Source organism: Chenopodium quinoa, unplaced genomic scaffold (genome assembly GCF_001683475.1).
Source record: "Chenopodium quinoa cultivar QQ74 unplaced genomic scaffold, ASM168347v1, whole genome shotgun sequence".
NCBI lineage: Eukaryota > Viridiplantae > Streptophyta > Magnoliopsida > Caryophyllales > Amaranthaceae > Chenopodium > Chenopodium quinoa.
In genome coordinates, this window is record NW_018743285.1 from 3,122,620 (window position 1) to 3,189,350 (window position 66,731).

At 37.0% G+C, this 66,731-nt stretch overlaps 1 protein-coding gene and 1 pseudogene across 1 annotated transcript; one reads left to right on the top strand and one right to left on the bottom strand.

The window, feature by feature from the left end:
* Window positions 1–36,768: 36,768 nt before the first annotated feature.
* On the bottom strand, window positions 36,769–40,103 carry LOC110735815. Its single transcript, XM_021916000.1, has 3 exons — window positions 39,140–40,103; window positions 38,442–39,034; window positions 36,769–37,272 (listed from the first exon to the last, which is right to left on the bottom strand). The coding sequence occupies exons 1-3, from the start codon at window positions 40,101–40,103 to the stop codon at window positions 36,769–36,771; spliced, it is 2,061 nt and encodes a 686-aa protein (XP_021771692.1).
* Window positions 40,104–53,143: 13,040 nt separating this feature from the next.
* LOC110735816 lies at window positions 53,144–54,083 on the top strand (annotated as a pseudogene).
* Window positions 54,084–66,731: the final 12,648 nt, after the last annotated feature.

Sequence of the window (66,731 nt, forward strand, 5' to 3'; positions counted from 1 at the left end):
ACTGCCTCCTTAGCTGCTTCCGAAGCTGCCAAGTATTCGGCTTCAGTTGTAGAATCTGTAGTGGTGCTTTGCTTAGCACTCTTCCAACTAAACGCTCCTCCATTAAGGCAGAAAATGTACCCCGACTGTGACTTGGAGTCGTCTCTGTCAGTCTGGAAGCTTGCGTCAGTATAACCTTCAACAACCATTCATTACATCCACCATAGACCAGGAATTTATCCTTGTTCCTTTTTAGGTACTTTAGGATATTCTTGGCCGCAATGCAGTCCAATGCGCCTCTCCTGGGTCTGATTGGTATCGGCTCGTAGCACTCAAGGCATACGATACATCTGGCCTAATACATATCATGGCATACATGATCGATCCAATGAGAAAAGCATATGGAATTTGGCTCATTCTCTCTCGCTCATCAGGTGTCTGAGGACACTGTTTCTTCCCGTGAGTTATGCCATGGGACATGGGTAGGTGCCCTCTCTTTGCCCCTTCTATGTTGAATCGTGCCAGTGCTTATCAATATAAGTACTTTGGCTCAATCCAATCATCTTCTTAGATCTATCCCTATAGATCTTGATGCCCAATATGTACTGTGCCTCTCCTAAGTCCTTCATTGAAAAGCACTTTCCCAACCAGCCCTTTACGGACTCTAATAGTTTAGTGTTGTTTCCAATGAGTAATATGTCATCGACATATAGGACTAGGAATGCGATGTCACTCCCACTGACCTTCTTGTAAACACAAGACTCATCTGGATCTTGACAAAGCCAAACTTGCTAATAGCTTAATCGAATCGCAGATTCCAACTTCTTCTTGCCTGCTTTAGTCCTTAAATGGACTTCTTAAGCTTGCATACCTTCCCAGCATTGCTCGGATCAACAAAACCTTCCGCTTGTGTCATGTACACAGTTTCTTCCAAAATCCCATTAAGGAAGGCGGTTTTGACATCCATTTGCCATATTTCATAATCATAATAGGCAGCAATCGCTAGGATGATCCGGACGGACTTAAGCATTGCAACTGGAGAAAAAGTTTCATCACAATTAATTCCGTGAATTTGCTGTAACCTTTTGCCACCAATTTAGCTTTGTATACAAATACATTTCCATCTTTGTCTGTTTTCAATTTGAAAATCCATTTGCAACCAATAGGTGTGTAACCTTCGGGAAAATTAACCAAGTCCCAGACTTGATTTTCAGACATGGAGTCCATTTCGGATTTCATGGCCTCTTTCCATTTAGCAGAGTCGGGGCTCGTCATTGCTTGTTTGTATGTCGCTGGCTTATCTCCATCCATAACTAGGATGTCTTGATCTTCGGTTAAGACAATACCAAGGTATCTGTCTGGTTGAGATCTTGGCCGTTGCGACCTACGCAGGGTTATAGGTTGGGCGTTTATATTATCAGTTTGACTCTTACTAATCTCATTAGCTGCTTCCAAAGCACTTTGATTGTCAGTTTTGTCAGGTTGACTTTGTTGCTCGACCTCTCGAACTTAGTCGAGTTCGATTTTCCTCCCACTTGTCATTTTGGAAAGGTGTTCCTTCTCCAAAAAGACACCATCACGAGCAACAAATACTTTGTTCTCGGATTTATTGTAGAAGTAATACCCCTTGGTTTATTTTGGGTAGCCCACAAAGAAACACTTGTCTGATTTTGGGTGAAGTTTGTCAGAAATTAATCTCTTGACATATTCTTCGCAACCCCAAATCTTAAGAAAAGACAACCTTGGAGGTTTCTTCGTCCATAATTCATATGGAATCTTTTCGACAGGTTTTGACGGAGCACGGTTCAGAGTTAGTGTTGTAATTAGAAGTGGGGTGTCCCCAGAAAGAGATAGGAAATTCATTAAGACCCATCATTGATCGAACCATGTCTAACAAGGTTCGATTCCTCTGTTTGGATACTCCGTTCCATTGTGGAGTTCCGGAAGGTGTCAACTCTGAAAGAATACCATTTTCTTTTAAGTGATCGTGGAATTCATGGCTCAAATATTCGCCACCTCGATCCGATCGAAGTGCTTTTATTTTCTTGCCAAGTTGATTTTCAACCTTACTCTGAAATTCTTTGAATTTCTCAAAAGATTCATATTTGTGCGACATAAGGTAGACATATCCATATCTACTATAGTTGTCGGTGAAGGTAATGAAATATCGATAGCCCTGCCTTGCAGGTGTACTCATTGGTCCACATACATTCGTATGTATTAGTCCCAATAAGTCACTTGCCCTTTCTCCCAATTTGGAGAATGGCTGCTTTATCATCTTGCCTAATAGACATCCTTCGCAATTTTCAAACGACTCCAAGTCGAATGAGTCAAGAACACCTTCTTAAAGGAGTTTCTTGATTCGTTTGATGTTAATGTGGCCCAGACGACAATATAATGCCACAAGTAGGTTTGATTCGACTCGATGGTCTTAGCCCTTTTGGCGGTATCATCAATTTGTCTAAACAAGTGCTATTTTATAATAGAGCATATAAGCAAGACTTTTAACAAACCAACCATTGATTAAGTCTTGTGATCAAAATAGCTTGTTGTCTAACACGATAGATCAAAAGTATGTTTAAAAGCATAAGAAACAACCATTGTTTAATTACAAGTTATAGACAAAATAAATGTGCCTACAAGCACGATCAAAAGACTATCTTTGTCGTCCGCTTGTTGATGCACATGGTATCCAATACCTTCTCACTTGTGATGCCTTCTCACTTGGTTCCTGAAAAAGGAAATATAAAGTGAGTTACATATGGTATCCAATACCAATGATAAGTTTTAAACACAAGTGTTAATGAAGATACCTTAGGCAGATGCCACATTCTTCTCATCTTCCTCCTTTCGGAAGAGATTGCATTCCCTCTTGTAGTGGCCTTGCCCACCACAATAGAAGCATCGCATTCTAGCCTTGTTTTTGAACTCCCTCTTCTTAGCTCTCAAGGCCCTCTCGGTCACCCCATAGGCAGTGGCTCGGCTAAGCAGTTGCACCACCTCTTGTAAAGAGCGTGTCTCCTTTCCCGCAGCTACATGTACTCTAAGTGCATCATAGCCCGAGTGGAGTGAAGCAAGCAAGATGTGCCCCGCCATCTCGTCCTCCAGAGGGATTCCAAGAAGCTGCATGTGTTTGAAGAGCCTAGTCATTCCAAGCACATGAGGTCGAAGGGGCATGCCAGGTCTCAATTTGGTATTGTAGAGCCTCGACCAAAGCCGGCGCCTTTCCTCAGGAAGACAACCCACATCCGGAGGCTTTATATTCATGTTTGAGAGTGACCTAGTCAAATCAAACACGAGTCAATCGTAGTTTCCATTGTCACTCTTGGTGACTCTTACATTGACAACATCCTCCAATGATTTGAGGAAAATGTCCGAAAAATAGAAGGAGAGCTTTTCCTTCCAATCTTTCGGGATGGAATTGGCCATAAAGTGTGAGACCTTTTTGCAGTCGGAAGACCATTTATCATGAGCCTCATCACTCATGATTCCCTTAGAGAAGAAGCTTGGGATGGGAGTATCTAGAGTGTACTCCAAGGAACAATTCCGAAGAGTTTTCCTGAGTTCCTCCTCCCATTCCTTAAAATTGACTAAGTTAAGCCTAAAAGCCAACTTGTCGGAGAGTTCCGGGCACATAGAGTTGTTGTTTGAGTTACTTGCAGACATGATTCTACAATTAAAAGAATTTGAAATGAAAAACCATTCATAAACCAATAAGTTTGAAATTTAAAGCGTTCATGCAATTTTCAATCTTATTAAGCATTTTATCCACGCATTTAATATTTGTCCCTTTTAGGCGAGAATAAAATGATTCCAAGTTCCCAAAAATAAAAAATGATTAAGCATGCTTTGGCTTGTCTTAACACTTAATATTTTAGGGTAAGTTTCTAATAGCTCCAAGCTACTCTCGGTTCGATAAAATTATCGCATCTAATGCTTCCTTGACATTTTATCTCCATTGCCCCGACATCTAAGGACTCCTTACTGATATCGTTGAGCTTAACCAAAATACCTTGTATACGTAGTATACCTTACGTTCCTAGGAAAGTAGTGATGCCTCGCTTTCGCGTAGCCCATCACATACGCGCATTAGTTCGGTAAGTGTTGTTCTTGGAATGGTATATTTTAGCTCAATATTTTAGGGACCTAGGGTTTCTATGTCGGTTGATTTAAGTGAACTCAATTAATCATCACAACATTTGAAATCCTAAACATGCATCTAACATATCTTTTGCGAATAAATAAAAACAATTATATATTGAAAACATGAAATAAGATGCATTTGGCAACTAGCATGACCCTTTGAAATCTTCAAATCTTCAAGAGTCTTCATCTTGGCTCGTCTTCATAGAAGCTTCGTCTTGAGACATTTCCGCCAAAATAAAATTACTAGCTACTACGACTAGGATTAATCTAAATATTAACGTACAAAAATACTCAACGGTACGTAGACCGTATTTAGATTTACAAAAATACATAACGGATCGCAGTCCGTATTTACTATCCTAATCAGGCCCCACTAGTTGCCTTTTTCACGAAACCTGTGAAACATATATTTTCCATTCATCCATTCAATATATGTGAATGGCTCATGCATTTTACAACGAAAAACAAGTAACAATGCACAACGCGCGCGAACTAGCAACTAACTTAGGTGGTTAATCCAATTAACGCGCCTAATTAAAAACTAGTCAAAGTTGTTTAATATTTTAAGTGATTAAAAAGCAATATGTTCATGCAATCAACGAAGCTCCCACTAAATTCCGCATCCAACTTAATCCAATTAATTAAGCCGGTTAACCCAAATTTTGTCAAAAATAAAATTTTGCAAGAGCCGGAAAAATCGAGGCCTAGCCTTGTTAAAATAATTAAATAAAATTAAAACGGCAAAATTTTGCAAAAAACGATAGCCCAATTCAAGCAAATAAAAAACGACCCACCCAAAATTGTGGGATGCGCACCATGGCTGCCTAGCAGCGCTAGAGGATGGGGATGTATGTGCTGGGTGCTAGCATGCATGCCTAGCAACGCATGCCAGGCTTGCTGGCACCAGCATTGTTGCGCATGCTTCGCATGCTAGCTGCTTGCTGGCGCTGGCAGGCGTATGGCTGGCTTGCTGGGTCTTGCTGCCTCGTTGCCCAGCAGCACGCACAAGCATGGCCAGCAGCCATCCACCACAGCACCATGCACAATGCAGCGCCCCTACGCCCAACCACACAGCAGCAACGGCAGCTCGAGGTGAAGCAACCTTGTGCGCACCATAGGCAGCCACATGTGGGCTGCTAGAGAAGCCCGGCTAGCCTTGGTGGCGCTTGGGTGTTTTTGCCTCAATTTGCGTGCTTTTCTCGGGATTTTAATCCCGTTATACGTGTGACTTAAATTAATTCTAAATTTATTTTAGGATCAATTTTGGGCAAACAAGTCCAACTTACTTAATTCAATTTTAATGGTGCACAAGCCTAAATTATTCAAGAGCCATTCTTTAAATCAATTTAGGTCTATCTTGATGCTTCAAAATTAAGGGGCTACTCTCATAATTAATTTAATCAAATGTAAATTAATAATGAGATTTGACAAAATTAAAGGGGTTGGAAAATTAAACCCTTTCATCCAATGAATAAATTTCCCAACAATAACTTGTGTAAAATTGAAAAATTAAATCTTCCAATATGGAGATTAATCAAAATACAATCACAAGTTTTGAACTTTAAGGACTTTAATCAACACAAAATGATTAAATCCAAAATTAGTTCAACATGGAATTTAGTACTCAAAGTTCCAACCAATTAAACAATTAAAGATTGGATCTTTGAAATATAAGGGGCTTCAAAAAATTGCAAGTTCACCATAAAATTTCACACTTGGAGCAATTTATTTGCAATAATGTGAAAAATTCAAGTTTATGCGAAAAATGAACGTACCAAATTAAGCACCAATTATGACTTCATAAACATGCTTAATGAGGTTTATAATTGCAGTAGATTAGGGATGCAACCATGCATTTAATCTACCTTCAACATGCAATAATTAATCAAGGTTAAAAGATTTAAAAAATTTCGTCTAAAAACAAAAAACCCCTCGAAAAACATGTTTCTGGGTGGATTTTGGCTTCTGGACAACCCTTAAAGAGTCAGAAACGATTTCGAACATCGATTCCACCCAAAAATCACTATTTTTCAGTCGAAATCTGTGTTCGTCAGCCAAAATTAGAAAATTACGAGATTAAAACTAATCAAAATGAGATTCTAATCCAATTAGAAAGCACTACCAGAATTTTAAATCCATTTTAAATCACTTTAATTAATTATTAGTTACAAAAATTAAAGTGAGAGCGGCTCCGATACAACTGTTGGGTTTCGTAGAGTCCGACTCTACGCGGAAGAGAAACTCGCCCAAGACCCGCCCACTAATTTAGGCAACTAAGCATGCAATCACTAATTAAACGACAAATTAAAGAGAGAAAGAAAAGACATTCTTACCCACGAAGGTCTCCGACGGCTCGTACCCACGAACCCGACCCGAACGGTCCTAGTCTCGAAAGTTAGTCGAGACCCGACCAATAAAAACTAGAGTTTTACGATCTTAAGGTTTTCTCACTTTTCTAAGGAGATGCCTTTTTAGTTCCACTCAAGTGTTCTTCCCAAATCCCAAAATCTTGGTATTTATAGGGAAATGAACCATGAACTCCCATTCTTGAATAATGTGGGAGATTCGCAATTTTCCCATTTTTATTTCAATTAAAAACAAAAACAAAATTACATTCAATCAATAAGTTACAAGTGGCAAGAGGAGGGGAGGGAGAAGGTGAGGACCACCAAGGGGGGACCAACCACCTTGCTCCCCAGGCATTTAATATGCCTTGGTCCCCTCTCCCAAAACCGGACCACCTAAGCCATGTGGCTGGCTGGCAGCCTGCCAAGGCTGCCACCTGGCGCATAGCACCAAGCCTGGGCAGCCTAGCCAGCCAGCCAGCCCACACGCACAGGCCGCAAGCACAAGCAGCAGCCCAGTGCATACGCGCTGCTAGCAAGCCACGCATGCCTGACGCTGATGCTAGACATGGCGTGGTTGTTGTCGCGCCATCGCTAGGCACAACACCCACAGCCCAGCATGGCGCTGCTTGTTGGGGGTGCTGCAATGCCTAGCATGCACACGCACAGCCTGCGATGGTGTGTGGTGCCTAGCACGCATACGCACACGCACAACTTGCGATGGTGCTGCGATGGCTAGCACGCACACACACACACGCACAACCATGTTTGCGATGGTGCGTGGTGCTGCGATGGCTAGCACGCACACGCACACACGCACAGCCATGCTTGCGATGGTGCGTGGTGCCTAGCACGCACACGCACAGCCTATGATGCCTAGCACGCACACGCATAGCTTGCGATGGTGCGTGGTGCCTAGCACGCACATGCACAGCCTGCGATGCCTAGCACGCACACGCACAGCCTGCGATGCCTAGCACGCACACGCACAGCCTGCGATGCCTAGCACGCACACGCACAGCTTGCGATGGTGCGTGGTGCCTAGCACGCACACGCACAGCCTACGATGGTGCGTGGTGCCTAGCACGCACACGCACAGCCTACGATGGTGCTGCGATGATGTGCGAGGCCCTAGGCTGCGATGCTAGCGAGGCACTAGGCCTTGCTGTGCGCCAACGCCTAGCAAGCCAGCAAGGCCTAGCCTTGCGATGGCTGCTAGGCTAGTTGAACGCTAGGCCCTAGCAAGCTAGCAAGGCCTAGCCTGCGATGGCTGCTAGGCTTGCGATGGCTTGTGCGCATGCTAGCTCAAGTTATCCTAGCCCTCGCATGGCTAGGCCAATGCGAGGCTACGACATGACTCGAACTTGTAACTTAATTGATTTTTCCGTCTTGTCGAATTCTAAATTCGATCCGACTTGCGACGCTCGGTTTCGACGCTCTAAGCTCGATATTCGATGTCTTTGTTCGTAAAACTCTGACGACTCATCAAATCAATCGGATTGATTTGTCGTCTCGGATCGGTTGTTCGATTGGGTTCGACCCAAAGGGTTCAGTCAATATTAAGCTGTAATATTAATTGTACATTAATATTACTAATCGGAAGCGGACTCCACCTAGGCATTCCGATCACTTGACCTTACTGAAGAATTAACTTTCTTATAATTCTGAACCCTCTATCGGAATAATACACTTGTTGGAAGGACACCATTCCTTTCACTTGGCAACTCCATCCGATAGGCCTGTTGATCGGCTATCTGCTCCTTGCAGCCAACTTATGAATGATACGCTAAGGGTAATACTTTACAACTCCCCAGTCCTATATCGGTTTTGTTTCTTCCCCTTTTACTTCTCTTATTTATGTAAGTTAATAAAATTGTTTTCATACACGAACTGTCAACTCGGCTGTGGAGGTCGTGCACATGTACAAATATTACCAAAGATATGCAGACCAAGCTGAGACTAAGGTTAAGAAGGCTGATGACGAGCGTAAGGCTGCTATTCTCGAGCTCGAGCAAAACAAGGCCTAGATGAAGCTTTCGGAAAAGCAAGTTTTTGATTATGCAGAACTGAAGAAAAAACTTTTGGATCAAAACAAGCTGACAACCAAAATTGCCGATCTAGAGAAAAGCCTGAAAGCGGAGAAAGACAGGCTGGCGAAAATCTTGGATGAAGCCCGCCGTGAGATCCCCGGTATCAGTCGTCGAGCCGTCAACCGCTTTCTGAAATCGGACTTATACCGAGACAAGCTCGTTGAACGTTATACCGACGGATGGGTGGCGGCGCATCGTTGTGTATGCAAGGACGAGAACTGGGATCAAGAGAAGTGGCCAGTTGTTGAGAGTGCCTACAATGATGACAAGCATCACTCTCCTACCATCTATGAAGAGAACTACTTTGCCGACCCTCCATCTTTTGAGATAATGACGAATGTGGATCCACGAGATATGCCTAACGAGAACTTTGATGACGCTCTTCTTGCTAGCCCTCAAAGCGAGAAAGGACCAGAGAAAGAGTCCGACAAGATAAAAGATTAATGGGGCGGGCAGTCATCACCAAATTCGTGATGTGGATCTTCATTTTCATGTAATCTCCGCTAAGCTTGACGAAGTTGTTTTTGTTGTTTTAAGACTAAGTTATCGACTGTATAAACAATTTAATGTTTGGATTTAGCCGTTCTGATCCTTGTGTTTTTTGGGTGATGGCTGTCGTTTTCTCTTCTTTTATTTTATTTTATTTTGTTTTATTTTGTTTTATTTTAAATGACTTTGACAACTTTTTAAGTTTCAACCGTCATGTATATATGAAGTCGTTACTGCTTTGACCTATTTGTCCATGTTATCTAAGCATTAATTATATAGCGTATTTTTAGCTTGTCAAATCTGTTAATTTGTTTAAGAAAGTGGAGCGCTTAAACATTGTTAGGTACCGGCTTTTACAAATTTACATTTTGAAAAACTCTTTTCAAAAGAATGTTTTATCGGTTAAACGTACTTTAAACCAGGTTCTCTGTGTTAGTATGCGCTTCGGTCCTTCGAGTAGTTTTAATTAAAACCTTCTCGAATACCTTTCGCAAAAACGGTTATCAACCACTATGGGTCTAAGTTATAGTACGATTTCACCGGTAGGATACTTGCAACCTTTTCAGGCCGAGTAAAGATAGTGGATCAGTCCATCATTTCAACTCTCCTATCAGATGCGTTTGTTATCTAACCTCTCTCCATACTTGAATGGGTGAGACAGCTAGCTAGGCTGTTTGCACATCCATATAAAAAAGGGGGGGTTCCCACACCTTTGATGTTGGGTCGTTAAGTTCATTTTCATTAACGGCTTCAGCCAAATACAAACATTTACAAAATACGATGACCCTTAGTCATACCGATAACATTATAATTAATGAACTAATGACAGCCGATATTAAACATAATATTTCTCAAGGACGCTTGCATTCTAGACATTCTTAAGGGGTAAACCCTCCAAATTTTTAACCGATATGACCCTTGCCTTATCGTTTCGTAAATCTAATATAACCTTCCCAATTTGCGGTAAGCTTGCCATCTGCATTTCCCTTACCGGTAGTTGTAGTTCTTCTTAAAACTAGATCGCCATCTTTAAGAGGCCGACAATTACCACGTTTATTGTAAGCACAATTCATCCTATTTTTGTAAGCTGCGAATTTAACGTCAGCCTTCAACCTTACCTCTGGCAAAAAATCTAATTGTTGTCGCAACAGAAGGTCGTTTTTCTCTTCACAATAATGCTGGATACGAAACGTTGGATGTCCGACTTCGCCTGGGCGCTTTTGAACCGAAAGCAAGGTTGAAAGGTGATTCTCCAATTGTTTCTTTTGTTGTCGTTCTATTGGCCCACAGTACTTCCGGTACCAAATTAGCCCATAGCCTCTTTGCGTCTTCGATTTTCTTTTTCAGCACACTAAGTATTTGCATATTTGCGGCCTCAACCTGACCATTTGACCGTGGATGGAAAACTACTGCGTAGGCAAACTTTACCTTGTATATGCTCAAGAAATTTTTGACTGGTCTGCAATCATATGGGAGCCGTGATCAAACACCATTGCCATCGGCAAACCAAACTGGGTGAATATGTTTTTCCAGATGAACTTTTTCACCTCATTTACCGTTATTTTCGCTACCGGTTCAACCTCTATCCATTTGGTGAAGTAATCTACTCCAACAATTCTGAACATTCTTCCCCCAGTAGCTGACGTAAAAAGGTCCGATAATATCCATTCCCCATTACGCAAAGGGCACCGGATTTAAGATGGGTGTTAAGTCGTTTGGCGGCTGGTTTATTGCCGGCCCAAACTTCTGGAACTTATCATACTTTTTCGCATAATCTAGCATGTCTGCGTTCATTGTCGGCCAATAGTAACCTCTCTTCATAGCTTCTAAATACATTGACCGACCACCCGCATGATTTTCGCATTCACCTTCGTGAATTTCTTCTATCAACCTTGCAGATTCAAAGGTCGTTATGCACCTTCGCAACGGTAATGAGAGACCTCTCTTATATAACCCTCCGCGAAACATAACGAACCAAATGCTAATCTTCTTCACTTTTTGGGCTTCAAGTTTATCAGCAGGGAGGGCACCATATAACTTGTAAGCCAGAATATCATCATACCACTCTCGGCCCCCGTCAATGCAGTTAACGTCCACATGAGTTGTATCATTGCTTTTGTGATCTAGGATCTCCACCATCACTGTTCGCTCCAGATCATTGAAACTTGAACTTGCCAATTTTGCCAAGACATCTACCTGCGCATTTTGGGTACGTGGGACCAGGTTGATTTCAAAGTGCTCTAACTTCGCCGTTATTTCCTTTAATTTGGCCAGGTAAGCAATCATTGTTTTCTCTCGGGCTTCATATTCGCCGCTATACTGACTTGCAACCAATTGTGAGTCCGCTGATAATTCAATCCGTTTTGCATTTGCCACTATGCATAACTGGACTCCAGCAATTGCTACTTCATACTCAGCTTCGTTAATGGAAGCTTTGAATTTGAAATTTATAGCGTATTCAAATACATCTCCTTGCGGGAAAGTCATTATAATACCGGCCCCTGAACCGGTTGAAGCTGCTGAACCGTCGACTGAGACCCTCCATGTACCGATATCTTCCTCTTCGTCTATGTAAGATGTTTCCACAATGAAGTCAGACAAAGTTTGTACCTTTATGGACACTCGCGGTTTGTAAACTAGATCATATTCCGACAACTCTATGGCCCATTTAAGCAGACGGCTGGATGTTTGCATTTTCTGAAGTGACTTTTCCAACGGCTGATTCGTTAGAATTTCAATTGTATGCGCATCAAAATACGCCCTCAACTTCCGCGTCGCTATCACCACTGCGTACGCAATCTTCTCTATCAACGGGTATCACCGTTCCGCAGGATTCAAAACATGACTCACGAAGTACATGGACATTTGTACCTTCTTTCGCTCTACTAGCAGCACCACCGCTACCGTTTTTGGAGATGCTGAGATTTACAACTGCAGCCTCTTTCCCTTCTCTAGCTTGGCTATTGTCGGTAGTGATCGGAGATGATTTTTTACCACCTCGAGTGCTTTAGCTTGTTCTTTTCCCCAGGCGAACGTTTTGTTCTGACGCAATACCACGAAAAAGGGTAATGCCTTGTCGGCAGATTTTCTAATGAATCTCGTCAATGCCACCATGTGACCTGTGAGTTTTTGTATACCTTTATCAACTTAGGTTGTGGCAAGCTAAGGACGGCATCAATCTTATCGGGATTTTCATTAATTCCCCTTTCACTAACCATAAAGCTTAGAAACTTTCCTGACTTAACCCCAAAAACACATTTTTCTGGATTTAGCTTTATTTGGTACTGTGGGAGAGTATCAAATGTTTCTCGAAAGTCAGCAATGTGATCTGTAGCTACTTGGATTTTCACGATTGAGTCATCCACGTATACTTCCACGTTTCTACTGTTTTGATTTTCAAACACTTTGTCGACCAACTTTTGATATGTCGCACCCGCATTTCGCAGCCCAAACGGCGTTGCTCTGTAACAATAAACTCTGGCATCTGTTATGAACGCGGCCTTGGTAGAGTCTAAGCTGACTTGATATGTCGGGTTCGTATAAGATGACTTGATGGTATCCAGAGAAAGCATCCATGAAACTCAACAAAGCGTGGCCTAAGGTTAAGCTACCAGCCTGTCTATCTTGGGTAATGGGTAACAGTGCTTTGGACAAGCCTTATACAGATTGGAAAAATCGACACACATCCTCCACTTCCCTAATGATTTCTTTACCATCACCACATTTGCTAACCACTCAGGATAAGTACAAGGTTCTATAAACCCTGTCGCCAACAACTTATTTACCTCAGCTTATATAGCTTCAATTTTCTCGGTCAAGAAGTTTCTTTTCTTCTGCCTTACTGGTCGCGCCTTTCTGCCCACATTGAGTTTGCGTATCATAACATTAGGATGTATCCTTGGAATTTCGTCAACCGAGAAAGCAAATACATCCGCATTCTCTCGTAGGAGATCAACTAGATGACATCGTAAATCAACATCCATGTCAGATCCAATTAACCCTTACTATTTGGCCTGGGACTCTTGGTTGCAATTCAACTTCAACGGTTTCTCCTCCCAGCAAGGGGAGAGGTACCAATACTGGTCGTGTATCAAAATTCTCCATAGACGGTTCATGTGTGGATGGGGTTCTTTCCCTTTTCTGATCCAAACCATCTATTAGCGGTTGTCGGCATGGTTGTTTCAGCGTAGTCACATAACATTATCTGACCATTGTCTGGCTTCCCCTAACACGTTTAAGGAAACCGGCATTCAATTTGTATATCATCGTCAAGTGGTATGTTGATACGATAGCCTGTACGTCATGAATCATTGGTCTACCAGAAATTTCGTCATTACATCTATTGTAGCAGCTCCCTCGCTGATACGAACCTGCAGCACAATGCTACCCTCGGGTCTGACAGTAGAGCCATTGAAGCCAATGACCGGGTATGGCACTTGTGTTAAATATTGCCTCCCAATCATCATGGCGTTAAAGGCTTTTGTGAACGATATATTTGCTAAACTTCCTCCGTCAACTTAAACTCGTTTGATCAGACTGCCATTTATAGCTAGTATGAGCACTAACGGGTCATCATGAGGAAACACGATGCCCTTGATATTAGCCTCCGAGAAGGACACTGAGGGAATGCTGGAGGGTCAAGGACGATCTTCTACACCCAAGGCATTCACCACGTGCCTGCGCTCCGACAAGCCTTTCTTGGCGCCACTGACGGATCCCCCGTGCACTGGCCCACCGGTAATAACATCAACCACTATACTGCGCCGTGATGGCACTTGCCCTTGCCTTGACATGTCATTCTACCGACTTGCCTCCGGTGCACGTCAATGATCCGGTTGCTGGTATTCGATCTGTCTTGTCGGAGGTTGTTGTTGCCGACTAGTATCCTGCTGGGTTCGGTACTGAGAGAAGTGCCCTTTCTGAATTAAATCCTCAATATTTACCTTCAGCTAAATGCAATCCTCTGTGTAGTGGCCGACATCTCTGTGGAACATGCAGTATTTCTTCATGTCTCAGCCCATGGCTTTCATTGGTGTCGGCCTAGTCCAATCTTCCCTTTGCTGATTTACGGAATAGATCGCCGCCCTTGGCGTGTTCAACTGCGTGTAATTGCTGTATCGGCCGAGGCCTTTTCCCGGCCTGCCTGCCCTTTATTGATTTTGCTGGACTGGTCTTCTTACTTCATGTGACGTATTGTCAACCATTCACTGACTTAACTTTGTCGGCACTGCTCTATTACTAGTTTTTAAGAGCTCTTCACTCTTAATATACTCATGTGCTTTGTTAAATGCTGCACCAAAGTTTGAGAAGGTTTTCCGGGCCATATATTTTTTGAAATCACAGTCATTCAGCCCATTTACAAGGGCCATCACGGCTATTTCTTGTTGCAACTTAGGAATTGTGTTTGCTTCGTTATTGAATCTCCTGATGAAGTCCCTTAGAGATTCATCCTTCAACTGTCATCATCTCCCTTGACGTTCTCTGCCTCGCACTGCTGCTTATATATTGGCCAGTGAACATCTCTACCAAAGTGTCAAAGCAATCAATCAAATCGGGCTCTAGATTCGAGAACCAATCTAGGGTTGCTCCCGTCAATGTTGTTGGAAAAACCTTACACCACATGGCATCCGTGTCGGTATACAACAACATATGGCTTTCAAATGCTGCCACGTACCTCTTAGGGTCACCCTTGCCGTCATATTTGCATGACGACATTTTATTTTTTTCCATTTGTTGATCCAGGATCTCCTGAATGAACGGAGAGACTCTCGACCTGACCACTGCTCTGGTCACATGCCTGTTTGGCCCACTACTAGCTTCTTGCCTATGAGACCCCAAATCCTCAATCCGTGTACTAGGTGGAGCCTGGCGCTCTCTTCCCGACGGTTCTGGCCATAACGGGGGTGATCCCTCTAGCGGTTGTCGCCGAGGTGGGGGTGCGGCCTGATTAAACCGACTCTCCATATTAACAAACACGGGCACTGATTGTGCTCTGTTTCCTCCTGCTCGGCCGGCAGCCGCTTCATCGACTTCCTTTCTTTTTCTGGACATAGCACGCATGACCCTTGCCGTCAGTTCCAACTCCTCAGGAGTGAACTCATCCATAGGATCTGGGGTTGTGGCACGAGAGACCGTTCTGATGTTATCAGCATATTTGCCGTATCATTGGGAATGAGGTGAGTTTCATCTTCCACAATGATCTCAGGTACATTGTTAATAGTTTTTTTTGCACCGGTATCGAGAATACATGTATCATAATTAGGTTACCAGTTTCTGGGATAGGCACTATGGTTTCATTGTTCCCCTCCATGACTGCTTAAGGTTCTTTGGACGATAGAAGGTATTACTATCCCCTCCTTCTAGCGCATATTGTTCCGGTGAGTTCCGATAACTTGAGTCTTGGGATCCGTAAAGGTTTAACGGCTAATAAAGTACTTGCACAGTCAATGCAAATTAGCTAACCCGGGGGATTATCCGGGGATAACCGCTCCGATGCTAAAGTCATTAATTTGATGAGAAGAATAGAGAAGAGATGAGAAAGTATTTAAGAGAGAGAGTGAAGAGTTAGAGAGATAAATATTGTACCTTAATAATGAATTATGCTTGGGTATTTATAAGAAAACAACCAAGCTAGTGTCACATGTCGACATAGATGGCAAGTTGAACAGGTGCCTACGTGGTCGGAAGCAGCTCCCCACGTGGCCGTGATGAAGGCCGTCATGGAGAGTAAGTCGATATGCGTAATAATGGAGAACTAACAGCGTGACGTATTTTAGTGGACAAATCCTAACGGTGTCGGCACTATCCCGTACAGTAGGTATTAGCTAGAAATTTGTATGGTTAAAATAAGGGCGCATAAGTGAAAGAAATGATGGATGCGTCTAAGGCACCACCAAGTTACGATAAAGGGGATAGATTTGAAAAGAAAATAGTGTGTGATCCGATCCGTCAATACTCGAGTTATTATTTTTACAAATATCAAAATGTGTGTATTATTAGAATTACAAAATATTTAATGTAAAATATGCTTTGTGTATATGTAATGAGAATTTGCAAATTATATAAGAAATTATGGAAATAAAACCCACGAGAATGAGAACCCTCCTTATAGAACTAAGTTAAACATACTCTCTCCATGTCAACTTTTCTATTTGAAATGTCCCAATTTACTTGCATTATTTAAGGAAATACAAGTTAATCTTTATGATTGACTTGTAAAGCATATATCTAGGGTTAAAGGGACATTTTCATGTCATTAAAAGGGGTAGCAAAGTAATTTCGTCATTGATGACCTGTATTTTCTCACACATAGGACAAGTGAAATGGTAGCAATACTGTATAGTAGTATATCAAACAGCGTTTGAGGTGATGTCAAGTTGTCAACGACACAAGTGAAGCAACACCCACCCCAAGTACATGACGCCACTACACCTCCATGATGCTGCGACCAAAACCACCACCAAAGCGAGCCCTTGTTGTCGGAAGCCCCTAGAAAGAAGGCGAGCAACCATTACACCGCATTTTGCCGGCAACCGCCTCATAAACCAACCCCAATGTCGAACTAATTTTGGCCAAATTCACCAATTTTGAGCAACTTTTGTTCAAAATAATGCATGAATTAAATTCTGGGTTAATTAATTACATTATAGTAAGTCACCCTTACCCTTTGGGGTTTACCATACCCTTAATTTCACCCTTTATTCATAGCGTTTTCGTTTAATTTGGCAGCGAAGCCGCCGAAGATGGTGGGTCGTCATGGTATCGTCGGTGGAAGGTGGATACGAGTATGATGATGGTGGAAATGGTGGTGTTGGTGGAAGGTGGGTGGAGATTATATTGGGGACGAAGGAAGCTTCAATGGAGAAACTTCAATGGTGTCGGTGCATTATACAAATGGTGGGTGGAGTACACAAACGGCGTTAGTGGAGTCAACAAACATTATTAACAGCTGTAAGTCATATGCTAAATAAAAAATATGAGCTGGCAAAATAGATTCATAAATATGAGCTCCCATTATTTCCTTTTTAAGACTTCTTTCTCTTTAATTGGCCGTCCCACACATACTCAACTATACTCATAATTTTTGTCCACTTTTTCACTTGCATAAAATACTACTCGTACGAAGTATGTAATAGGCAATAGGGCAATTAATTTGAGTTGGATACAGAAGTAAAATTAAGATGCCATTAGTTTTTCATTGTTATTATTTGTTACTCCATCCAACCCCCCCCCCCCCCCCTTTTTTTTTTTTTTTTTATATTTATCTTTGTATAAATTGTAAAACTCAAAGTGAGAATCAAAGAATTATAATGATCTGAGTATTCTTATAATCCATTATCTCAGAATTATTATATTGTTCATTGCACAATTTCCATGAATCCTGACCTAATCCTAAAAATAAGAAGGTGGTAATATCATTATGCTATTATTATTTTTATTTTATTTTTTTGACAAGAAGAAAAATGATTTCATTAATAACAGATAGTCAAACGACACTTATAAACAATTTTTAGAAAATCTAAAATTTCAATACAAGTACAAATCATTTTAGAACTAGTTACATCACAGATTTGATAAACGGTCGACTTAATAAAAAAAACTTCATTTGAAGCAATACAACTGGTGATCGAGTTAGCACTAATTCGGCTTGAGATCCATTGGTGAATAGTTGTTTGAGTGAAAACACTCATATGGTCTTCTAGATACTTCCGGACATTATGAAACCCTATATCTTCAATTTTCGACAGACGAACAAAACGAGAAATTAAACCTAATAGAATAATCACCATTTTAAAGATGAGATTCATTTATTGGAAGCAATTAAAAAGTTTTTGGGGCTTACCACTGGTAAAAATATCGGTGAAAACCCCTACAAAGATTCACAATTGAAACCAGAAGAAAAGAGATGAAAGAGAAAGAGAGAAAAGGAGAAAGGTGAAGGAAAACCTTAAAAAAACAAAATAAATCTAGCAATGGAGGCTAGAAAAACCCTCCCAAGGAAAAAACCCTAGAGGGAACCAGAAACACCCTTTGTTTCCCTAGTCTACGCCGTTACATTTTTGTTTTTTGTTTTTTGTTCATTTGGGGAATTCTGATTTAGAAAAGAAATACTTGTAGTAAAAGTTGCACTTTCTTTGTTTTTCAATTATTATGAAGTATACAACTTTGACCAATATTATATTAAATTATTCCTAAAAACAAAAAACAAAATTTGATATTTTGAAAATATAATCCAACAACATATCAACATATAATAAATAGGGAAAGTATAAAAAAAGACACATATTACCTCCGTTTCATATTATTTGCAACTTTGGGGTATTATTTGTGAGATATTAAATATTCTAAAGTTGCAAATAATATGAAACGGAGGTAGTATTACATAACATCCTTTGTTTGGTTTTTTTTTGTTTTTGTATCATATTAAATTAGATACTCCCTTCATTCCATAATACAAAGACAACTATGTAATTAAGACTTAGATTATTATCATAACTTTGATCATTAATATCTTTAATTATGTGTTAGTAAAATTAACAGAACTTGAAATTCCAATACAATATATTATGTTAAGATAAATTCAAGAACACCATACTTATTCATATTTTTATTGTACTCCATAATAATAATAGTAACAAAAATGGTCAAAGGTTTAAATAAAAATCAAAAAGAATTAATTATAATGGAACGGAGAGAGTACTAATAAAAGATAATATGCGAATAAATAATGCAGAATCAAACGGAGTATTATTTATTTATTTATTTTAAAGGCGCAGAGTATTATTTATTTGTGAAACGAATTATCAAAATTGGTGAATCAATAATGCAAAAGTCAAATGCATTAATAAAAGAATACAATAATTAAGGAGTATGTTGATAGATTTAGAATTTCTTGTCTAATTCTGTTAGTAACATTGGAAGATTAGAAAGTTACAATTGATTGCTGAAGATATTAATTAAGCAGGATAAGTTAGGTAGTCTTCTCTCACTAGTAGAAAAAAAGAAATAGGCAACCCCCCTATGGCAACGGTTCATGAAAGCCGTTGCCAACTTAAATGAGCGCCATTTTAAATTTCAGAGTTGGAAGCGGTTAACCGTTGCCAATTGAGTATTTGTTTTTTAAAAAAAAAAAAATAGTTAGTAACCGTTGCCAATTTAAAAAATAAAAAAATAATAAAATGTTAAGTGTTGGCAACGGTTAACCGTTGCCAATTTAAAAAAAAAAAAAACCGGGTATAGCTGCTTCATTCAATTCCAACGTCTCTTCATTCAATTCCTTCTTCTCTTCTCTGTTTTGTCCCTCTTCTCTTCGTCCCTCTTCATTGCTTCCCTCTTCTTGCTATTCCATTGGAGCACCCGACGCAGTTGCCGCCATACGCACCACCTAGTATCTTCAATTCCATACGCAGTTGCCGCCCTTCCATTGAAGCATCTTCGAGGTAAGCTACCTAAATTACTCCATTGAATTCCTTCACATTCATGCCTTTTTTTGAGGATTTGTTTTGCATTTTAGATAATGTAATCGGGGACCGATGAAGGGTGGGGGTGGAATCGGGGACCGGTGAAGGGTGGGGTGGAGAGTTCGGGCTGGTGGTGTGGTGTGTGGAAGTTTTGGCTTGGTGATGGGGGTTGGAAACGGTGGTCGAGAGGGGGAGGGGGTGGTTCTGGTGGTGGGGATAGGGAGAAGGGGGTGCAGGGTGCCGGAGTGGTTCATTGGTGGTGGGGATGGAGTATTGGTGGAGCAGTGGTGGTGTTTGGGGGAGGACAGAGAAAATTCCAGGTGTTCCTTCCCTGAAATTTCAAAAAAAAAAAAAAAGCATTTGGCCTCCATCCAATTTTTTTTTTTTCTTAAATAATTACATTACTTTAACTCCGGTGATGAATGTTATATGCATGTTGTGTGTTTGAATTTGATTTATATATATAATAGATGTAGCAATTATACATTATTCATAATATATTGCCATGTTTAGAGACAATTTACTTAATGGAGAAGGATCGTGGATGGATGTATGGTAGACGTGATACATTGGAATTCTTTAATGGGGTTCAAGAGTTTTGCGAGACGGCTTCATCTTATCAGCGAAGAATGGGTTTCGAGTACCTCTATTGTCCTTGTGTTGATTGTAATAATGTGAAGGTGGTCAATAGTGTTGATATCATTAGAGATCATGTAGTTTGTCGTGGGTTTATGGTTAAATATCATGTGTGGATTTGGCATGGTGAAGAAGGAGAGTACAGTGGGGATGTTATTGGGTATGATGTGCATGATGATAGAAGCAATGATATCCGTGTGGACGAGGAATACAAGAATGATGAACATATTGTTGATGATGGTGCTGAGGAGGGATTTGAGGATGATCATGTGGATGAGGTTGAGGATGAAGGTGTGGATGAGATGATGCGTGGTTTTGAAGGTGACGTGTTTGAGTCATTATCGGAGGCTTCTAAAAAGCCTTTGTATCCTGGGTGCCAAAAATACTCCAAACTAAGTGCCGTGCTAACGCTTTTTAACATTAAGTCGAAGCATGGGTGGACGGACAGTAGTTTTACTTCCTTGTTGAGCGTGTTAAGTGAGATGTTGCCCAATGGGAATGAAATTCCAAAGTCTTACTATTACGCTAAGAAGCTCATGTGTCCATTTGGTTTGGAGTATAAGAAGATACATGCATGTCCTAATGATTGTATTCTTTACCGAAATGAATATGAACAATTGGAGGAGTGTCCACGATGCAAGAAGTCGCGCTACAAGCGCAAGAGTTGCAATGCTGGTACGAAGGGACCTCCTGCTAAGGTGTTGTGGTATCTTCCCATAATTCCAAGGTTTAAGCGTCTGTTCTCTTTACCAAAAGACGCTAAAAACTAGAATTGGCATGCAGAGGGAAGAAAGAAAAACAGAATGCTGAAGCACCCAGCCGACTCCCCGCAATGGAAGAACCTTGATATGAAGTTTGGGGAATTTGGTGACGATGTCAGAAATTTAAGGCTTGGTTTGTGCACGGACGGGATGAATCCATTTGGCAGTCTTAGTACCCAGCACAGCACATGGCCGGTACTTTTAGTGATCTACAATTTTCCTCCTTGGTTGTGCATGAAACGGAAATATGTAATGCTTTCACTTTTGATATCGGGGCCAAGGCAACCTGGAAACGACATAGATGTGTATCTTGGGCCACTGGTTGATGATTTGAGAAAGATGTGGGACGAAAGGGTTTCCGTGTTTGATGCTCATAAGAATGAGATGTTCACACTGTGTGCAGCTCTTATGTGGACCGTTAATGATTTTCCTGCATATGGCAACTTGTCTGGGTATAAGAATAAAGGGAAAAAGGCATGTCCCATTTGTATTTATGATACGCCAAGCAGACGCCTTGATCATTCTTTCAAAGAGGTGTATTTGAGGACAAGAAGGTTGCTCAGGCGCGATCACCCGTACCGTCGGCAGAAAAAGGCTTTCGATGGGACAGTGGAAGAGGGGACTGCTCCTAGGCCACTAACTGGTGAGGAGGTTTACGCTCGGGTTAAGGGTGTACGAACAATATTTGGGAAATCTGAAAAAGCGGCGGAATCAGTTGCTCTCTTTAAAAAAGAATCAATCTTTTGGTTGCTCCCGTACTGGAAAGAACATGACGTTAGGCACTGTCTTGATGTAATGCATATAGAGAAGAATGTGTGTGACGCTCTTGTGGGAACGCTGATGAATATTCAAAACAAGACAAAGGACGGAAAGAGTGCACGTTTAGATTTGGAAAAGATGGGGGTGCGTCCAGAATTATGGGTTCAGCAAAGGTTTAGTAAGGGAAAGGAACAGGAAAAGGAAAAAGAAATGGGTTCGAAAAAGGGAAAGGAGAAGAGCAAGGGAAAGGGAAAGGCTGCGGATGCGTCGAAGACGAAAAATGAGGGAAAAGCCAAGGAGGGGAAGGCATACTTACCTCCGGCTTGCTACACATTGTCAAGGGTAGAAAAACGGATGTTTTGTGCATGTCTGTATGGCATTAAGGTTCCATCAGGGTACGCATCTAACATGAAAAGATTTGTATCCTTAAATGGAGAATTGAAGCTGACAAGTATGAAATCCCATGATTGTCATGTTCTGATGCAAGTTTTTCTACCAATTGCAATACGTGGTATTTTACCAAAGCACGTGAGGGAAGCTATTACAAGCCTCTGTTCGTTTTTCAATACAATATGTAGCAAAGTGCTTGATCCTTGTACACTTGATGCTTAACAGGCAGATGTGGTTGTGACTTTGTACAAATTTGAGATGTACTTCTCACCCTCGTTTTTCGACATAATGGTGCATTTGATTCTTCATTTGGTGCGTGAGATTAAGTTGTGCGGTCCAGTGTTCATGAGGTGGTGCTATCCTTTTGAAAGACACATGGGTACATTGCAAGATAAAGTTAGGAATCGGGCTCACCCGGAAGGAAGTATGATTCAAGGGACCGTGGCCGAGGAGATTGGTAATTTTGTGGCCGACTATATAGCCGTTGCTGAACCTATTGGCATTCCTACTTCTCGACATGAAGGGAGACTTGATGGTCATGGCACAATCGGGTCGAAACGAATGTCACCTGATCGAGAGAAGTTCTTACAAGCACACCTATATGTGTTGCACCATGTTGCAGATGTTCACCCATATTTAGACGAGCACATGGCTAGTTTGCGTGATGAGTTTCCGTCGAAAGGTGAAAGAGCACTGATGCAGTTGCACAATAAGAAATTTGTGAGTTGGTTTCGTGATCGAGTGATGGGTGGAATGGATGAGGGTGTCACACCTACAGTAAGGTGTCTTGCTTATGGTCCTAGGGATGATGTTCGCTCATTTGAGGGATATGACATAAATGGGTACACATTTTGGACTGAGCGTCAAGATTTGAAATCATCCTCGACCCAAAACAGTGGTGTAACGGTTGTGGCATCGTCAAGGGAGTTTGCAAGTGCTAAGGATAAATCACCCGTTGATGCAGAGTTGTCATACTACGGTCGAATTCAAGAAATATGGGAGCTTGATTATTGTGACTTCACGATTGCTCTTTTCCGGTGCAAGTGGGTTGATAATATCAGGCATAACGTCAAATTTGATGACTTTACTCTTGTAGATCTTGGCAACCTGAATGATAGTGCGGAACCATTCATCCTTGCATCTCAAGCTAAGCAGGTGTTTTACGTATCTGACCCTGCCGACTCAAAATGGTCTATTGTGCTAGCCGGCAAAAGAAGAATCCTTGGCGTTGGAGATGTCGAGGATGAGGAAGAATATGATGCCTTTGATGACTCGGCACCTTTCACTGTTCCTAGACTTGCTGTGCCAAATGAGATAGACGACCAAGCCAATTACATGAGATCAGACCACGATGAAGGAATATTAGATTGAGGTATTGTATATTTTCTGTTAGTTTGAATTGCAGGCGTAGAAAGAATAAAAAAATCACATTTTAGGTGAAAATGAATGAAATTGTTGAATTTCTTGCCCATTTTTCTTATATTCTTTATAATGAATAAAGTAACCTGCTTCACGATTTTCTATGTTTATTTGTATTATAATTCAGCAATTTATATATGATTATAAGTTTACCTTACAATTTAGCAGCTAATAACGTGTTATGTTTGTAATGACAGGTTTTAACATCTAATGGCGGACGATCAATACCGTGTTCGAGTTGAGGATGCTGAATCTAATGATGATGATTCATCTAATGATGGGGACCAACTGTATGATGTGAACAAGGAACCTGATATGGGTGAGGAGAAGATCAAGCGCAAGATGTATTGGAGAGAATGATAGATGAGTTTGAAATTGCAGCTGAGCAAGCGCCTCCAATCGATAATTTACTATACCCTAACTTATCAGAATAAATAAAAAAAGAAAATTTACTATCTATGAACGGATCAATATCTTGATGAGCTTGCACAAAATGGCCTAAAGAAGCTAAATAGTTTACGGCTCTATTACCCTCTCTATAAATGTGGCGCGAATCAACATAGGTGAAATTTCAAAGAATCAGCTCCTTGACGTCTTCCATCAGTAGCTGAATTTTCCACGGGCAATGAGCCTTTCACTGCAAAATATTAATAATTAGCAAATTTTCCCCTTCAATAAATACTTTTGAAATATTATGGGCCTGCGCCAAAAGAAGACCATTACAAAGGGTTGTAGCTTCTGCAATATGAGGAGTACTCATACCAATATTAAAAGAACGACTACAAACATTATTTCCTAAATGATCTCTTAGAACAATGCCAACCATCCCGAACAGAACCATCAAAATTTATTTTAATAACACCAGGGGGAGAGGGCAACCAAGAGACACGTATACTACTAGGGGTAGGATGAGAAGGAAGAGCGAGAGTAGGAGTATCCAAAGAGTCGAGACAAGAACGGAAACGTTATTCATGATAAATTTTTTGTGCACGAGAAAAAATGGTCATATGAGAAAAAGCAATTTCATCAAAAATCACTGAATTCCTAATTTTCTCCATACTCCACAAAGAAGTTATAACCTTTTTAGAGACATAGAAAAATTACCCTTTAAAACTTTAAAAAGAAAATAAATATCAGTAGCTAAAGGAACTCGACCAATCCAACGAATAGTAGCATTAGCATTCCAAAATTAAGAAGTATAGGAATAAGATAGAAAAAGATGATCTTATTACTTGTTGAAGGATATACTTTATGCCAAGAAATAATTATATAATGCTATTAGATTAGTTATGGGTCAATTTTCTATATAATTATTTAATTTGTTTTTCTTTTAGGTAGCCCCTAGTAAAGAAGTACCTACTGCCATCGTCGTCGTGTTGCAATAATTTTATTATTTGTTTATATATTTACCATTGACAATAATATTGATCATTGGACTTTTAATTGACGCGTTTAGCTGCCTCAATTGAAACACAAAACCCCAAAATAATTCTACTTATGATAAAGAAATAATGAAATGATGGAGAACATGGTTATGTTTATTTTTTCTACTTCTTTATTATTAATCACTTTTTAAAGGCTTTTATTATTCATATTTTTAAGTACGAGTCTAGGAATAGGAATGGCTTATTTACATATGATTTTATGGTTGTCATTTGAATATAACTTATTAATACTGAACAGCTCAGATTTTATAATTTTATAATTATTTTTTAAATAGTAATATTAATTATAAATCTTTAATTATTTTCTGAAAAAAGTTTAATTTTAATTTCTGATTGTTAATTTCAAAACTGAATTTCATGATGAATTAGAATTAATTTTAGCATAATTCATTATGAAAAAAAATTAAAATAACTAATTTTTAAAAATTGAAAATGAATTTCTAAAATATATAGGACAAATGAATTTCAATTAATTTTAACATTTAAAAATATAATTCAAAAATTATTAAATCACAATCTTCCAATTTTTAAAATGTGGTAGTCATTTTTTGAATGACTATTGTAGAATTTTCACTTGCCTAGTTCATTTTACGTGACTGTACAAGGCCTAAAAGCTGAATGAGACCTTAAATTATTCGTAATGTCTAAATTTTTGGTATAGGGCTTCCATAATAATAGAGACAGAGTCCTCGTAATGTTTAAGATGCCCTTATCGAGAGATACAACGAGAAGAATGCATTCATAATTGCTTTTCATTCGTTACTACTCGTAAATATCCATCTTCTATTACATTTTTTTTAGGGATTTTCCATCTGGTACCACTATATTTCTGCCTTTTCCGTATGGTATCCAAATATGTTTTTTCTTCCATTTGATACCACCCAAGATTATATTATTATGTCAACCCATCAAAACTCGAATCTTTTAATGTAAATAAATGTTTAATAATACCAAGTCAGGGCTAATTGTAAAAACGCAAACAAGTAAAAAAAAATTACGTTTAAAAACTTGAATTTGACAATTAATACTCCCGTCAATTTAACACTTCATCATGTATTATATTATTTATATCAACCAATCAAGCACTAAGTTTTTTACAACAAAAATCAACATAAGAATAACTCAAAGTCTAAGAAGATCGAAGAAAAGAATAAAGAGAAAAAGGATAAAGGCAAGACGTCAATATCTCGAGTTACCAGTTGTCACAAAACTCATCACATTTGTCTCGTACTATACAGTACATTGCTCAATGATTTTCTTGTTAACTTTAAAATTTTGACACTCTAAAAATCTTACTAATATAAGCGTTGCCTTCATCTAGATACTTCATGAATACCTTTAATTTATTCTCTTTTTTCCAATAATTAGATTTATTTTTATTAACAATATTTACGATTAGTATAAAAATAATGGTTAAAGTCATAAAAAGTATGTACTGTAAAGTTGAATTATGGGACATAATCAAAGATGGTTTTATAGACTTCACGAAGAAATCTAGAGGAATTATTGAAAATTCAGATCATAGGTATTTTTCTACGCTAGATTGAGAAAGTTATACGCATCCTCTTCAAAAAAATAAATAAATTGATAATTAAAGGTGATATACGTATAAAAATTGTATTAGAAATTTTCAAATTACATACTTGTATATTATTATAGCTATAATATTAGTGCAACTATTAGTCTATTGATTATGTTTAGTTCACCTTATTTTAAAACCTTGTTATTTATTATAGATTATAATATAAATAAAATAAAATAAAATAAAATAAAAAAGTTATGAACACGACGTATACATTACTATATTATGTGCGACTTGTTATTGTTATTGTTATCCCGTAATGAAATCATATGTTACACTAGGTAAGCATTATATTACGAGTCAACAAAATATATGTAAGGGGTCTTGAGCTAGCTAGTATTGGATACTCGTAATCCCGTATATTTTTTTTACCTGTAAACTAGTGTTGGATACTAGTAATCCTGTAAAATATAATATAATAAGACCCAGTTTATTATGTTTTTTACCTTATACATTAGTGTACATATATAGGGTTAAAAATTGGTCAAATCAAACAATTTGATTGAAAAAAACAAATTTGATCCGATCAAATGAGCAAATATACAGCAAACTAAACATATCCTTAGCGAGGCTTTGTAGTAAAAACTCCAAAATCAAAGGTGTTGCAACCATTATACTCCGTACATGGTTTTTAAATTTAAAAAAAAATGTTCTTCATTGTTCTTCATCCAAAATCAAAATTATTTTTGAAATTTTATCGATTTAATTCATCAATTCGTTCAATGATTTGATGTTAGTTTTCAATTGGTCTATTTCGTTCATTAATTCTTTCATATCGCTTCATTTTTTTCAATTTTCAATATTAGGGATTTGTTCTACAAATTTCAAGAACAATGAATTTTTAATCCTTGGTTAACTAAAAATAAGCCATATAGATCTTTGGATATTTCGTGGTGGCCAGCGTTACAGAGATTTGGTGAATTAAATCGTTAACCCAGTCGAAAAAACACCGTAATTGAAACCAAATCTTTGTAACGTCGACCACCACGAAATTTCAAAAATCCATTGTTCTTGAAATTTTTGAAGAACAAATCCCTAATCATCGAAAATTGAAAAAACTGAAACTATATGAATGAATTGTTGAACGAAATGGATCAGTTGAAAACTAAATTGGAATCATTGAACAAAAATTGATGAATTAAATCGACAAAATTTGAAAATAATTTTGATTTTGGATGAAGAACAATGAAGAATATTTTTTCCCGATTTTTTAAAAATCAAATTTTGATTTTTGGTAATTGATAATGAAAATAAAAAATGATTTCAGAAATTAAAATATCTAATTTTCAAAATTAATCAAATTAAAAAATGATTTAAATTAAATTTAGCATTAAAAAATAAATCAAAAATAATGATGATGTGTAAAATTTCAACCAATCATATTGCGCCACTTAGTTTAATGTGTGGTAGTCATTTTTGAAATGACCGCTGTAAAATCATCCATTATTTATAAGGTATAGACTCAAGCTTAGCGTATCAAAAGAAATAGTATATGTAGAAAATTTTACATTTAGATGTCATATAAATCAATCTCTCAAATGATATTTGAGAAAAGTAATTGAAATATTAATTGAGAAAATAATTAATTAACAAATGTAAATGTGAAACTTTCTTCGTACATTATTTAATAAATATACGTTATCATATGCGTTATATATATATATTTTTAAGGATAACCAGTAATTGGCTCAAGTTTTTATCAGGTATGTGAATGTATTGCTCCAATCTTAGGATACATTATTCCTTATTCAAGGAGTACATTATGCTTAGATGTTATTTTAAACAGTTGTTAAACATGTACTCATATTATATACTTCGATTGATTGATTAATACGGAATAATAAAACTATGAACAAATACTATATATTCCGTCGTTTGTCACTAATCCTATCTAGATCCCTAAATGTTGCACGTACAGATTGTTTGGTGTGTACTTGGTCTACTTGCATTGTGTCCAATTTTCATTTGTCTTCTATATATGTCTAATAAAGCTAGCCACTGTGTCGGTGTTTCTTGATTTTACATTTAAGAAAATAGACATTACGTACAAAGGGTAGTTTTAGGTAGAAAAGGAAGCAAACTAGAAGCAAAAAATCAAAGTAGAATGATCCATGCATGTGCATGGATTGTACTTAATATATGTCAACTCTGGAAAGTATATTACGTGAACGTGTTTTAGTTTCGACTTTTAAATTTATACCGTTTATGTTGACAATTTGGATGAGAAATGGAGAGTACATTAGTTATTAGTGTTGTACGAAGCTAGCCATGACCTATGTTATGTTTAGCCCATGACCTATGTTAATTGGTCTTTTAATTAGCCAAGATAGCCATTGCATCTATGATCGGTTTGCACCACCGGTCCAACGTTAGTTTCATAGGGAGTTCGACATAAGACTTTTACACTGCTAGGTATTGACCTTAAATGTTAGTTCCTCACTTCCTCTAATTTTCTAAAGCTCTAGTCAAAGACTTGTATACCCAATAGGCATCACAAAATTTATACGTACTTTGTCAAACACTTTTGTTTTAGTAATTAATTAGTGTTTTATTGATTTGGTCTAACAACAAAAAGCTGTCCAAAAGCTATTTTTGAACGGATCTTTATAGTAGTCCATAGGTCGAGTCAATGGAGATGAGTTGTCGTTTGTTAGAGACAAATGCTAGAACCCTAGTCATTGAAACCCATTAATTGCATTCTTAGCATATGTTATGGCATGTCCACATTCGATAAGTGCACTCTTTGAGCCTTAGCATATAATATATGACGAAAGGAAATAATGCTTGATTTTCCTCATTAGGTTTGTAAATTGTTATGTTGGCTATCTATTTTAAAAAAGAATAGACATTAATACGTTTTCACTAAATTAGGGGAAAAAACTTTTAAATTATTAGAATTTTACATGTCGGCTTCATTCACATGAGGTGAGAGGAAGCCTAATACATCTTTGCTATAGGGTGTGACGAGTCTGAGTCATTCTATGCTCCATAAGGTTTATTATATTACAACCTCTATCGCTATTTGTTTGCTCTATTAGACTTTTTACAATCTCCAACACGCGACTTAAAACGTAAATATCTCCATTTTCATATGCGCAAAAATTATAAAAACTTGATATTAATAAAGTACACAATGAGACGAATCTAACAAAATCCCACTTGACTATATTATCACTTATAAATTAGTGAGAATTTATGATCAAACGTTTTAAAGTTTGATCCCAATTTTTGTTATAGAAAAAACAAATAGAGATAGAGAAAGTATGACATTTAGAAAATATGTCAACGGAGATATATATTTGAGCATTTGGTAAAAGTATCTTACAATGCTATGATGTAATTATAAGCATTTTACTTATGATCGTTTTCACCATTGTCCTAACTATTGGTGATCTTTGCATCAAAAAAGAATAGAAAGTTTGATAAGACGAATTTCAATTTTCATTCTAAGCATATTTCTCACCCATCACCCACCAACTACCTTCTTCCATCTACTCAATATCCTCTAATCTTGGGTAGGAGAAACTCCAAGTGGACTAATGTGCCCCTCTCCTCGAAAAAATTAAATCCTTTCAAGCAACGAAAACTTCCTTTTAAGAGAACCGTCTCTAAAGCCAAACTCCCGACCCCTTTTTTCTCATTCCTCAAGATTGGAAGTGTCTCTAATTCCTTTTTGATTAGCATGTTGTTTGGGAACGAGATAAGGAAGAGGCATAAATGGAGAGTGAATTTTCTGCATGCTTTGGACACGAATTTGTATGATTAATTGAGAGCAGTATGTTGTCGGACTAGTTCTATTGTTTTCCTTTTTAAGAGCGAACAGGTCATGCTACTGCAGAATTCTCTTGTGTTTCTTTTGTTACCTCTGCTGAGGGGTCGGTGGCTCCCCCTATTGGGCCACCCGGTGTGAGATGAAGTTTGGATCATAGAACTGTAGGGGTCTTCGGCATGCGGACTCCCCTAAAGTTCCGTATATTAGCTCTTTAGTCCGCTCCTGTGGTTTAGATGTTATGTTTTTGATGGAAACTATGGTATCTGCAGATATTGTTGCAAAAAAGTTGTCTAGTGTTCCTTTTTCCAGATTTTGTGGTACAAATACAGTTGGTTTGAGTGGTGGTTTGTTTTTGTTGAGGTTTTCCCCGCTTCAGATAGTTCCTATTTTAATAACTTCAAATTTCATCTTCTGTAAAATACTTGTGGGCTCTGTAATAAAATATGTGGTGTTTATGTATGGAGCGTCCCATGTCGTTGATCGTCCTCAAATTTGGTCTGCCCTTTCGGATTTTTTGTGTTCAAATTCAAACTTGGTTTTACTAGGGGATTTTAACCAGGTGGAATTTTTAACGGATAAAGTGGGTGGCTCTACTTCTATACCTGGTCGTCATGAATTCATGGACTGGCACTTACAGTTGAGTTTATTGGAAGTCCTGTTTTCAGGGCCAGAGTTTACTTGGACAAATAATCGTTCTAATTTTGACTCAACTTTTGAGCGCCTAGATAAAGCTTGTGCGACCTCTTCTTGTTTTAGGAGTATCCAGATACAGTTGTACTACACCACCATATTCTGTTCTCGGATCATGCTGCTATTGTTCTTTCTGACTCGGCTGAGGATAATAAAGTTCATCGACCTTATAAGAAAATGGTGTTTATCGGTAAAGGACGTACACTCTATAGTTGACTCTGTAGTTTCAATGGTCGTCACTGGTTCTCTGATATTTTCTCTGTCTCGAAAATTATCTCTCATTAAAGAACTTCTGTTAGTTTGGTGCACCTCTCATAAACGATTGTGGGGTATTGATTGGAAGAATCTAGCTTTGTCTATTGGTCAGGCTGCCTCTTGTTTGCATACTCGAGTTGGTCGATGTCTGTTTCTCACTACGTGGGAGGAAAAGGTTGCAGAGGCTCAGGCTGCTTTTATGTTTTGGCGTCAGTGTGCGAAGGTTAATTAGGATGCAAATGGAGAGAGTCATTCTCATCTCCTTTTCTCTTTGGTTCAGTCTCGTCGCCATCGTAATAAGATTCACAATTTAAAGTCCTTAGACGGTTCTTGGTTAGCGGATCCTGTGGGTATTAAGTTAGTGGTGCTTTCGTTCTACAAGGATTTGTATACCGTCCAAGGGTCCTCTCCGGTGACACCCTCTTCTAGGTGGGATCAGATTCATCTACCTTCTCTTTCCTCAGAACAACAAAATAAGTTGTTATTCAGCTTTGGAAATTAAGGAGGCCATGTTTAGTATTGAGGATAATAAGACTCCAGGACCTGATGGTTTTTCTTCGGCTTTTTTCAAGATTCATTGACAGTTGGTCGGTTCTTTGGTGGTTGGAGCAGTTCAGTATTTTTTTACTCATGGCTATATGCAGAAGGAGTACTTTCTTAACTCTGCTTCCCAAGGTTCACAGTCCGGAGCTTGTTACGCAGTTTCGTCCTATTGGTCTTTGTAACGTTCTTTACAAGTGCATCGCCAAATGTATTACTGGTCAGCTCCGTCTTGACTTACCTTCTTTGGTTTCTGATTGCCAGAATGCATTTGTTCCAGGACGTCTTATGTCAGACAATGCTCTAATTGCCCATGAACTTCTCTCGTTCATGAATGTTTCTAGGGCTAGGAAACAGTTTTATGCTGCTTTGAAATTGGACATGAATAAGGCTTATGCTCGGGTTCGCTTGGATTTTTTACTTCATGTTTTAAAGGTCTTTGGCTTTCCTCCATACTGGATACATATTATACACCAGTGCGTCTCTACAGTCTCTTATTAGGTGTTGGTCAATGGGGATCTGTCTTCCACCTTTCTTACACAGTGTGGTCTTGGCAGGGTGATCCGCTTTCTTCGTACTTGTTTGTTCTCTGTATGGAAGTTCTTCTACCATGTTACGCAGTGCGGAGGAGCAGTCGTTACTCAGAGGCATTTGTATTTCGCGAGGAGCGCCTTCTATTTCACATTTGTTCTTTGTAGACGATTCCCTATTGTACTTCCAAGTGTCTCCATCTGCTTGTGATAATCTAATGGGCCTTCTTTTGGATTTTGTGGTATGTCTGGTCAGATGATCAATCTGCAGAAGTCCTTTGTTAAATTCAGTCAGAACACTCCTTCAGATTATTTGGCTTGTAGTTTGCCGCTTCAATGTAGGGATTCTTTGGATTCTTATTTGGGATTGCTCGTTGATTTGGGGATGAGTAAAGTTTCGGAGTTTTGTTTCCTGGTAGATAAAGTGTCAAAGCGTCATTCTGATTTCACTTCTCTTCGAATTTCTTCAGCTGCTAAGTTAGTGATTATCAATTCAGTTCTTGTTGCATCGTTCAATCATATTTTGTCCGTGTTTCAGATCCCCTCTTCGATTTGTCAACATGTTGATCGAATGCTTGCTCGTTTCTGGTGGCGTTCCTCATCTTCATCTCGGGGGATGACCCTTCGCTCTTCTTTTCTGCTTTATCTTCCTAAGGGCTTGGGCGGACTAGGGCTCCGTAGTAAGCAGAGCTTTAATTCTGCCCTGCTTGCCAGGCAGAGTTGGCTTATATATCGGCATCCTCAGCTCCTAGTTTCGCGTGTGTTATCGGCAAAGTATTCCTCCTGTAACACCCCAATAATTCTCTCTTAAACCTGTAAATACCTTTAATAAAATGCAAGAGAATAACCGACGTGTTGCCGCCACGTGTTCAAACGTTAAGTCTAATTCAGAATTTAGCAGCGGAAAAACTAACTCAGTTATAAATAAGTTTTAAAACCAACGAACAAAACCAAATTAAGTCTTACAAGTTGGAAACATTAAGGCCCTTATTCAAAACCCAATAAAATGAAGTATTAAATAAACCAAAGCAGAGTTTAAATTTCAAACTTATGAAAAGTAATAAACTGCAATCAATAACCAACTCTCCACTCAAAATCCCATCACCTTGATGCAAGTCCAAACTATGTAAACACTTGTGATAAGTCTGTTCCCTAATATTACAAGTGTAAAGATTGGATCATTACAGGGTCATCAAAAGGAGAAAAACATGACCAAGAAAGACACACAAATGCACGCAATCAGCAACGCTGAGTACATACAAGCTATGAAGTATAACAAAGAATTCCTAGCATGCTACTAATTATCAATCAACACACAACAGTTTAATTATTGACCCAAACACATGACTCAACTGTTAACATTACTAAGACTTCTCTAATTAGTACTGATTACTTCATTTCATTTTATTCATTGGATTAAGCAATAGACAAGGTTGTCTCCCCATGCTCCAATTTGGAACATCAATAAAAGAAAAACCCCATGCCTCCTTTCGGAAACATCAATAAACATCCAATGGCAGACGGGCACGACTCCGTGGCCATAGCTAGTATGAGATCTCATCTAACTCTTTATAGTTTTAAAAAGTATTTGAAAACAAAAGACTCGTAGATCAGACGGCCTCTAGAAAAGTGCACGGCTAATACCCTGTGTACCCCAACCCTTGTTTGTCATTATTCTAGATGTGCACAAATCTAGATTTTTATTCCTCATCCATCATGCACTTTACGTGAGTTATAGGTTTAAACTTGGTGGTGACTCATTTACAAAAGTAATACAACCAATCACGCATTAATCATTCAAGCAAGTTCAATTTCCAATTTAATTCTTGAATTAGTAGTGACAAACAACATTTAGTATTGAATTCTTTAAACTACCTCGGTGTATAAACACCTTAAGTGCATAAGGCACCTCAAATTCTCAACCTCGTCTTATAAGACTTCAATTCTTCCTTTACTCATTCCATTTCAATAATCATGAACAAATAATAATAATAATTCAATCCACATGCTCATGTATTTTTGCCTCCAAGTTCTTCTTGCAAGTTAATGCATATAAAATTACTTACAAGATAACTTAACATACATAAAGTGATAAATTATGCACATTCAAGCAATAATACCAAAGAGATTTATTACCAAACAATTTCAACCAAGCATAAGTTTCCTAATCATGATTCTAAGTTTTCCAAATCCTTAAACATGCTCCTAAAGTCAAGGTTTTTCGTATCCTTGTACGTATTTTGAGTAAACGAATTGGTTGGCCACTTTAGAAACTAGAAATCGTCTTCTACGAAGTCCTCTCTTAAACCAAACAACAATAATTCAATCAATACTCAAGCAATTAAATTTACAGCAATACTAACTTACTTTAAAACCTTCAAAATCCAATTAAACAACACTTTAAAACCTTCCCTTTTACTAAAATTAAAAGCTTATATATTGTTCTTAAAGTTTCCTACATAAACACCTTAAAATACATACTTATTCATTATAGCAAGTTTAGAGCTTTATAAAAATCTGAAAATTTAATTTATACATAAAATCTTAAAATTATAGTAATATTTGAAACCATCTACATTATAGATTAAGCTAGTAGGCTTTAAACCCAAAAATTCACCAATTCAATGTAATTAGAGGCTTCAAAATAATCAACAAAAATCTAAATATTAATTATAATCACCAAAAATAAAATTTTAACATAATACAATCACTATATATATAAATAACTTGACTCACACGTTTTTAAGCCCTAAAATCATGAAAATCAAGTATTAAACCCTTATTTTCTTGATTAAATAAATCTGAAATTTAAGTCACTAAATTAAACATAATAAAACTCATAAATTTGTAGCTTTTGCAATTCATATGCATAATCCAATCATAACAATAACAATTTAAGAACAAAAAATTTATAAATATTGAAACTTGAATCAATTTAACAAAAGAGAAATGAAGAAGGAAGGAGGAGGAAGAACGACGACCTGTTGTCGTGGGGTGATGCGGGTGCAACTGCGTTGGTCGGCGACGACACTGTGGGCAGCGGTGGCTGAGCAGCGACGAATTTTTTTTATTTTTTTTTATCGTGAAATCATGAAGCAGGAGAAGTGGGAAAACAGTAACAGGGGTTTTTACGTGAGGTGAGGGGAAAGGGTTTGTGGGTTTATAAGGATTAAGGAGTATGGGCTTAGGTGTTTAAGCTCTTTTTCTAATCCTAATAGGATTATGACTTATATTTGGGCCACAATATGTTGGGTTAGATGAAAATAGGCTCTATTCACTTAAAATTTGGCTACTATTATTATAACACTATTGTCAAACTATGGTTAGTATATAAGAAGAGGATTTTAATTTAAAATAGAGCTTATAAAGTTCAAATAAATTTTACATAAAATAATTTATATAATGAAATCGAAATAAAATATTTGTATAAATAATAAAGAAATATATTATAATTTACTCTAAAAATATGGGGATTACACCTCCCTTCAGTCTTTCCAGCCTAGTCGGGTTTTTTGGTCTTCGTGGGGCTGTCGAGGTCTTCTGGCTGGTATGTCCACTCTGGCTCAAGGGATTGCATGGAAAGTAGGTTCGGGGACTCAGGTTCGTCTCCTCGAGGATATATGGGCCGTTGGGGGGGGCTGTTTGCTTCAAATCTGGTCTGGATGAGTTGGATGTTTCGACTCATGTTTCTTCTATTATTGATCTGCGTTCATACATGTGGGATACTTCTAAGGTCCATCGGTTTTTCGACAATATTAAGGCTTCGCGTATTTTGTATGCCAACCGCCCTCAGAAACTGATGGATGATTTTGTTTAATGGAAATTTACACGTGATGGTCAGTTTTCCGCAAAATCGGCTTATGCATTGCTGATTCCCCAGTCCATGCACTACAAGAATGAATCTTATTTCCGACGGAAAAAATCCGTCGGAAATTAGAGGATTTCCGTCGGAAAGTCGTCGGAAAACGTCTGTCGGAAACACCCTCGTCGGAAATAAGGTCATTTCCGACGGAAATGCCAATTCCAATGCATTTTCCGACGGAAAAATTGCGTCGGAGAATGGTGGCTGGGGGCTGGAAAAGTCCGTCGGAAAGTAACGACGGAACAACAAATCCGTCGGAAAGTAAGACATTTCCGACGGAATAAATCCGCCGGAAAAGGTGGAAATTTCCGACGGAAATAATCCGCCGGAAATTTCCGACGGAACAATTCCGTCAGAAAATCCTTGCTATTCCGACGGATTTGTTCCGTCGGAAATTTCCGGCGGATTATTTCTGTCGGAACTTTCCACCTTTTCCGGCGGATTTATTCCGTCGGAAACGCTATTTAGTTTTTTTTTTCCTCTGTTTTGACCTGTTGTTCGCTATAGCAACCTGTTTAAAACATAATAAAATTTCATTTGAAAATAAAGCAAACTATCAACATAAATTAATAATCATAATTACTACATTCAGTTTGGATTAGTAACCTAAATTGCATCTCAAATTGTGTACAGTACGGGAAAAGAAACAGAAAGCTCCATGACGGGAAAAGAATCAGAGCCCCCAGAACCGGGGTTGTCGTCCCAAGGGTCTCGCGGCTGCGGCGGCATCTTGGAACATGTGAATGGAGTGTTGAGTCCGGTCATGCGACTCAACATCTCGTCCATCATCTCTTTGTTCCTCCGCTCCAGTTCCGCCATCTGAGCCTCGGCTTTAGCCTGTAACTGAGCCTCAAATCGAGCCTGTAACTGAGCCTCTAACTGAGCGTGTACCTGGGCCTGCACTCGAACCTCGATCTCAGCCACAACAGACGGCGGCGGCTGGTACTGCTGAGAGGACCCAGATCCTCGAGAATGGGATTGATAATACAACTCAGCACCTCGACCAAGCCCCCTTACTCGGCCTTTCTTGTTACGCCCGCCTGCTGCCTCCCAGTAGAGCTCATCTTGGCTTTTGGAAGACTCCTGACTGCTTGATTCCTCAACCATTTTCTGATATGTTTCCTGCATAACATTGACGAGATATATTAAGAAATAATGACGTTTGAAGAGAAAAAAGGCCAGCAATAAAGGGTTCTTATCAACAGAAAAATTGACGAGAAAAACGAACCTTAGAAGTGTTCTACCTTGCCTATTTTTCACATGAGTGTCAAACTAACCTATAACTTGCACTAACATACCAATATAGACTAGTTACAAGTGTTCATGCGTTGAAATCGAACCCTAAAAGCATTTCACTAAGTTTTGGGACGGTTATCGTGATTTTCAAGGGAAAATGGGCCAAAAGGGCCTCTACCTTGCCTATTTTTCACATTGAGTATCAAACTAACCTATAACTTGCACTAACATACCAATATAGCCTAGTTACAACTGTTCATGCGTTGAAAATGAACTCTAGATGCATTTCACTAGGTTTTGGGACGGTTATCGTGATTTTCAAGGGAAAAGGGGCCAAAAGGGCCTCTACCTTGCCTATTTTTCACATTGAGTATCAAACTAACCTATAACTTGCACTAAAATACCAATATAGCCTAGTTACAAGTGTTCATGCGTTGAAAACGAACCCTAGATGCATTTCACTAAGTTTTGGGACGGTTATCGTGATTTTCAAGGGAAAAGAGGCCAAAAGGGCCTCTACCTTGCCTATTTTTCACATTGAGTATCAAACTAACCTATACCTTGCACTAACATACCAATATAGACTAGTTACAAGTGTTCATGCGTTGAAATCGAACCCTAAAAGCATTTCACTAAGTTTTGGGACGGTTATCGTGATTTTCAAGGGAAAATGGGCCAAAAGGGCCTCTACCTTGCCTATTTTTCACATTGAGTATCAAACTAACCTATAACTTGCACTAACATACCAATATAGCCTAGTTACAACTGTTCATGCGTTGAAAACGAACTCTAGATGCATTTCACTAGGTTTTGGGACGGTTATCGTGATTTTCAAGGGAAAAGGGGCCAAAAGGGCCTCTACCTTGCCTATTTTTCACATTGAGTATCAAACTAACCTATAACTTGCACTAACATACCAATATAGCCTAGTTACAACTGTTCATGCGTTGAAAACGAACCCTATTTGGCGATGTCTATAGATGAAGGTGTGGTCGCAAACAATATTTGGCGATGTCTTTTCTGGCCGAAGGTGTGTCACAAGTTTGTCTTCTCACATCCATTACAGTGTGAAATATTTGATCAAAGAAGTTTTTTTCAATGTGCATGACATCTAAGTTGTTACGAATCAGCAAATGCTTCCAATACGGAAGCTCCCACAAGCAACTTCGCTTGAACCACCCTTTATTTTCCTTTTTCAACACTTGTAGTGATTCAGGCCCATCGGTGGCCCTCGGAAGGTCTTTCACACATTCCCAAAGTTCCACCCCTGACATGATGTGCGGCGGTGAGCCTTTTTCAACTCTGTTTTTGCAAAATGTTGTTTTACTTTTTCGGAAAGGATGATCTACAGGAAGAAATTGACGATGACAATCAAACCACGAAACTTTTCCCCCATGCTGCAACCAAAATGCCTTGCTTTTTTCCATGCAGTACGGGCATGCCTTCTTACCATCCGTAGACCATCCAGATAACATACCATATGCAGGGAAGTCACTAATGGTCCATAGGATGGCTGCTCTAAGGTTGAAGTTTTGTTTCTTTGATATATCATAAGTACTTGCGCCAACTTCCCACAACTGTTTCAGCTCTAGTATCAGTGGTTGCATGTACACATCTAAATTTCCCTTCGGGTTTTTGGGGCTAGGGACTATCAGTGACAAGAACATGAACTGTCTTTTCATACACATCGAGGGAGAAAAATTGTATGGGGTCAAAATCACGGGCCAACAAGAGTACTGACCCCCGAACTTACCATGAGGAGCAAAACCATCTGTACACAACCCTAGTCGAACATTCCGTGGATCCGAGGCAAACTCTAGGAAGCAGGTATCAAGCTGTCTCCAAGTTTCAGTGTCACTAGGGTGTGCCATCGTGCCTTTGACACGAGGATTATTTGCATGCCAACTCATTTCCTCTGAAAGGTTCTTCGTTGCAAACATCCTTTGCAACCTAGGTGTGATCGGGAAATAAAATAGCGCATTCTTCGGAACCAAGCTGCCTTTAAAAGTTCTATTATATCGATCACTTCCACACACTCTACAAGTAGGAAGTTCAGCATCCTCTTTCCAAAACAACATACAACCCTTGGGGAATTCATGAATCTTTTCATGCGGCAGCTCCAACCCCTTAACAACCATCTTAACATCGTAGAATGTCTCACCCAAACGGCTGCTGCCAGGGATCACTTCTGTCAACAATGAAACGAACCCATCGACACACCTGTGCGGCAAATTGTACTCACACTTTAAGCTAGTAATTCTTGCCGCCACCTCCAAAACCGACATCGAACTCCCTTCATACAATGGATGTTCAGACGCCTTCAACAAATCAAGAAAACGCTTTGCTTCAGCGTTAGGCTCCTCCTCTGCAGCTTCAGTACTCGATCGATCATAATTATGACCAACAACATCCATAACCATATCACGATATTCGTTTGACTGGCCTTCTACTGAGGATTCAGGTAACCCTTCCCCTTGACAAAGCCACTCCCAATAACGAGGAGTGAATCCCTTGCTGTACAAATGAATTCTTACTGTGTCCGGATCCTGAAAACGTCTGTTATTGCATTTAACACAAGGACACCTATATTCAATCTTTGCAGTCTCACGATGCTCTTCGCAAAACCGTATGAATTCCTCTACCCCTTTCAAGAACTCAGGCTTAATAGAACGCCCATCCAATCTATCATACATCCAGCTCCGCTCTCTTCGTTTCATGATTCTAACTTCAACGGGTATTATTCATTTCAAACATCTTTAGAAGATTGAAATACTAAACTAACATATATACATTATACTAAACTAAACTAACATACATACATACATTATACTAAACTAAAGTAACATATATTATACTAAACTAAACTAAACTAACATACATTATACTTAACTAAACTACACTAACATACATTATACTAAACGAAACTAAACTAAACTAACATACATACATTATGCCAAACTAAACTAACATACCTTATACTAAACTAAACTAAACTAACTAAACTAACATATACATTATATATACTAATAAACTTAACTAATTAAACTAACATATAAACATAATTAACATAATTCGTTAGGTTTTTCACATAATATATGTTATTGGTGATAAATTAAACTAATAAATTAACATATAAACTAAACTAATAAATCACTAAACCATTATACTAACATATAAACATAATTAACATATAAACTAAACTAATAAAACTAACATATAAACATAATTAACATAATAGTTAGGTTTTTCACATAATATATGTTATTGGTGATAAATTAAACTAATAAATTAACATATAAACTAAACTAATAAATCACTAAACCATTATACTAACATATAAACATAATTAACATATAAACTAAACTAAAACTAACATATAAACATAATTAACATAATAGTTAGGTTTTTCACATAATATATGTTATTGGTGATAAATTAAACTAATAAACTAACATATAAACTAAACTAATAAACTAAACCATTATACTAACATATAAACATAATTAACATATAAACTAAACTAATAAACATAATTTGAGTCGTTTTTCACATAATCTAACCTAATTTCACTTAAAAATTAACATGAATGGGCGTTTTTGAGCATCAAAACGAAGAACATCAATGAAAAACGAACCGGATTAAGTATGGGGTTATTGATATTAAAAATTAAACAAATAAATTAACATAAACATAAACATTAAAAACACTTACCGGATTGCTAATGGGTGTTGTTGATTTCGAGCTTGGAGCTAGTGGTAAGGGAGGTTGGGAGTGAAGGAGGAAGACGAAATGAGGAAAGGAATGAGGAAGACGAAAGACGAAAGAAGTGGGAAAAAGTTTCTGAGAAACCAAGGCGCGCTCAAAAAACTTTCCGACGGCTTTTTTCCGTCGGAAATTGGTATCCTATGCGCATAACCATTTTCCGACGGAATTTCCGACGGAATATTCCGTCGGAAATGTCATCCCAGGTTCAAACATTTTCCGACGGAAAAATACCGTCGGAAATATTAGTCTCCGACGGAATTTTTCCGTCGGAAAATGTCCGACGGAAATATCCCTCGGAAAATGCGTAATTCCGTCGGAAATTCATTAATTTTCCGACGAACTAATTTCCCTCGGAAAAACCACCTGTTTGCGACGGAATATTTCCGACGGACTTTTATTCCGCCGGAAATTTCCTTAGTTCTTGTAGTGATGGTGTCAGTGGCCAGTGATCCGGTTCCAACTTCGTGGTGGAAACGCTTTTGGGGATCAGAATGCCAATTATGTCCAAGTTGAGGATGTTTTCCTGAAAATTGATTTATGATGCTTTACCTCTCTCTGCTACTTTGCATTCTCGGGGACTTCATGTTAACCCCCTCTGTGTTCTTTGTCATGATCACTTGGAAACGACTTCACATATATTTTGGGATTGTTCATGTGTTTTTCATCTCTTGACCATTGGTCCTTGGGACTCTAGAGTACTTCTTTAACTGTATACTCGTTTACTCACTGGTTCACAATGTTGATTTCTGGTTATGGGAAGTCTCGTAATTGGCATAGTCTAGCCACTTTGGTCTCTCTTTTATGGGCTATTTGGCTTACTTGTAATCAAATTATTTTTAGACAGGCGGTCTGGTCTCCTGCTTCATTTCTTCATACTTCTGCAGAATGGGTTTCGCGTAGTTCGGAGGCTGCTACGATTTCTAGCTCTGTTTCGTCCTTCCGGTAACGTCAGTTTCCGTGTCCTCGTCCTATTACATATGGGTGTTTACATGGCTCGTATTCAGGTATTGCAGATTGTTGTATAGTCTTTGATGGTGCTTAGAATAGACGTGATCAGACTGCAGGGGCAGGTTGGATTTTTAGAGAGGAGCTTTCCCCTACTGTTTTGGTGGGTGTGCCCGTGCTTGTCGGTCTTCGTCAGCTTTACAATCGAAACTATAGGCTTGCTTATGGACTCTTCAGGCTGCTAGACGAAAAGGTTTTTTTAGTCCTTTACTCTTTATGGACAACACAATTCTAGTTTCCATGTTATGTCGTTCGTGTTCGGATGATATTTCTTGTGTTTGGTTGTTGGGGGCTATCCGAGATGTTCTATTACAATTTGATTCTTGTTGGATTCGTAAGGTTCCTCGTCTCTGGGTTACTTCAGCGCACTGGTTGGCTGTTCGGGCTCGTCAACGCCATTTTCTTTTCTAGTTGTTTTAATTGTTATTTGTTTTGGTTTTCTTATTTTTAGTTTCCTTTGTTGTTTTGTGTTTTCTTGCATTAGTTTGCTCTCATATTGTGCTTCTGTTTCGTTATATAAAATCTTTGTAAAAAAAATTATAAAAAAAAAAACTTTTAGTGATCTTTGTAATGTTTCTAATTGTTGTGATTTGCTATAAACATTCGCTCCTGGGATATCATGTCCAATATGATTGTTAGAGTACCAATTCAACCAAAAACTTAAGGTAATGGTTGAAGTCTAGGAATATGTTTTATACTTTATCACGCCCTCTCGCTTGAGAGCCCGTTGGGCTTGAAGTGTGTATACAGTATGGGCCCTCCTCATATACCTAGCTTAATATTCGACTTTGAAAGGAGGGGTGGATGAGATTCGAACCCGTAACATTTGTGTCACATTGGCTCTGATAGCATGATAGAGAAACTATTCAACTAAAAGGTTAAGGTAATGGTTGATGCCCAGGAATATGTTTTATACTCTATTAATAATCGATAAGCATGCAAAGCAATTTAATACAAGATAAAGAAAACTCTTATGAGTTTCTATTAACCGTATGAGTGCATCATCAGACATTGACGAGCGTCAATCAAATGCCGTTGTATGGACGAATTTAACTAATCCTTCAGCCCTTCTAATTCATGGCATGAGCAACGACGACCAATCAACTTAGTTAAAAAGATAAATCGTATATTACCACACCCTAACCTTTTTTTTTTATTTAACCATCTGTTTTTTCATAAAAACACAAAAGGTTAGATTTCGTCACCTTAACCAAATATTATCGATTTTTTTGCAAAACCTTGTTCTATTATGATTTTTGGGGTCATTTTAGCTATTGGGATCAATTTGAGGTTAAAGCACCCAAATAAGTATTGGAAATGCTTCATTTTGTGTCACACTAACCGAGGTAGTTCTTAGCATGCAAAATGAGGCATTTCAAATACTTCCTCCATTATATTTTTTTAGTTGCATCACTTTGTAAATCGCAAACTGAAAGAACCCATATATAAGATAATACTTAGGAGAGAGAAAGAGAGAGAATTTATATATTAACTAAAAATAAAAGTGATGCGTGTAACTAATTTGAAACTTTCGTTTTAGAAAAGTGGTGTAACTAAAAATAAACGGAGTAAGTAAATTTTTTTCAATTTTGACCTCAAATCGAATCCAAAGGGACAAAATAACCCAAAACCATAATATAGCAAGCTTTGGCACGAAAATATATGTATTTATTTTTAAAAAATAAAACTTATTATTAAGAGAAGGTCAAACCGTAAATCTAACATTTTGCAATTTTGTGGTTGGTTAAATATAATAAACAAAATAATGAGATTAAATGTGTTTTGAGAAGTGTTAAAATACAATTTTTGACATTAAATTAGAAAAAAAAAAGTAAATCATTCAACTTTTACATATTTTGAGGAGTAAAAAAGGAAATGATTTGAAAAGAAACATATAAATATTGTTTAAATAAGCATTTAATGGATTGCAAATCTAGAAGCATAACTATACAAAATAATTAGTTTCCTATAAATTAGAGATAAGTGTAAGAGAATAATAATCGGACGTTTTACCAAATTGAGCTTTAAACGGAAACTATTTACGAAAATGGTTGCGTGGCAAAACTATTTACCAAACTAAGCTTCCAGCATAAAACGCTGTCCGAGACAGCGTTTTATGCTCTGGTACTTTTTTTAAAAAATATTCAGTTGCATGCAGGCTCCATTTCTGCCCTGCAGACAGCACCCCCAGCCTTCAAACAGCCACCACCACAACCACCACCAACCCCTACCGTCCCACCACCGTCGACCACCACCTCCCGCCACTTTCGACCACCCTTACGCATTTTAAAACAGTCCAACTACTCCCCGCAACAGTACAACCACCCTCACCACCAACCCCTACCGTCCCACCACTGTCGACCACCACCTACCACCACCTTCTGGGAGTTCCGTCCACCTTAAGCACTTCAGAAAACTCCAAACACCCCAACAACAGTCCAACCACCATGAACCACCAAATTAACCACCACGACCCTTGAATGATCTATTTTGACTAACATAAGTCCGATTTAGACAAATAAGGAACTAAACTTCAAAGCACACACGGAGTCATTCAAAAAACATTTATTATATTAATTTCATAAGTGTTATGTACATCATTCCACAAAATAACAGGCAATACAACAGATAATACTAGCCCGACTCATTTATTCGGGGTAAAGGTTCTGCCTCCTGTGTGTCGGCCCTCCGTCTGACACGTCGCCGCCTGTAATGAGTAATGGTGGTGAATGGATCTCGGGGCGGTGGGGGAGTCAGCTGGCTGGACGAGGGGTCCTCTTGGGTACCAGAGGGCGCAGTACTGTGGATGTTGTAATCCTCTGCGTGTCTGGGTGACGTAGGATCACATCCACCGCTGCTCTGGCCGAGCTCGAACTGTGAGTGGCCATCATGACCGTCCCGCCGGTGGACGAGATGAGCGTGACCATATCTCTGTAAGGTAGCGACGCCCATATCTCGCACCTGCTCGACCTGGGCTCTAGTAGGTCCGCATTCAAGGGAGACTGACAGTGCATCAACCATCGCCACCATATCCGCCGCCTGCAGTAATCATCGATCAGTCAGATCTATGGTATACAAATTTGAAAATTGATGAAAATGAGTAGAATAAAAATAACTCACATATCCGCTAATGATGTCATATGCTGGATGGTAATGTGTGGATGGTGGTGCGTAGCTGGGGTTGATGAAACGTCGTGTGATACGCCTGTACCACACCATGTACGGATCGTCAGGATCCATGACGCCCTGCATCAGATCACCTCCAACGACGAACAATTTCATGAACAATTTCATCAATAATTATCAACAACTTCAACAATTTCATGAACAATTTCATCACCAATGTACCACATCACCATCAATAATTATCAACAATGTACCACATTTTCATTAATAATTAGCAACAATTTGATACAATTTACATGAATTAAAAACAATTAAGAGCAATTACACTCGATTGAATTAAGGGTTTACCACGAAATTGAGTGAGTGAGTGAGAGAGAGAGGGCAACGGCTGAACGTGGTGGCGGCGGCTACTGTGGTGGCGGCAGCTACTGTGGTGGTGGTTTGAGGGAAGCGGTTCACGGTGTGAGTTTGAGGGAGTTTGAGTCGCGATTTGAGGGAGTTTGAGGGAGAGAAGAGGTTCGTTGTTTTTTGTTTTTTGGGGACTGATATGCTGGAATATACCAGCAATGAAACGTTGTCCCAGACAGCGTTTCATTTTTTAAAAAAAAAAACGCATAAAACGCTGTCTCGGACAGCGTTTTATGCGAATTGATTTTTTTTCTTTTAAAAATCAGAAAGTAATAATTTTAAAAAAAAAAATACAAAAGGTAAAAACGCTGTCCGAGACAGCGTTTTACCAACTGAATATTTTTAAAAAAAATACCAGAGCATAAAACGCTGTCCGAGACAGCGTTTTATGCTTGAAGCTTAGTTTGGTAAATAGTTTTGCCACGCAACCAGTTTCGTAAATATTTTTCGTTTAAAGCTTGATTTGGTAAAACGTTCATAATAATCACTTTTACTTATCACCAACCTATGCTATGATTTTTTAGTCGATCCATATCCATAAAGTTACAAGTATTTGAGGATCAAGGGCTTTCGAATTACTTGGGTTGTCCCCCTAGACTTTCATGCATAAACCCGACACCGCTCTTAGCCGCTTAAATACGATAAGTTGAATAGACAAATCCTGAATCAAAATTTATATCATGATAGCATGTCTATTTATTCGGTCAAAGTCTCCACGGCCTTTTCACGCCCTGAGGTGTATATCTATCTGCATAAATAATTAATGTTTTAGTGTCTTAAACACGTTTTACCTCAGCGCATTGAAATGTAAATTTAATTTTTGTTACATTTTTTTATTTTATTTTTTTATTTTTTAGAGATACAACCATTTTTCATTGATTTCAAATTTTCCTACTCTTTATTAGTTTTTTTAACTTCTCTTGTCTCATTTACGTCTTTTGTCAATCAGCTATGCTATAAAAAATTTACTATTTTTTTCACTCAAATCGTTTAATTACTATAATTATTATTTACCTACTACAAGAACTGGTTGTTCATTCAATTATACTTTCAAGAAAAAGGGCAAATCGAATGAACAAGATAGAATTGTTAGGGTTGTGAGTTCGTAGCAGAAGTAAAAATAATAAGTATTAATAAGAATAAAAAATAAATAAAGAAACGTAATAAAGATGGACACACAATTTTTAGCGTGGAAAAAATCCTCACATAGAGGTTAAATATTAACGAAAAGCACCCAAAATATTCACTGAGGAAAATTATAGGAGAGTACAAAAACCAATATAACTCTAATCTAGAAGATAAACTTTTGAAAGTGTATTACAAAAGAGAATAGTTGATTAGTAGTATACGAAGGTCAGTACGTATGTAGGAAGGCAGAAGCTTGTGTATGAGCGTTACTTCTTGTGGGTATACTTTGGTTGAATACCCATGAACAATAATTATAACTGAAGATGGAGGTTGAAAGATATGTCTAGAACATTCCAGAACTTTCTTGATCATTCTTGATGTCATAATGTTCTAGAATTTTTAGGAACTATATGTTCAAATTGTTTTCAATTTCAAGATTTACATTCAAGGAACTTGCACTAACCATGCTATACCCGTCTGGAAGTTTCTAAAATACGTACAAACACTCCACCAAGACGATGGGCCTTGGGCCATACCCAACGGGATCATATTGAAGAACATGGAACAAGTTATTACAATCAATTTACTCAATGCCACATGAACATGAATTCCTAATTCTCGGATTTTGATGGACTATTGTAGTCTATCTCTTTATAAAACAGACAAGATTTTGTATTTTTATATTGTCTTAAACTGCTAATATCAGTGCAGTTCAACATTGAATATTGACTTTGTGGTTAATTAAGAATTTTGTAGACAGAAATGAGCCAATGAGTTGCCCACTACTTCACCTACTAAGTTTGATATAAATATGTGGGCCTATATTGCATCTATTCCTTAGATATCATTCCATTTATGTACGATCATTAATATTAATAATAATAATAAAAATAAAAATTCATGTCAAAAAAAAAATAATGATAAAATTAAAATTAATTTCAAAACATCACAAATTCTTATTTGTGGCTAGCCACAAGATGTGGTCGATCACTTCATATATAAGAAAATAATTAAGTGATAGGAATTACAACGATGATCAAATGGAGTTACCTTGACGGATAATTTAATGGGTTACCGTAATGGGAAAATGGGGTTACATTTATAAAGAATAAGGGTTACTCGAATGAACAAATGAATTTACTTTTTTTTAAAAATAAATAAATAAAAATTAACTAGGGATTCCAGCTCGCGCGATGCGCGTGGTATAGCGAGCCCTTTATGAAAATTATTTCCGATGGCCTTTATGCCCTATTCCTTTTTGCATGATATTTTATTATAGCTATTTGCATACAGACGATGAATGTATTGGATGATGTGTACCTGTACAATGTACGAAACTTTAGTAGAGCTACTTTGATTTAGCGGGAGAACAATAAAAATATCGAGTTCTAGAAATATAAATGTCTAAATGTTAAGTACTTATTGAGATGAAATTGAATAAATTAAACAAGACATCACACGTTTTTTTAAAACAAAATCACAACATTATATACTCTGTAATTTTTGCACTCCATATATAATAAAACTAATTTAGAATACTTTGTATTAAATAGTAGGAGTATTTAAATTCCAAATAGGTAAAATAAAAAGAAACGGAGTAAAAGATGGCTTTAAATATTGAAATAATCACAACTTTTTATTTACAAATAATTAATCAATTTAGGGGATTCAAGAGACAATTTTATGGTTTTTGAAATTAAATAGGGGCAAATATATAAAAGAACATTTTTAAGGATATAAAAATCCATGCACTATTCATAAGAGTTTCGTTAAACTTTTTATAAGGTAGGGATTGATGTTAGTCATATAGTAAATTGGGGTTAGCAAATTAAAGTTATCCCTATAAATAATTGAGGTTACTTATATTAATAAATAATGAATAATAAATCATGAATAATGACGATTATAAATAAACTTAATTGAGCGTGAAGGTGGTAGAAATATTACTCGTAATCAAGTTAAGTAGAACAAAAGAGGATAAAAAAAATAATAAAAATAAATAAATAAATAAATAAAAAGTAGGTGTTTAATTAGTTTTCCTAAAATAATTTATTCAATTTAATTGATTATGATTAAGAGCCATATGAATAAGCCCTGTAAATTTGTATTACTCTTTTCTATTTTGTAGATGCATCACTTTAGGAATCACGGATTTTTAAGACAATTTTAGAGAGAAAGGAAAAATGGAACTCATGTGATAATAGAGAGATAGCTAGAGAGAATTTATTAACTAAGAAGGAATATGATGCAAAGATTAAAACTTGCATGTATAAAAAGTTATGCATTTAAAAACAACAGAAAAAATATTATTTATTTGCACTGTATATCCAAAGTTTTACACCTTAACAGTAAGGATCGAGAGCAATATATATCATGCATTTTGCGCCTATTCTATCTAAATCAAATTAAGTACTAAATCTATTTTTTATTATTTATAACAAAGGTAATTATTTGTAAGACATAAAATTTTTCCTTTTTACAAATAATAAAAAACAGAGGTAGTATGTCAATCTTTTAAATATTATCCCAATCAAAAGAAACTAAATAATTATGTGATCCGTGTTTAGCGCCTAGAAAACGTAAGCCATCAAAGTGGTGGACATAATAATAGGTGTCATTATCCGAATATGTACTCCCTAGAAAGAAAGATAGAAGGGCTTAATATCCCAACATAGTTTAGTCATAATCATTTTACTTAAACCTTCTTTTTCTTTTTCTTTTTTATTTTATTTTATTTTATTTTAATTATTATACCGAGCTGAATCCCTTTTAAACCTAAATGCTATAAGCTAGCCCTGAAAACTAAGACTATATTCATTAAAACTAGTTGTAGCAAATAACTTTTATCTGTCGAGGAGTGAAAGACAGTTTGTAGGTTGTAGCTATCAAACTAGTAGTGATCCACTAGTATAAAAAACCTCATTTATAACGCCCTATTAGTAACTGACACAAATTATGTGAGTTACTATAAAGAGTATTTGTAACTGACGTAGCTAGTGCAAGTTACAAATAAATTAGTATTAGTAACTGCCATAATCAAGGTTAGTTACAATTATCAGGTCAAAGATAAGCTGACTAGGCATTAATAATGGGCATAGAAAAAGCCAGTTACAAATAGTTGGTCAAACTTTGTTGACCTTGTTAATTGTAATGGGCTTTAGTAAGGCAAGTTACTAATGCTAACACACGCCCAATCCCAAGTACTCCGTATCAGTTTACTCTCTTCCTCCCTTAATCCCTTATCAAACACGCACCTTGGCCTTATTCTTTCACTCAAACACTGCGCGCACCTCTGAAGTTCCTTCGAAGCTTGTCCATGGCAAACAATATGTAGGATCGAAGGATCAGTAAGGTCTGCTCAATCCATCTATTTTATTTTTTTTATTTGATTTTTAATCGATTATTTGTAATAAACTAAAAAGATGAAACTAATTAATTTCCCTTTATTTGCTGCTGCACTACTACAATTCTCAATGGAGATTTTAGCGAGCCATAGCTTCTCCTCCATAACTTGCGATTCTCCTTACAATCGTTCAATCGGCTTAAAGTGGTTCTATTTATGCGTAATATGTGAATTTTCGAATTAGGGTTCATGTAATTATCCCTTTTACTTACTCATAAAAACTAGAATTCGAATTGAATGTTGTTGTTTGATTAATTTCAATTCAAAATGGATGATTAAAAACCAAGAAGATTAGGTTCATGAATAACTTCGAAATAATTAAAAATCAAAATTAGTAATTTTCATTGATTGCATTTGTTTGTTCTGTAATTAGATTACATGATGTTGAAACTAACAATTTAAAATTAATTAAGAAACAAAAGTGGTGATTGCTACATATGTTCAGCTATTGTGTTTGTTTAAGTGATTGGCTATGTCATGCAGTTTTCGGGTTGGCGTTTAGTAGAATGTGCTTGAGCAATTGTGTTTGTTGACCATGCTTGGTCTTAAATAGATATCAGTTGTTATGCCTATTCTTCCAATTCTATCAGTGTCTTCCCTATAAATGAGTTAAGAATAAGAGATTCTCCACTCTATGGGGAATTCTTTATATTATCTCTAATTGTAGATAACATTGGTGATATTGGTGGGGATGGCCATGCCTATTAGCTTCTCATCCAGCTTCTTTGTGGCTTCTCTGTTGAACTCAATGTATTAAAATATATCCAGAAAAAAGAGATAATTAACTAACATACATGCTCCAAACTCTGCTACTGCTACTATGCATCGATCTACTTACTACACCATCCACTGACTGCGTCTAAATTTAAACCTAAGTTTGCATTGCATATAATATTTGATCTAGCGTATTGATGATTAGTTTACGAACATGCATATTTAGTATACGTCCGAGTGTGTTTAAAATTATGTTCATGATACATATTATCTACTTTACACAACTACATGAGTACGACATACTCATTCTTTTGATGTTTGTTGATGAACCTTGTATACTTTTATGGGTTTTGAAATGACATTCTAAAACATTAGTTTTAGATACACCCAAGTGTAAAATAGATGCAAAATTGTATAGACTTGCATTCTTGATCATAATTGTAAAGTGGATTGAGATACCAATGTGGGACGACTTTTATCTTGTACTTTTACATAAATGGTACCATTGTAAAAAACAAGTTGCTTAATTTGTTAGACATGAAGAAAAAAAAAATAAAAAATAAAGAACTTCTTAGGTGTCTCTTGGTAGTCTTTATTTTTGGAGTGGTAATTTGTCACAACTCAGATTGTCCTTGCATAATTAGGAAAAGTTACTACTGAATTAGTAGGTGTTAGGTAATTATCTCTTTTTTTTTTTTGATATATTTTAAGACTTTGGAGCATGCATGTATCCACAAAATTCCCGTTTTTGCTAGACTTGATAAGGAAAAAGCAATTTATTTTACCCGTTCAAGACTTGGATTTAAAAGAACTATTGGAGAAATCACACTAGCTTAATCAATCTAGTGAATGTCATGAGATATGTTCAAGTATGATGAGCCAGTATTCTAATTAATTTTTTGTCATGTAGTTGATGTAAAATCGAACTGCAGTTTATCTAATCTGTTAGCACACTTTCTCAGAATAAACTTCTTAATTAGTGTGCCTGTTGTCGATGTTAAAGCGTCAATTTGGATGTAGAGTTTGCTGGAATTGCTGTTTGGATACTGCATTAGGTCAGCTAACCTCTTACTCAATCTCTGATTCTTAAGCTATTTTTAGAAAAGGTCTGTGTGTGAATGCTGGATTAGTTATTGAGCATTTGCAATTTCACTTCATAATAAACCTGATTACATACTAGCTATTGTAGTCTATCAGGTTTGGCACATTTCTAGTTTGTCGAGCTATAGCAAACGGGTCATTTGCTGAACTTGATTCATTCATAGTTTGTCGAGCTATAGCAAACGGGTCATCCCTTTAATTCCTAAATCTGGCTAGCTTGTTATAAATGACGTTTACTAGCTGATTTGTAGTCTATTAGAGTACTATTTTATGGATCAGCTTCTAGCAAAATTCGAGCAAATTACACATCAAAAAGCTGAAATTAAAGCCCTAAAGGCTAAAACTAATCAAGTCAATCAGTCATCCTAAAGAACAATTTGCTAATTTCAATTTGCTTTGATACATCCACGACAAAAATAAAGGAAACCCTAACCCCAAAATTGTATTCAAAACCGGCCAAATTAGACCACAACAAGTAATTAATCAGCCCTAAAAACAACATTCACGTAACTATCAAATTAAAGGGAAAAAAAAAAACACGAAATCAAATGGAGCAAAACAATTGACAAAGCAAAACATTGGCTCTAATTGCATAAAAAGATAAAAAAAAAAATCATAATCATATAGCAAATTTACTTACTTCATTCAACAATTAAACCTTAAACAAAAAAAGTACCTTAGACTGGATGGTTTATGAACGGTGAACGACTTCTTAGTCTCTAGGGCTCAGATTGAAGAATTTTGAGGGAAATGCTGAAATGAAATGAATTGCGAAAAAAAAAATGATGACTGAAATTGTGAATGAATTGCAAAAGAAAAAATGTAAAAAATGAAAGCCTAGCTGGTGAAATGGCAAATTGGGTTTTTCATTTTGGAAAAGGGTATTTCAGTCTTTTTATTATTTTAGTATCATTAATTCTTTTCTACATTTAGGTTATTTTGTATTGCATTTACTACTTATGTTTAACATAGTGTTTATAAGTACTAAACTCGATTTTGTTGCTCGAGAAAGAAAAAAGTTATTAGCCTAATTTGATAATTAAATCAAATTTTCTGGTTAATAAAAATAAAAAGCCCATGTTATAAAATGCCCCATTTATTTATGAAATGCTGAATATTATACCAGTTATGAAAGATCAAGATTCACTAACAGAACGAATGAAAGCAAATAAGTTTATGGAGCGGTTCAATGCGATAGCAAATATGGATTGTTATATAAACTCAGCGTTCTGCTCATCGCGCAGAAACCATGTCTTTATGTCCTTTCAAAATGAGTACGTCGTAATCAATTATGATCCTGAATCACCGACAAAGGATCGGCTAGTCCATGGTCCTCTCATGATTTGCGACGGTTTCCCGAACCTTTACGCTACTTCATTTAATGAAATAGGTATAAGGCTTACTTTTGGTTGTCATAATGTGAATGAAGCGTTTTTGTTTTCATTCAATGAGTGCACGAAAATAAAGTATTCACCGGAAACCTTTACTGGAGAAGTGATAAAAGAACAAAGACGCTATTCGGAGATGTTTCCTTGTCCACAAGGGATAAAGTTTGGGACCCTTTTTTCACAGCGGCATTTGAATCCACTGTTATTAATGAAGCTTACATTTTTTACATTTTCAACTATTCAACTATTCCAAGAACGAACTCATTGCCACTGGTCTCATAACAGAGGCGTTTCCTTGTCTGCGCGAAACCATCTTTACAAAAGACATTGAAGCTGCCTTTGCCTCGCATAAGCGTTATCAAGCTTACATTTTCAAAGGTAATTCTTATGTGCTCATTTAATATAGCTCGGACAATGCTGATGATAGTAGTATAATCTTCGGACCTGAGGAAGTTGTTCCCAACAACTGGCCTTCTTTAAGCGACTTTGTACCTTACAAAGGTCTGGGAGTTGACTCTGTAGAGCCTAGAACGTGGACTGCACTTTGGGGGTCATAGGGTTACATTCGAGCCCTGCTTGGGGGCGAGGTCTCTCAGGAGATACACGATAAGTATTGGAGTTTGAAGGGTTCGTTGTGATTACGTTACTATCAAACCTTTCCTATATAGAAGGTAATGCATCTAAAAGAAAAAGAAAGAAGTATAAGTAATCGGCACGGGAACGGCACGACACGGGTGGGCGGCACGACGTTTGGCCCGCAGGCACGACACGAGGCACGGCCCATGCTCTATATAATTATTTATATACTATTAACTATATAAATTATATTATTACATACTATTAATTATAGCTAGTTTTTGTATTATTGCACCCTATATAATAAAATAAGCTATAAAGTTAATTATTCATCAATTATTGTACGGTTTTATCATTATAAATTATTGTATTATCGATTTATCGCACCGACTTATAATAAAATTAAATAAGTTATTCATCAATTTTTGTGTTATCGCACTCGTAAATTTTTAAATTATGTGCATTGTTACTTTTTGCTAAATAATAATAAATATGTATAATAATAACATAAATAATAAAGAGTAAAAGAACTATAATAAATTAATAATAAAAAGCACATTAACAATATAATAATACAAAAACATAAACATAAATTAATAAAATTATTTAAATATACTTATTTTACAAGTTGTTTAAAAAAGATATATATCGATTTTTTTTTTAAAATAAAATAAAAAATTAAGTTCGGCCCGCTGCCCGGCACGACACGACAGGCACATGGGCCGTGTCGTACCGTGGGCTGGGGTGTGCCAAAATGTGGCACAGCACTGCACGAGCCACCACCGGGCACGGCCAGGCACGGTGCCCACCTCTACGCATGGTACACTTGGAAGAACATTACCTATAAATAAAAAAAACATAACTTATAAATAAAAGAACATTACATATAAATATATTCTTTAAACTTATATAATAATAGGCATATAAAAAAATCTTAGTTATAATAATTTATTATACATTACAAACGAACATAGAGTACATCATATTTTCTGAAAAAAACATTACATATAAATAAAAAAAATTAAATTTGTCCCAATATTCTTTTATTTATATGTAATGTACTCCCGGAAATCGTAGTTATAATATTTTATTATACATTACAAAAGAATATAGAGATATCATGTTTTCTGAAAACGAACATTACATATAAAATAAATAACATTACATATAAATAAAATAACATTAAATCTATCTCAATATTCTTTTATTTATATGTAATGTACTTTCAGGTTTACCATACGCATGATACACCCGCCTGTACCAATCAACGATTGTTATTTATTTGCACTGCTTCTCCAAAGTTTATACCTTAACGGTAGGGATCATATCGATAGCAACGTAGATCAGCATTTTGCGTCCTTCTATCTAAGTCAAATTAAATGATCAATCCTATTATATATTATCCCGATCAAAAGAAACAAAATTATTATCCTGCTCGTGTTTAGCGCCTACAAAACGTAAGCCGTAAAAGTGGTGGACTGCAGACCTGGCAAACGGGTCAATCGGTCGGGTTGGGTCGCTATTGGATTAGCAAATATTTGGATCGGGTTCCGATCGTGTCAGGTTAATTCAGATTTCGGGTCAACAATTCGAGTTAAGTTTGGGTAAGGTCAAGTTCGGTTCTAGTCGTGTCAGTTCAGGTCGAGTTAATTTTCAAGCCTAGTTTTCGGATCGGCTAAGTTCGGATCATGTAAGTTCGGATCGGGTTGCCAAAAATAAATTCACTTACAAAAATTGTGGGAAAATTCCCTCTTATTTCAATAATAGTAGTAACTTTTACATAATAATTAGAAACTAAAGTAAATTTCTGTAAATAACACCTAAAAAACAAAACGTGAGTACCTATCAGGTCGCATCCGGTCGGGTCATTTCGAGCCGGGTCACTTCGATCGGATCATTCGAGTTCATTTCGAGTCGGGTCAACTTCGGGTTTCAGGTCCGGTCACGTTCTGGTCAACTCCACTTCATATCGTGTTCTGATTAGTTCGGGTTCGAGTCATTTTCGGGTCAATAATTTTGAGTCAATTTTCAGATCACAGGTCGATCATTCGAGTTGGGTCAGAATTGCCAGATCTAGTGGACATACATCGCAATAGGTGTCATTATCCGAATATGATTACACCCTAGAAAGAAAGATAGAAGGGCTTAATATCCCATCATAGTTTACTCATAATCATTTTACTTAAGGATCCTTGATCGGATAACCTCTACAACACTAACAAAATAACTCTCACTATGGCTAGCCACACGGTGTGGCCAACCACATATAAGAATTTGTGACATTTTATTGATTATTGATTAAAAGAATTATTAATTTAAAGTTGTTACTGTTCTATTTTTTAGGTTGTTTAAGTTGTATATTCTCTCTATGTTTTTTTTTTTTTTTTTTAATTATCTTATTATTTTGTAAAGGAAAAAAAAAATAGCGGGAATTTTTTTTATTTGGACACAACACATATACTTTGGGAATAATTATAATGATTACTTTAGTATATTGTATTTATTGATTGATTCAATTGTCCTCAACTCTCTACTGAGTACTGATAACCTGACGTCAATGTTACAAATATTTACCAATTATTTTGGCTTTGTTTGCTATAACTCTATAAGGCCTATAATGGATTGTGGTCAACTGGCCCCTTATACGTTTTTTGGGCCGGATTTATGGAAAGATTCACCAAGCCCAAAATTTTTAAAATGCATGCTCCCTTTCGTTTTTGAAAGATGTACCCATTTACTATAATCTCGAAAAAATAGTCTTAGATTTGATCACGAATTTATACTAATATGGGGAAAAAATGCAATGTCATACAGAGTCTTGTTAGAATAGTCTCCACGTATAATTCCCAAAAAGTATATTATATTTTATTTTTATTAATGGTATTGATGATTAAAAGGTACATCCAAAATATAAAAAAGATAGGTACCATTGAAGAAAACAAAGGAATTATAATAGATGCTAAGGAGTACGATGGAGTAACCAAATGAGTATGTACGGAGGAGAGATCTAAAAATAAAAATTAAAAAAATACCAATGGTCTCTTTGATCCTATTTGTTCTATCCACTTTGACTTGTTTTATCTAAAAATGGAAAAATGGGAAGAACAAAAATGATAAGGGGAAAAAAATAAATAAAATTGTTAATAATGTCAGTTATGATCCCTTTATTTCATTAATTGAAGGCACCTAGCCTTAATTAATATGATAGGAAGGGCAGTTACAGACTTACAGTGAATCTGATTAAGGTTTGAATCGAAAATAATGACGGAATGATCCGAGCAAATAATTGATTTAAGAGTAAGATTATTACAAGATAGCATTAATCATGTACTCTGTAAGTACAAATTTAACACGTTAGGATTAGCTTTTGAACATATACGTCGATATTATAGTTTAAGATCAAACAATTTTATCTTCAAGGTTAGATCTGTAAACCTCAATTAAATTATAAATTTGTGAATGTAGCTATGTCTAGATCACAGCACACATCAAAGTTGCACTAGATATCAAAAATTGTACACATTCATTCTAATGTTTACTTGTCATATTCCTCTTGGCAGATTCTATACAACTCAGCTTACACTTGTAAAGAAGTGACGTGTTTACGATAGAAGCAAAAAATTGCTGAATTTGGTGATAAAATTTTGGACCACTCAACTTAAGAAGATTATAAAATTGACAATTTGACATATCCAATTAAAGTGGTAAATCTCGATTTGTATAGCACGTTAACTAGGCCACTCAAACTCCATTATTGTAGTAACGAATATGAACTTTTACCATGTTTTGTGTTTATTTGCTTAGTTTTTTACTCAATTAAAGAAGGTGCTTCCCAAACTCATTGATACTAAAGCGGATGCATGACAATTACATTCTTTTTACTTGTAATTTAATTTCTCAAATTATCTTGTTGTTAAAGTACAGCATGCATATTCACAGTTTTAGTAGGCGTATGTGTATGTGCTTGCTCACTGGAGGATTAAAAAAAGGTGTATCAAAATTTTAAAAGTCAAAATAAAGAAAATTAAATTATTATGAGGAAGTATAACATGAGTGAAACATAATTGACCTAATAGATAGGTAGCAAAAGAAACAATCAAACAAATGATCATATTATATAGATTGAATTATGTCACTTGATGTCCAACTTGATAAGATTTTACTCAAAGCTAGTGTAATTTGGTTTGAACTTGTGAAATTTTATATCTTAGATTCATGCTAGCAAATTAAACATTAAAATTAATTAAATTTATGTGTGTAATAAAATTAATTCTAATTAGGACTAAATAATTGAATTTAAGAGTTAGATAATCTTACATGTTCACCATCCAAAATACCAGTAAAATTTCAATTATGATAATGTAAGAAAGAAAAATTAATTAAAAAAAAAAAAGGATTCATTCATCAATTTCATACTTAGGGTCAACTGTCTTTCATGCAACCACCCGAGAGACCTAAAACTAGTTACTAGCTAAGAACGAAGCGTTTGTATAAACTAACATTGGCATCAAATTATAATTGTATTGAATCAAATATGACTTAAGTTACGCGTAACCCTACCATAATCTGAGGCTCTATTTTTATGAGTTTCTAAGCAAAGCATATTTGAGCAGAGCAGAGTAGGTGTTAGCAGATCGAGCAGAGTAGAACATGTGTTAGCAAAGAGCAGAGTAGGGATGTCAATGGGGCGGGGCGGGGCGAGGCAGATGTTGGCTTTCCCATTCCCATCCCCACCTAACATTGTCATCCCCATCCCCATCATATCCTTGCGGCGAGTCCAAAATTCATCTTCATCCCCGCCCCGATGGATACAATTCCAAACCCATCCCCGCCCCACCCCCCAATTGGATATCCACCCACCTAATACCCACCTAAAACCGGCCTAATCCCCGCCTCTCAAATACAACAATACTACATAACATAGATTACAATAAAAAAAAATTAATCATTGTTAATGCTACACTTTTTTATTTTTAAATATTAGTATAAAACAATGTATGATATTTACTACTTTATTTTAAATAGTTTTTTTTAACGTAAAATAGTACAAAAGTATACAATTTTAATATAGATGTGGATATGGGCGGGGTGAGGACGGGACGGGTACAAAGTGGGGCGAGGCGGGGATGGGGCGGGAACAACGTAAACTCCACCACTGACCCATCACCCATGGCGAGTATGGTTTTTATTCCCATCCCCGCCCACCACCCATCAAATCGGGACGTGAGGCGAGGATGGGACGGGTCTCCTACTTGACCCGCCCCACTAACATCCCTAAGCAGAGCATATTATTAATACTAAATAGAGCAGAGCAAACCACAACAGCTCAAAAGAACAGGGCTTTTAGAGATATAGCAAAGCAACCCACATAGTTTTTTACTCATTATTTGGAACAATTCATGAATCTATGAATTCGATTATTAGAATGCTTTTATTAACTTGATTTTTTTATTTTTTTTTTTTTTTTTGGCAAAATGGATAGTTTTGGGTAAAAGAGATGGCAAATCTTAGCTTTTCTATTTGTTTGGAATGAAAGGACGACAGAATCGTGACAATAAGTTTCACTGATAGTAGGAAACTCTTAGCATGAAGGGTAAGATGAATTCTTATTTGCATCATTTATAGAATGAATTTAGGTTCTGATTTTATGAAGTTGCATTCTCATGTATCAAGTTAGCTAGATATGCTAATTGTATCTTAGAAGGATTTTTCGTCTATTCTCTTAAGGGCAATTTTGTGTAATTTTCGATATATACGAGTGTTGGAATAAAAAATCCACTCTCACGTAAGGAATATATTTTTTTAGCTCCAAGACAATAGCTAGCATTCAGTAATAGTATACTAATGTATGCATGGCACAATGATCAAACCGAAAAACATAAAGTTAACTAGAGTGTTATGTAACGAGTAACTGAGAACAAGGAGACGGAATACAAAGTGTATGGAAAGAATATGGTGACAAAAGAGAAAATGTTCTCACAAATATTTAGCAAATGGACATGGAAAATATTAAGGTGAAAAGAATGGAATCCATGTGCATGTCGAAGGTGTACCTACACGTATAATAGTATTATATTTTACGGACTATATGCAGACTTCATTCCGAGTTAGGGATGGCAGTGGGTCGGGTCAAATGGGAGACCCGCCCCCTGAGGCGGGGATGTAGAGAGGTTTGGTGCGGGTGATAGGGCAGGGATGGGTTTTAGTGTATCCACCATGGGTGGTAGGGCGGGTATGGATTTTTTAGTATACCCGCCCCATCCCCTCCTCGCACCATCACCCGCCTAATACTACTTTTTGTAAAGGTTGAAACAACCCAGCTTAGCGAATCTAGATACGATAATAATTTAATAAACATAAAATATAAAATTAATAACATTAACGTCGTATGAATTTCGCCAATTAAGTGGATGAAAAAAGAGGTTTGTTAGAAATGATAATTCTTTATATTATTGTCATATAATAAGGCATTATGGTCGCGGGTATGAGGCGGGTATGGGGCAGGTTTGAGGTGGGTATGGATATCTAAATAGGTAATGGGGCGGGAATGGGTATTAACTTGTACTCAATGGGGCGGGTATGGATGTGGATATTGTACCCGCCATGGGTGATGGGGCGGGGATGGGTATAAGATTTTTAGGCGGGTATGAGTGTGGAGGTATCATTCTCCGCATCCGACCCGCCCCATTGCCATCCTTATTCTAAGTTAAGTGGTTCATTTGTGTGATTGTGTCATTGTGTGTGATAATCCGTAACAATAATGTTACTACCTACAGCTAGGGGTGTACACCGGTCCAAAACCGGACCGGACCTGGACCGGACCTGTTTGGACCGGGGACCTGAATTGGGTAATTATGAGGACCGAGGACCGGACCTGAATTAACAGGTCCGGTTCCGGGCCAGACCTGAAAAATCAGGTCCGGTCCGGGTTTGGACCTGAATGGACCTGTTTTGTGTCTTTTTCGTTTTTTTTTTTTTTTTAATACAAAACCTGTTGGACCTGCATATGGACCTGTTTTGTGATTTTTAGACCTGTTGCATAATTTAATAATTACATACAAACCAAAATTATCAATTACAAAACTACATAAAGTCTATAAAGTCCCGTTTCTCAAACACCAAAAATACAAATGAGTCCACCGAAAATACAAATAAGTCCACGAAAACTCAGTTTCAATTTTTCAGAGTTTGGTTTTCTTCTTTTTTTTTTTTTTTTTTTTTAATTACGATTTTCCCGGGTTTCAGGTCCGGACCTGAAAACCCCGGGTTTGGACCGGGTCCGGACCGGGACCGGAAACCTGGATTTTTAAGAACCGGGACCGGACCTGAATCAACAGGTCCGGGTCAGGTCCGGTCCGGTTCAGGTCGGTTCAGATCCGGTTTCAGGTCCGGACCAATTTTTGTACACCCCTACCTACAGCCGTTGGACACCCTCATTTTGTGTCCTCTTTGTAGCGAAAAGATGGTATGTACTATGTACTGTGTCTTACGCTACATTTCTAGTCTAAGATAATGCTATCTGCATTAATTAGAGTAATTAAGAAAAATGATGCAATTGTAATACTAAGCCAGAAAGGGGGACCAGATCATCATGATTTATGATACTCTAATACTCTAAACACCAAAACGTAATAAATAAATAAATAATAAAAATAAATTATACTCACAATTTCACTTAGCTTTTCAAATTTAGATATGATATATATTGAGCAACCTAAATCCAATTTGAACATTCATGTTAGTGAAATTCATGAATCTTTTTATCAGTTTAAATCATGTATACTATTTATGTACGAATTATAGTGTTACTGGTTACGGATAACCGATCCAATAACAATATTGATTCGATTACCCAACCCAATCGAAACCGACATTGAGTAATAATCTTTTGTCTATTAAAAATTATTGTCGATAGCTAATTATCCCTACCTCTCTTGACTTGCGCATAGAACCCATGATGGTGGTCGATTAACAAGCTTGGTCTATACCTAACACTTTGCATCTTACGCATATTATGGCAATAATTGTTTCAAACCACGTGATCGATGTAGCTTTGGCCATAGTAGGACAGTAGGACTGTAGGAGCAGCAACATATATTAGTTGACAATGGATTTATTTTTTATTTTTTATTTTTTATGGTGATGAATATAGAAATAATGGGGCTATTAAATATAGGAAAAATTACACTTTAATAATTTCAATTATGAGCGATTTAGTTTCTAATAATCCTAACTAAATTTATTTTTTAATAATCCTAACTATTAGGTCAGTTTGCCACTAACAGTCCCAACCGGTCATCAATCTAGTATAACAAGTTGCTTTGACACGTGACATCACGTGAGTGATTCAATAAAAAAATTAAAAAACTGAAGAAAAAAAAAACCGTCTCCTCCCTACCAGCCACCTCCACCCACCAAGCTAGCCCAGCCGGATTCCACCATCACCTCGCCGGAAACCTCCCCTTTCCCCTTCCACTCCACTGAAAACAACCACCTTCCCCAGCCCCGCCCCCGGAACTGCCCCCTCCCTTCCCCCCACCCCCGAAACTGCCTTAAACTAACCCCCAGCCATCCGCGAAACCACCACCCTCCCACCTGCTTGCCCCGCTCGCAAAACCACCTCAATCTCCCTCCTTTTCCGCCTAGCTGTGCTCGCAAAATCACCCCAACCTCACTCCTTATCTTCTTTTCCGCCTAGATTCGCTAGCGAAACTCCCCAACCAAGGTTTTTTTATTTTCCGACGAAGGAGGGTAAGGAGGGGTGGTTATTGGAGGTCGAATTGCTGCGACCAGGCGGCGAGCAATAGGGGTTGGTGTGGGGTGGATCGTGGCTGGTGGTTTTGGGGGTTGGGAGGGTCGTCGCTTGCGGTGCGGGTCTGTGGGAGGAGCAATTGTTGTGTCGATGGCTGGTGGTTTTGGGGATGGGGGGGCCTGTCGGTTGGTGGTTTTGGGGGTTAAAAGGGCCCATCGACTGGTGGTTCTGGGGTGGCTGGTGGTTTTGGGGGTTGGCCTAGGGTTTCATGGTGGGTGAAGGGAGGAGGGGGTGGCTGGCCTGGGATGGTTTTGTTATTTTTCTTTTTTTTTTTTTTTTTTTAATATTAAGCCAATTATGTGCTGACATGTGACGCTTAAAAATCGAAAAAAAGAGTTACCCTTCAGCAGGTGACCGATTTTTGGGTCTATTGGAGGCAATGTCAGGTCGTAATTAGTATTATTAAAAAATAAACATTAGTTGAGATTATTAAAAGTAAATCGGCAATAGTTGGAATTATTAAAGTGTATTTTTCCTTAAATTTTTTAATTTGAGAGAACATGTAACTCTAATAATTAGAGATATGAATATTAATCAAGCTTAAATAATTATTAAAAAAAAGAAAAAAAAAAGGTATTTCGTATGGTCTGCTAGTTCACTTGTAGCTTGGTAAACCCATGCATTCTTTAATACGTAAGATAATGATGAATACTCTTGTTTTTTAGTGTAAATAAATGAAGCTTAGCTTTTCTCTGAAGTCTGAAATAGAAATGCTAATGCACCTTAAGACTGTATTATTAATACTTTAATAGTTGCTTAAATCTATATACTCCTTATAAACTTTAGAATAAGATCAAGTTGCTATTTTAAATTTTTTACTATAATGGACCAAACACTCCTAGTTATAAACTATTACAATTAAACCTTTCTCGATCACAATACAAGTTTATACTAAATGAACTTGATACCCAGTTCCTCCTCGAAACTCACCAAGAACCTAACTGTTCCTCACTCAACTTAAATTAAATCATAGATTCAAGTCCCTAAGCTAGTAGTACCCTTTTAGCACTACTCACTCGGCCTCGCTCTAGCAGCCCATACTTTGCAGTGCAATCTCTAAATTACAATAACAAGAATTCTCGTGAACTCACACACCCCCGGTATAAGAATACACGCACTCAACCTTTTTTTTCTTATTACAAGATCTCATTGAATAACTCTTAATACATATACATGAATAAAGAGCTAAAAATAATATGCTACCGGGTGGACTGACTTAGCTATGTGGTGAAAGATAATGAACACTTAACTTACATATACATGAATAAAGAGCTAAAAATAATATGCTATCGGGTGGACTGACTTAGCTATGTGGTGAAAGATAATGAACATTTAACTTCATCAACCTCATTTTTGAATGAATATAATACATATAACCATATTTATATTACACAAAAAATGAATCATAATCTTCAAAAGATATGTTCCTTCAAAAGATTTCTAAAATAAGTTTTTCGAAAATAAATCTTTTTGTTGGTAATAGAATCTGTTAATAATGATAAGATATAATTAACACAAAATCAAATTTTATTCAAAACTTAATTTTCTTTTTAATTGAAATATTTTTTTATGTTTTAAAACAAACTTATCTTGTTCCAAATTAGATTTATTAGAAAATAAATATGTTTATTGAGTAAAACTAAATCTCTAAAAGATAGCATGTTTTAAGCCTATATATATACATATATACATACATATATATATCATGAAAATCGACTTTTAAAGACTTGTAGACTTAAGTTCTTTTTAGGTTTTTGAGTTCCTGACAGGCTAGTAACTCTAGTTTTATTAACTATCTAGAGTTTCAACTTGCTGGTTCCATAGACTTTTTTCATATAGTCTTTCTTGACCAACATACTTACATGCATGAATCCTAGAGAAATATACTTTTATATATTTTTCCGCCTTTATGTTGCTTCTCTGAAGATATTGTTCTGAAATCTCATACAAACTTGATGTATTCTGAAATGCGGAGCTAAGTTCCACTCCTAGAACCATAGGCCAAGTTCTTAATTATCTGAAAGTTATCACTTTTCCTCGTTCTTTACTAAAACTCGTAGGCCAAGTTAGTTTCTAAAACTTGTTGTCACATGCACTCTTGTTAGGGAACAATTTGTGTACATGTTAGGGAACACCTCATAAACTTGTTAGGGATTATGCTTCGGCTCTCGTGGGAAAGCCTGTCAAAAGCTCCTTTTGGGTCTCGTTGGAGAATACCTTTAGGTTCCCGTTGTTTTAATTCTCATTAAAGAACCTACTTTAGGTTCATTTATTCTCTCTTGTTCCTTTTGAAGTCTTCAATGTTCTGACCCTTTGAATTAACCTAAGTCAATTCCTACCTTCACATATATACTTAAGAGCTAGAACATTGGATTGAAGTTTACTTGTCATAAACAAACTTTAAGTGAGCAAACTAAATAATCTTAAAGCCATGTATTTTTATATTTATAGAAACAAGAAAGAAAAACTAAAACTAAACTAATCTAAAGCTTTACAACAAAGAGCTTAAAGATCCTTAACAGTGTATTTGGATAGAGAAAGGGGAAGGGAAATAAGAGGGGAAAGGGTAGGAAGGGAAGGGAAGATTGATGAGTTTTCCTTCCAAATCTCCCAATTACTGGAGAGATCAATTTCTTACAAGTTAATCCCTCCATTTCTCTCTCCTCCAATTTCTTTTCTTCCCCATTTGTTATCCAAATGAAAGATACTCCATCCCTCCATTTTCATTCCCTTCATTTCCTTCAATCCAAACAAAGGGTAAAGGAACTTTAACTCAAACACTTTACAGCATGGAGACTCCTAAAAGTAAACTAGAAAAACTAAACTAAAAGACTCCCAAACATCTATACATATATTAAGTTTCCTAAACATATACACCTCATGTTTACATAGGATAATTACCCCACGAAGTTAATTATGCAAACACTTATTTACATAGTTACCTTCATGTATTCCTTCATCATTAAGCTTATAAACCATAGCTCATCATTGTTCTTGTTTCTTCTATTGCTTATCATATAGTATTACTCATGTTCCTTGTATCTTGTCTCAAAGGAACACAATTTGTCATCCTATGCACAACTTCACAATGCAAACATATTTAATAGATGCTCATCATTAATTTATAATCATCAACCTAATTGCTCAACACACTCTCCACCACCCCTCCTCATTAAATCTTGTCTCTCTACCTTTGGAGATCTGAATTGAATGCTCTGATCTGGGAGTATTAATACGCAAAAGTATAGAGTATGTGTTGGAATAAAAGTGTTACTTCGGAATACACTAGGGTAAGGAGTTTTAGGTAATATATAATATAGTAAAATAAACTTTGATGTAGAAATTACACGGGTTTCAATGATCTATATTTACAATATTGTAGTGTAATATAACACTATCTAGTCATACGTCACTACCTCGCTCTAGCGTACTTCTTCCACAACCAATGCCTACTTCATCCTAGTCTAACAATCTCCGATATTCTGATGTTAGATGTCTCAGGTACAAAAAATACTATGAATATGCAGACTATGACCTACCAAAAAATATACAAAAAGAGAGTTGTTTTCTTTATTAGCTTGCAAACTAATAAAATAGTACTACTAAAATGCTCGCTCTGATGACCTTTTTGTAGTGGTCTTATTACCATTGAAAGTTTGGATCCTACCAGGACCGTTCCAATCATTACAGAGGCCCTGTGCAATTACGATATGATTAGACCCTCCTTTTAATTCATTGTTTCAAAATGAAAATATTTAATATAGATAAAACACATAACTTTATAAAAAAAAAATTATGTGGTATAGTAGATTTACGAGAGAATATGTTATATAAATGCAATTTGATCTGAGGTCTTATGTACCGCACCTCCACCTTATTTGAATTATTTGAACGTACAAATTTCTTCACAAATAAAATT

Bases quoted from the DNA above. Each gene is read 5' to 3' on its own strand.
- LOC110735815 (XM_021916000.1), bottom strand. From the start codon at position 40,103: ATGAAACGAAGAGAGCGGAGCTGGATGTATGATAGATTGGATGGGCGT. The intron at 39,035-39,139 runs GTAAGTTCGGGG...TGTCACTGATAG, and splicing joins AGATGGTTTTGCTCCTCATG to TCCCTAGCCCCAAAAACCCG. The intron at 37,273-38,441 runs GTGAGAAGACAA...AATGTTATGCAG, and splicing joins TATTTCACACTGTAATGGAT to GAAACATATCAGAAAATGGT.